Source organism: Scyliorhinus canicula, chromosome 3 (genome assembly GCF_902713615.1).
Source record: "Scyliorhinus canicula chromosome 3, sScyCan1.1, whole genome shotgun sequence".
Classification (NCBI taxonomy): Eukaryota; Metazoa; Chordata; class Chondrichthyes; order Carcharhiniformes; family Scyliorhinidae; genus Scyliorhinus; species Scyliorhinus canicula.
Genome location: NC_052148.1, coordinates 161,619,710 through 161,691,798, shown reverse-complemented (window position 1 = coordinate 161,691,798; position 72,089 = coordinate 161,619,710). Strand labels below are relative to the sequence as shown.

General features: G+C 46.7%; 1 protein-coding gene and 1 long non-coding RNA gene across 2 annotated transcripts; both read right to left on the bottom strand.

Annotated features, from left to right (window-relative positions):
- Positions 1–25,859: 25,859 nt before the first annotated feature.
- LOC119963070 lies at positions 25,860–28,458 on the bottom strand. The gene is made up of 2 exons (XR_005460020.1): positions 27,244–28,458; positions 25,860–26,258 (listed from the first exon to the last, which is right to left on the bottom strand). It is a non-coding gene; the product is annotated as an uncharacterized LOC119963070 (long non-coding RNA).
- A 2,910-nt stretch (positions 28,459–31,368) lies between these two features.
- Positions 31,369–71,206, bottom strand: LOC119963069 (stanniocalcin-like). Its single transcript, XM_038791627.1, has 4 exons — positions 70,922–71,206; positions 69,586–69,728; positions 55,241–55,452; positions 31,369–32,160 (listed from the first exon to the last, which is right to left on the bottom strand). The coding sequence occupies exons 1-4, from the start codon at positions 71,079–71,081 to the stop codon at positions 31,902–31,904; spliced, it is 774 nt and encodes a 257-aa protein (XP_038647555.1). The 5' UTR covers positions 71,082–71,206; the 3' UTR covers positions 31,369–31,901.
- Positions 71,207–72,089: the final 883 nt, after the last annotated feature.

Genomic DNA, 72,089 nt, shown 5'->3' with positions numbered 1-72,089 from the left:
GCGGAGTTCATCCTATGGTCTTAAAATATTTAGCTGCTGAGATAGTAGATGCATTGGTTTCAGTTTCCCAAAATTGCCTATATTCTGAAAAGGTCCCATTGGGTTGGAAAATAGCAAATGTGACTCCTCTATTCAAGTTAGGAGGAGGAGACAGAAAGTAGGAAACTACATGTAGAGATCTGTACATCTGTACATACATCTGCACATACACCAGGGACTGCAGCACAGATGTAACAGTCACAGCACCACTAGAGGGCAGCATCAGTGACGGGTATAAAGGGTCGAGCCCAAGGGAGGATCTGCCTCTTTGAGAAGGACAGAGCTGGAGAGCTGCAGCACACAGAGACAGCTCAGCATAGGCAGTCTACCTTAGTTTCACTGGTCATACCTCTTGATTGTTTTACATCTAGTTGAGCTCTGGAAGCAGAACAAACCCTTTGAATAAAGAGCTTGTGTTAACTCTAAGTCTTCAGTCTTTATTCAGACTTAGAGAATAACATATGGTACCAGGTGCAATTTCAGCAAGCTAGCTAGACAACAGCAAGAGAAGAGAACTTAAATCAGGCATTCGACCACGGATGGCCTCGCAGCATTCGGACCCTTCAGATACCAATCGGCACGATGGACCCAATCCAACGTCTGTGCCAGCTCCAGACCACTGGTAATATGCATTCCAATTGGAAACTTTTTATACAACAGTTCAAAATATATCTAGAAGCTAAGTATCTAACTTCAGCGTCTGATGCCAGGAAGATAGCCTTGCTCTTATCCCTGGCTGGGCCGCAGGCACTAGAAATATATAATTCCTTTACCTACCTGGTAGGGGAGGACAAGGGCAAGCTGGAAATAATGATCAAAAACCACTGTCAATCTGAAGTCAATGAGATATTTGAAAGATTCAAGTTCACCAGGCGTTTGCAAAACCCGGAAGAATCTTTCAGTAGTTTTGTAACTGATTTCAAATTACTAGCTCAATCCTGCAACATTTAAAACCTCCGTGAATCCCTCATCAGAGACCAGATAGTCCATGGTATATCTGATGAGGGACTTAGAAAATCCTTACTTAAATGAAAAGACCTAACCCTCGAAACAGCCATGCAAAGATGCTCTACTTATGAAAAAAGTAAAGAATATGAGGAGTTTAGTTACCGGGACCAAGGCCGTCACCACGAGGTCGAGCCCATCAATATGGTGGCCCAGGCTTCCAGAAGGCGCTCCTCGAACGGCAATCCCGCGCATGTGAACCTGGATGCAGGCCACACGCATGCGCAGCTCTCCCGAAGATTTGACACGGAAGAAAGGCCTACTGCGCATGCGCGAGCGTGGAGGGACAGCGTCATGATGTGTCCCCGCTGCGGACACGCCCACTTAAAAGGGCAATGTCCAGCTTCTGGAAAACAATGTTTAAAGTGTGGCAAATACAATCACTTTGCCTCACAGTGCAGAGCTGCACTGCTAATGAAGACAACTAGACAGAAACACATGAACTTCAATGTAAAAAGCATAGATTCAACGGAGCACAAAAAACCCAATGATGAGTATTCCTTGTACCAGGACAACCTCGCTTGCGACAACTCGCTTGTTGTGGGCACGATTGAGACAATCGAGGAATATGACGCAACAATCACCACGCCTCACCCGATCAACAGCATTAATTCCAGCAGTGAGTGGACTGCGACTGTGCAAGTCAATGACTTTCCATTAGTCTTCAAGCCTGACACTGGGGCCTCAGCTAATCTCCTCACTAGCAAGGATCTCCATTCGATTCCAGGAGACCATGAAATAATACCCGTTGCATGCCAGCTGAAGGACTACAACGGCAATCAGATCGCCTCAAAGGGATCGACCATCTCCAGGTGGACAACAAGATGATACGCAAGCAGCTATGATTCAAGATTGTAGACGACAACAAATCATCACTGTTAGGCGCTCAGGCCTTCAAAGACCTGCGGCTGGTGCAACGCATTTACATGCACACCCGGGATCCATCAAGCCTGGAAGCTAAAATCCACAGCATTCTACAAGAATACGCCGACGTATTCAAAGGCATGGGCACCTTACCCTGCCAATACAAAATCATGCTGAAGACAGACGGCAAACCCGTCATTCAGCCGCCCAGGAGGGTTCCAACTCCACTGTGGGAGAAGTTGAAGGCGGAACTCAACAGACTGCAGTCACGAGGCGTCATATCGCGAGTCACACAGCCGACTGACTGGGTTAGCTCCATCGTCTGTGTTAAGAAACCTTCTGGAGATCTTCGCATATGCATAGACCCGAAGGACCTGAACCAGAACATTCGCCGGGAACACTACCCCATCCCCAAGAGTGAAGAGATCATGTCTGAGATGGCAAATGCTCGTATCTTCACCAAGCTCGACGCCTCGCAGGGGTTTTGGCAGATACAGCTCGATGATTCGAGCAGATTACCGTGTACGTTCAACACGCCATTTGGACGTTTATGCTTCAGTCGCATGCCCTTTGGCATTATCTCTGCATCAGAGATTTTCCACAGGATAATGGAGCAAATGACCGAGGGCATCGAGGCTGTCAGAGTCTGTGTGGATGACATCATCGTATGGTCCACCACTGAACAAGAACACCTCTGTCGTCTGAGGAAGGTGTTTCAGAGGATTCATAAATATGGTTTGAAACTGAACCAGGCAAAATGCACATTTGCAAAGGAGTCTGTAACCTTTTTGGGTGACACTATATAATCTCAGGGTGTCAGCCCTGATGAGGCGAAAATCGCTCCAATGTGGACCATGAAGACACCACATGACAAGAAGGCGGTGCTACGATTTCTGGGCTTCGTCAACTTCCTTGGCAGGTTCATCCCAAACCTGTCCGCACGGACTGCAGCTTTATGCAGTCTACTACAAAAGCCCACTGCGTTTTAGTGGACACAACGTCACCAAAATGAATGGGTGGATCTCAGACAGCAACTAACGAGCGTACCGACCCTTGCTTTCTTTGACGCAACCAGACCCACCAAGATCTCCACTGACACCAGCCAGGACGGGATTGGTGCCGTTCTCCTCCAACCGGACGACCAGCCTGACTGGGTCCCAATGGCATGCACGCCCAGGGCCATGACCCCAACTGAGTGCAGATATGCACAGATCGAAAAAGAATGTCTCGGACTCCTCACTGGGATTCTCAAATTCCATGACTATGTGTACGGCCTGCCCACGTTCATAGTGGAAACCAACCACAGACCGTTGGTCCATATCATAGACCAGGATCTAAATGACATGAAACCTCATCTTCAGCACATCATGATGAAGCTGCAAAGGTATAATTTCGCCCTAATATACACCCCGCGACGAGACCTTGCCATTGCCGACGCACTGGCAATATCCATTGGCACTGACAATGCACCATCAGCCCATATCAGAGAAATCGAGGCCCAAACACAGTTATGCATGGAGAATTTGCCTGCTTCGGAAGAGAAGCTTTGCCTAATCCGACAGGAGACACAGAAAGATGCAACCTTACGGAGGGTGCTGCACCTACTCCAGCACGGTTGGATGAGGGGACAATGTCCACAATTTCAGAATGTCAAGTCAGAACTGATTGAAGTTGACAGCCTGCTGCTACGCAATGTGCAGATTGTGATTCCGGCCACACTCCCCGCCGAGATGCGGCGTAAGATTCACGAAGGCCACCTAGGTATTGAGAAATGCGAAAGGAGAGCACGACAGGCTGTGTACTGGCCCGGCATGAATCAAGACATAACGGACATGATCATGACATGTGACACCTGTCAAAGACATCAACCCGCACAGTGTAAAGAACCACTGCAGCAACACGAACTCACAATGGCACCGTGGACAAAAGTGGGCATTGACCTATTTCATGCCACAGGGCGTGATTACGTCTTGATCATGGACTATTACTCAAACTATCCAGAAGTAATGAAACTCCATGATCTCACGTCGTCATCTGTCATCAAGGTGTGCCAGGAGACATTCGCGCGACATGGAATCCCATGTGAGGTAATGCCAGATAATGGTCCCTGCTTCGCGAGCTGGGAGTGGAAAGAGTTCTCAGATCGATACAGCTTTCGGCATGTGACATCCAGTCCGCGCTACCCACAGTCAAATGGGAAAGTGGAAAAGGGTGTCCACGTCGTTAAACGGCTTATTAGCAAGGCAACAGATTCATGCTCGGACATCAACCTAGCGCTGTTATCCTACCGAGCAACCCCATTGAGCTCAGGACTGTCGCCAGCGCAGATGCTCTTTGACAGGAACATCCGGACAACCCTACCGGCAATTCAATTCCGAGACCCCGATAACGCTCTGGTACTCGACAAAATGCGGGTACTACGGTCCAAACAAAAACAATACTACGATCAACATGTGATCCCACTCAAGCCACTGAACATGGGCGACATCGTCAGGATCAGGGACCCAGAAGGCGGATGGTCTGAGCCAGCCACGGTGATCAGGCAGGAGGCACCGTGATCCTACATTGTCAAGTTGTCGGTAGGGGTACTCTTTCGCCGCAACCGCCGGGATCTGTTAATGCTTCGGTCTACGAAGCCGATGTTTCCCACACTGGACTTGACCAAGTCCATTAGTCCACAGGACGTTCCTAGCCAGACAACGCCATCCAACAAACCGTCATCCCCACCTCCACCTTTACGACGCTCCAGCAGAAGCCGTAAGGCACCCAACCGGCTGGATTTGTAACAACACTTCAACACACCCACAAGACGAATATGAACATTTCTAACGATGGACTCATAACACTGTTAATTATTTCTGTATTACTTTATCGCTTTCGCAGTGTGTAGATTTGGTTATTCTCACCACTTGTTCTGTCCAGTTTTCTTGCGGTCAGTTTAGGAAACATATCAAATCAAAAGGGGGGGATGTAGTGATCAGTACATCTGTACATACATCTGCACATACACCAGGGACTGCAGCACAGATGTAACAGTCACAGCACCACTGGAGGGTAGCATCAGTGACGGGTATAAAGGGTCAAGCCCAAGGGAGGATCCGCCTCTTTGAGAAGCACAGAGCTAGGGAGCAGCAGCAGACAGAGACAGCTCAGCATAGGCAGTTTACCTTAGTTTCACTGGTCATACCTCTTGACTGTTTTACATTTAGTTGAGCTCTGGAAGCAGAACGAACCCTTTGAATAAAGAGTTTGGCCGGGATTCTCCCCTACCCAGCGGGGCGGGGGGTCCCGGCGTGATGGAGTGGTGTGAACCACTTCGCCGTCGGGCCGCCCCAATGGTGCGGAAGTCTCCGCACCTTTAGGGGCCAAGCCCTCACCTTGAGGGGCTAGGCCCGCGCCGGAGTGATTGGCGCTCCACCGGCTGGCGTGGACGGCCTTTGGCGCCATGCCAGCCGGGGCCGAAGGGACTTCGCTGGCCGGCGTAAGTCCACGCATGCGCCGGAGCATCAGCAACTGCTGACGTCATCCCCGCGCATGCGCAGGGGAGGGGGTTGTTGCCGCCTCTACCATGGTGAAGACCATGGTGAAGGCGGAAGGAAAAGAGTGCCCCCATGGCATAGGCCCGTCCGCCGATTGGTGGGCCCCGATTGCGGGCCAGGCCATCGTGGGGGCACCCCCCGGGGCCAGATCGCCCCGTGCCCCCCCCACCCCCGCGAGCACCCCGGAGCCCGCCCACGCCGCCTGTTCCCACCGGTAAGGTAGGTGGTTTGATCAACACTGGCGGGAGAGGGTTGACAGCGGCGGGACTTCGGCCCATCGCGGGCCGGAAAATCGCCGGGGGAGGCCTGCCGACCAATCTCTGGTGGCGGAGAATTCGGGACACGGCGGGGGCGGGATTGACGCCGGCCCCCAGCGATTCTCCGACCCGGCCGGGGAGGGGGGGGGGGGGGGGGGGGGGTCGGAGAATCCCGCCCCTTGTGTTAACTGTAGGTCTTCAGCCTTCATTCAGACTCAGAGAATAAGATACTACAGATCTGTTAGCTTAACATCTATTGTAGGGAAATTATTATTAAGGAGATCTAGAATGGCACTCAGAAGATGTTAATATAATCAAGCAGAGTCAACATGGATTTTTGAAAGGGAAATCATGTTTGACTAATTTATTGGAGTTCTTTGAGGAAGTAGTAAGCAATGTGGATAAAGGGGAATCTGTAACTGTTGTGTTTAGATTTCTAGAAGGCATCTAACATCAAAGTTTACTACACAAAACAAGAGCTCTTGAAGTAGGGGGTAACATACTAGCACGGACAAGGATTGGTTAGCGGACAGGAAACAGAGTAGGCATTAATGAGTCATTTTTGGGTTGGCAATTTGTGATGAGTGGAGTTCCACAGGGATCAGCGCTGGGGCCTCAACTATTTCCAATTTCTATTAATGACTTAGATGAAGAGGCGGAAGGTATGGTTGCTAAATCTGCTGGTGACATAAAGTTAGGTAGGAAAGTAAAGTCTGAAGAGGAAATCAGGAGCATGGGGTATAAATAGGCTGAATCTGTTCTTTAACTCCTAGGACTTGCTTTCTTGTCCTTATTCCATTGTCCTCCTCACAGTTTCTGAGAGCTGCTTCCTCTCAGCTACCTAGTTCCAACTGCTACTGGATCCAGCTTAAAAGTAAACTGAATAGTTATTTCTAACCTAAAATGCCTCCTGGTTGCTAAGCAACAACAGAATCTTTCCTTGTCACTTGTTTATTGTCACATTGCAAACCCTCTAATCACAATGCAGGCACAGTTTGAAATGAAATCAAAACACAAACATGCAAGCATCCTTGCTCTACATGAATCTAACTAAAGTTTTAACCCTTTCGTACACAAAAAGACACAATTAAACTCTATACCTTATTTTTAATACCCCAAAATAACATAGATTATTTACAACTACCTTGGTTTCCTGACAGTGGGGTCTGGCAAGGCCAGCATTTATTGTCCATCCTTAACTGCTCTTGAGGTTGTAATGGTAGTAAGGCATCTTAAAACTGTTGCAGGCCAAGTAGTGGAGTCACTCTCACAGTGTTGTTCGGTAGGGATTTCCAGGATTTTGGTCCAGTGACTATAAAGGAATGCTAATATATTTCCAAGTTAAGGTGATGTGAGATTTGGAGAGGAATTTGCAAATGGTGGCATTTCTTCCAGGTAGAACTTGTGATTCGGGAAGCACTCTTGATTACTTTGGCAAGTTGCAACAGTACAACAACCATTGTACATGGTGCACATTACAGACATAGGGGGCGGGATTGTCCATTTGAGAGACTAAGTACTGATGTCGGGACTGAATCATGGGTGTTCTATGCCAGGGCCCGGCAGCAGTGTAAGAAGAAGCTGGACAACCTCCTCAGGGTGACGAGGGTGAGTCACCATGACCACCACCCCTGGCACCAACCCCCATTTTTCACTGTACCTCGGTACACGTGACAATAAACAAATCAAATCCATGCCCCCCCCCCCCCCCCCGCCCCATGCAACCCCCATCAGATGGACCGACAGGCAGCGCTAGGTGAGGACAGGCAACCCCCCAGACCAGCCAGGATGTGGCACCATCACCTTGCTCCTGGCATCATCCCCCATCCCATACACCTGTAGCCTTCCTCCCCACCTAGAGGGTGATCCAACCCCACAAGCCGGCAGGCTGCTTGCACTCCCTGACAGATGTATCGCCCACCATAGCCCTGTGCCCGGCCTACAGAGATCACTGGCCGCGGACCCACTGTGATGCCCACGTCAGTGTCTCACACTATGCATCGTCCGGGTGTCTCATACTGTGCATTATATGTCGTTCCCCCCCCATGAGAAGGTGGCCCACAATCGCAGGGTGAGAGAGAGAAGACCATAGGCGTCCTGCCGCACCTGCAGCTCCTCAACGTAGCAGAGCAGGGGGCGTTAGAACTGGTCAGCAGGGCTGGACAGCGGATTGCCACCAAGGTGGAGGCTAGCATCGTGTTCTCCCTACTCAGCGGCAGTCCTCGGTGACACACTTGGTCCGGCAGGTCCTCATACGACGTGCGCTGCCGGTCTACACTGGGCCTGATGTGACGCCCCTGTCCCACCTTCTCCTCGGCGTGTTGGGCGGTCGGCTCCGCATCATCACCTCATTCATGAAATACTCATTTGGCTCAAACTTAAACTCCAGAGTGAAGCTCCACGGCTTCTCACGCTCAGTCCCTTTAACATTCACATCTTGCAGATGCTTTAATACCGGCTCGTCGTGCTCCTGTATCATGCCACTGAGCACATGCACGTTCTTGAACACTGTTCGTCAGAATTGTGGGATGCTCGCTGGCTGTTCCATCTCCTGGTCTGATTTGTTCTCCTCCACCTGGATTTCTTCCGAATCCACATCAACCGTGCACCCTCTAATATCTCATAGGGATCTGTAGTATTCAGCTGGCCAGCTGTCTTCTGGGATACACAGTGGCTTAACTAAGTTCAGGGATTCACATGAATCCGCTCCTATGACAGAGTCAATGTCCATGTCTACAGTATGAAACTGTAACTTGTACTTCATGCCATTCCCGGAGAGCTCGAGTTTGCATGCCCCAAAGGTCTCCATTGTTCTTGTTCCATAGGACACCGACAGCCCTGGCCAATCAGCTACTTTCAGCTGCGTGTTCAGCTTTTGCAAAACAGACCAACTGAGGACATTGGCTCTTGTTTTAGGGACTTCTCATAGGGATTCTCCCCATGTTCGTAAATAGCCCCTTTAGCTCACTTCAGCTGTCGTACCGCCCTATCTGTATGATCAGATCAAAATCTCCTCTCCATTAGTAGTTCTTGAGATGGGGTGTCCGCATACTTACAGTCTACCTCTATAATATCGTCCACTAGTTTTTACTGCTCCCTCCTTGCCTCCAGCTCTTCATGGGCCTTAAAAGATATTGGGCCGGATTCTTCATTTCGCCGGCAGCACACTGACGCCTGCGGATTTAACGACGGCGTGGGGGTGCCCACAATGGGAAACCCCATTGGCCGGCTGCCGGGACAGAAAATCCTGCTGCCAATTACACCCTTCAGTAAGTCCCAATGGGTTGAGGGAGAGACCCCCCGCAATTGCTCTTCTTCGAAATATAATCCTGGATAGCCCCCCCAAGATCCTTGCACAGAACCCAATGTTCGCTCGCAGAAACCACATCCAGCTGCCACCCCTTTCGATGCCCCTTACCTACCCCCAGCTCAAGGTCCATTGAATCATAGAACTTACAGTGCAGGAGACCATTCGGTCCATCGAGTCTGCACCGGCCCTTGGAAAGAGCACCATACCTAAGCCCACACCTCCACCCTATCCCCGTAACCCAACCTAACCTTTCTTTGGACACTAAGAGCAATTTAGCACAGTCAATCCACCTAACTTGCATATCTTTAGACTGTGGGAGGAAACCGGAGCACGTGGAGGAAATCCATGCAGACACGGGGAGAACGTGCAGACTCCGCACAGTGACCCAAGCCAGGATCGAACCTGGGAGACTGGAGCTGTGAAGCAACTGTGCTAACCACTGAGCTACCGTGCTACCCATGGGGCATGGTCAGAAATGACCACTGCCGAATACTCAAATTTCTTCGCCCCTGGCATTAGCGATCGGCTTATGACAAAATAGTTTATCCTGGAATAAACATTGTGTTCTGAGGAGAAGAATGAGAACTCTTTTTCCCCTGGGTGACCGAACCACCAAGGGTCTGACCCCCCTGTTTCTTCCATAAAAGCAATTAACAGCTTTGCCATACCCCTCAGGGCCAGCGATTTCAGCCAAAAATGATCTATCCTTGGGTCTAGCACACAATTCCTGTCTCCTCCCATAATAAGCTTTTTAAAAAATAAATTTAGAGTACCCAATTTATTTTTAAATTAAGGGGCAATTTAGCGTGGCAATTCACCTAGACTGCACATTTTTGGGCTGTGGGGGTGAGACCCATGCAAACATGGGGAGAATGTGCAAATTCCACATGGTCAGTAACCCGGGGCCGGGATTGAACCTGGGTCCTCAGCACAGTGAGGCAGCAGTGCTAACCACTGAGCCACCGCCCCGCCTGAATTCCCATAATAAGCTGATCGATGTCTTGATTCGATACCCTTGCCAGCATTCGTTTCATGAATGTTGTATTATCCTAATCCAGGGCGTAAACATTCACCAACCCTAAGACCCCGTTACTATAACATATCTCCCTCTCGCATCTGATAATACCTTATCAAAACTAAACCGTAACTGTTATTTAATAAGGATCGCCACCCCCCCATCTCTGCTGTCAAATGGGCTCAGCCAAGCCTTCCGAAGCTGCGCCTGATCTCACTCATGCATGTGGGTCTCCTGGAGGAATGTCCAATCAGCTCCCAAGTTCTTTAAATGAGCAAATATCCACACTCTTTTGACTGTGCCCCCCGAGGCCCCGCACATTCCAGATGACCAACCTTACAGGGAGTCACTTACCAACAGCCCCCCCCCCCCCCCCCCCACTCTCCCCAGCCTAGAGTCAGTCATTACCACCTCAAAATGTCATAGCTTCACCAATGATACCCAGGTTGCAAGCCCACGCAAGATGGTGACTCATCCCACCTAAATGGTGGAGCAGAAAAGAATAACTGGACACTGTCAGTTTCCCACCCTCCTCCTCCCCCAGTCAACAGATAGCCTATTGTCTCTTCTTACCCCTCTCCTCATCCCACCCCTCTTCTAGATACATCAAGCTTAGCCAAACTAGCTCATCATGTCACAGCCCCACACCCCACTTGACTTCTATTAACTAGCTAACTTTCTAGTGCTAGTAAAGGTGGCTGATGTGTTAGGCAGGTTGGTTCGATGTGGACTGAACTCGATGCAGGGAAGTTAGAAACAGACGTCTATCACTGGAGAAAATCCAACACTGTTTTATTCAACTATAGAACTGCTGTACATATTCAGCTGTGGGTCGGCACTATACTGATCTGACAGGTGACCTTGTAGTAGCCTGACCAGACTTACTAGCTACCGCATGGTGTTTGCACTTGCTAGCTCGTGGACTCTGGCTGTCTCAGTAGCTGGGTCCCGAGAGAACGGGAAACCTAGTGCCCTCTGGCTTTATAGTGGTAGTGTCCTGTCTGGTGATTGGCTGTACTGTGTTGTATGCTTACTGGTCATCCTATGTGTCAATCACTGCCTGTCTGCATCTCATTATATACATGGGTAGATATTATGACAGTGGCCACCCCAGATCCCACCTATTCCTTAACCATCGCCTTCATATCTGCCCCAAGCACGTTTCTCTCCCCTGATCCTCTTTCCTACTAATAATAAACAAAGCCCTGAAACTGAGGAAAGATACCCACCCCCCGCGTCCTGACAAATACTAAAGCCCATAAAGAAGGAAAATCTTTTAAAAAATAGCTGACAACATAATAGCCTGCCCGGGAACCAAACTGGGCAACGTTGGACAAGTACTGCTTGATTACATTGCCGATGACCCCCTTTCATCACTTGTGTGATGATTTGAGAGAAAGCTGATGCGGTGATAATTGGTTGGCTTTGTGAAAAGGTCATACTTTGGCAACTTTCAACATTGTCAAGTGGCTATCATTTTTGTAACTGTACTGTGTAGTATAAGGGTCTGATATAGAAAGGGTTAATATGGGCCTGGGTACATCACACAATGGGTGGTACTTGTACTGGACCAAGGCACGTGTACAGGCTAGCCTGGAGACAGCGCTTAGTTTAGACCTTATCCTCGAAGTATTTATTAGTCACTTGCAACTATATAATGTTAAACTATACAGGACTCAGGACCTGTTCACGAGACCTACCGAACTACACACAACATCTCACAACATGGTGGCAGCTTTCAGAACAACCCAGAACCCGATAGAAGCTGGAGAAGAAACTTAAACCGTGGAAGATTGAAAGAGCAGCATTCTGACAAGACAAAAAGCATCAGAAGCAAAGACGCAGAAGTAGATCGTCAGGGAAAAGCTCCAAAGCAGGATTGGAAGCAGAAGAAATAAATAAAACTATAACTGAAGAACTAGAACAAGAGGACACCATCTCAGACTAATGGGACGATCCTTTAAAACAGAGATGAATAGGAATTTCTTCAGCCAGAGGGCGGTGAATCTGTGGAACTCTTTGCCGCAGAAGGCTGTGGAGGCCAATTCACTGAGTGTCTTTAAGACAGAGATAGATAGGTACTTGATTAATAAGGGGATCAGGGGTTATGGGGAGAAGCCAGGAGAATGGGGATGAGAAAATATCAGCCATGATTGAATGGCGGAGCAAACTCGATGGACTGAGTGTCCTAATTCTGCCTCTTATGTCTTATGGTCTTATGGACCCCACTGAATCCTGTCGAAGTTCAGCTTCAATACCAAAAGGGTGCAGAGTCAGAACACCTGGCTGGGGTGAGCTAGAAAAAAAATTAAATTCTTGGTCCGAACGGGCTTTAAAGAAGCTTTTAAGTCATCAGCAGTCAGAATTGCAGTCTTAAAATGCATCGCAAACAGCCAGAGTCCTGAGTTGGCACCTGGACACATGGTGGCTGAGCTCACTCCAACCAAGAAAAAGAAACATCATCAATTATAAAAATCAGTAAAAGCCAAGAATGGCCAAAAATACTTAGACTGTGGGACAGACAAAAACATTGTTGATCCAGGAGTCGCCTGATGAAAATTTAACACCGAAATTGCGACTGCTCTTACGGAGGGTGCCAGCAAAACTACCCAGCACCAGAAACCTCAAGAAACCTCATTGAGAAGCAGTGTACAGCAGCAGCATCCTGGATTCCCTAAAAATGTTTAAACCTATACACACTTTTAATTTTAAATAGCCGGGGATCAAACATCTACCTTACCAGACCAGCTTGGTCTCATCCAAGACCCTGTTCAATCATAAAATTGGAGACATTGGAGAAAAGGATTCCTTAGAGGCAGGTCTGGTTAAAATGAAAGAAGGGTGAACAGGTAACACACAGCTTTATTTGGTAGGTCTAATAGCTGACAATATAATAGCTAGACAAGGAATCAATGAATCCTCAGCACAATTTGATGGTGTTTTATGAGTTTAAGTGCTAACAAGATCTTTGGAAGAACAAAATTCAACTAATGTATCCAAAAGTCAGGAGAACCTGTTGACTCCTTCATTAAAAAGCTGCACAGAGTGGCTGAAGACTGTGATGAAAGTGACCTGAAATTAGAGCTATTACAGGACAGACTTGTTGGATTATTGGATAATGTATTCTTAGACATGCTTCAAGCTAAGGAAGATCTGACCCTTGAAACGTCGTTCAGATTGTCAGGCAATCTGAAATCCGTTTACAGCACAGATCCATCTCAAGGAGTGATGCACGATCAATTGCACAAAGACTTGAGTTGGGTACAACTGAGGCTTTATTGCTCTAAGATGTGTGGCCTCCCACAGCAGCTGGCGAAATGGCCACACATATTTCTACTCAGGGACTACCAACCTACCTGTAGTACAGGTCCCACCATACATCCTCCAATAGAGGTGCAACAGTGGTTTACCACATTCATCCCCTGTTAAAATTGAGTCCGGCGGGGGTGGTGGAGAACTATATACAACAAATGGTTATTGTTTTTTTTACATTTACATTTACATTTTTGTGGTAGAGAGAAAAATTTTTTATTTTGAAGTCCAGTGGACCAGTTAGAGGTTTAACTGGTCCGGGACCTTGATGTGCCGCTGGGAGCAACGCAGTAGTGGCGGCGATGCCGATGCTGGTCTGATGTCCAGTGCCTCCGGAAGCGTGCCGAAATCCTCTTCATTCTCGGGTATGGGCAGGGGGAGGACGGATGGTCGCAGGGGGATTGCTGGTGGGAGCGCCGGGAGAGGGGAGAGTGGTGCTGGGCCGGGGGTGTGTGTGTGTGTGTGGAACCTGCTGGTGCCAGGTCCCTGAGGGAGACAGTATCCTGGCGGCCGTAGGGGTACGCCACGTAGGCATACTGGGGATTTGCATGGAGCAATTGCATCCTTTCCACCAACAGGTCCGCCTTGTGGAGTCGGACGTGCCGACGGAGCAGGACGGGCCCTGGAGCTGCGAGCCAAGTCAGGAGCGACACCCCGGATGTGGACTTCCTGGGGAAGGCAAAAAGACGTTCATGGGGTGCGTTGTTAGTGGCAGTGCACAGTAGTGACCGAATGGAGTGTAGTGCATCAGGGAGGACCTCCTGCCAGCGAGAGGCCGGGAGGTTCCTGGACCGTAGGGCCAGTTGGACGGCCCACCATACCGTCCCATTCTCCCTCTCTCCGTTTCTCCGGGGGTTGTAGCTTGTCGTTCTGCTGGAGGCGATACCACTCATCACTCATGAAGGAGGATCCCCTGTCACTGTGGATGTAGGCGGTGAAACCGAACAGAGCGAAGATCGGGTTGAGGCCTTTGATGACGGTGTCAGACGTCATATCGGGGCATGGGATGGCGAACGGGAATCTGGAGTACTCATCGACCACACTGAGAAAATACTTGTTAAAGTCGGTGGAGGGGAGGGGCCCTTTGAAATCCACACTGAGGCTTTCAAAGGGGCAGGAGGCCTTCACCAGGCACGCACGGTCCGGCCGGTAGAAGTGCAGCTTGCACTCCGTACAGACTTGGCAGTGCATGGTGATTGTCCGTACGTCCTCAATGGAGTAGGGCAGATTGCGGGCCTTTATGAAATAGTACAACCGTGTGACTCGCAGGTGACAAAGGCTGTCGTGCAGGGTCCGGAGTCGGTCTACTTGTGCGCTGGCACATGTACCTCGGGATAGGGCTTCTGGGGGCTTGTTGAGCTTACCGGAGCGATACAAAATCTCGTAATTGTAGGTGGGGAGCTCGATCCTCCACCTCAAGATCTTTTCATTCTTGATCTTGTCCCGCTGTGTTTTATTGAACATGAAGGCTACCGACCGTTGGTCAGTGAGGAGAGTGAATCTCCTGCCGGCCGTGTAATGCCTCCAATGCCCTACAGCTTCAATGATAGCCTGGGCCTCTTTTTCGACGGATAAGTGCCGAATTTCTGAGACATAAACGGTGCGGGAAAAAAATGCCACGGTTCTGCCTGCCTGATTGAGGGTGGCGGCTAGGGCGACGTCTGATGCGTCGCTCTCTACTTGAAAGGGCAGTGTCTCGTCTACTGCATGGATCACGGCCTTGGCGATATCGGCTCTGATACAGGCGAAGGCCTGTTGTGCCTCGGCCGTCAGGGGAAAATGGGTTGACTGTATGAGTGGGCGGGCCTTGTCCGCATAGCTTGGGACCCACTGAGCGTAGTACGAAAAGAACCCCAGGCAGCATTTTAGGGCATTGGGGGAGGGGGAACTCCATGACGGGCGCATGCGGATGGGATCGGGCCCCAGAACTCTGTTCTGGACCACATAGCCGAGGATGGCTAAGCGGGTCGTGCTAAATATGCACTTCTCCTTGTTGTAGGTGAGGTTTAGGAGAGTGCCAGTGTGGAAAAATTTGGCAAGGTTGGCATCGCGGTCCTGCTGATCATGGCCACAGATGGTGACGTTGTCTAGGTACGGAAAGGTGGCCCGCAAACTGTACTGGTCGACCATTCGGTCCATCTCCCTTTGGAAGACCGAGACCCCGTTGGTGACGCCGAAGGGAACCCTGAGGAAGTGATAGAGGCGGCCGTCTGCCTCGAAGGCAGTGTATGGACTGTCTGATTTATGAATGGGGAGCTGGTGGTAGGCGGATTTGAGGTCTACCGTTGAGAAGACCCGGTACTGTGCAATCTGATTGACCATATCAGATATGCGAGGGAGGGGGTACGCGTCGAGCTGCGTGTACCGATTGATGGTCTGGCTGTAGTCCACGACCATTCTGTGTTTCTCACCAGTTTTAACTACTACCACTTGGGCTCTCCAGGGGCTGTTGCCAGCCTCGATGATGCCTTTCCGAAGCAGCCGCTGGACCTCGGACCGGATGAAGGCCCTGTCCTGGGTGCTGTACCGTCTGCTCCTGGTGGCGGTGGGTTTGCAATATGAGGTTAGATTTGCGAAAAGAGAAGGCGGATCGACCTTTAGCATCACAAGGCCGCACACAGTGAGGGGTGGTAGGGCCCCGCCAAATTTCAGGGTGATGCGCGATCAATAACTACTGAAACGAAGGAGTAGTCCGAATTGAAGGCTTTAATCTACAAGATGTTTCCCGAGCAGCTCGAGTACAGAAAGAAGGATGGCCTCTGGGAAACACAGGTTCTTATACCCCGTTTCATTGGGCGAAGCTACCTTACATCTTGACCAATGAAAAGGCAAACACTTGGGCCAATGAGCAATGAGCCTTCTCCACCAATGGTAGCTCACATTCCCAGGTACCGCAGTACCTCTAGTCATACTACCACACAGGGTTAGGCTCTGGAGGTTGCACTGGAAGTCCAGGCCGAGTAGTCGGGCAGCGCAGAGGTTAGGGAGGATATAGAGGCGGAAGCCACTGAATTCTATGCCTTGGACCATGAGTGTGACCGTACAGTACCCCCGTATCACCACGGAATGGGATCCGGAGGCAAGGGAGATTGTTTGGTTGGCGGGGCGTACCGAGGGAGCAGCGCCTCACCGTATCCGGGTGGATGAAGCTTTCGGTGCTCCCGGAATCCAACAGGCAAGAGGTCACGTGTCCGTTGATTTTAAACGCTGGTCGATGCAGTGGCCAGGTTGTGCGGACGAGACTGGCCGATGGTCACTGAGGCCAGTCGTGGTCGGTCGTCACTGGTTTCGGATGATGGAAAGCCCGGGGGGCACAGGTCCTGGAACGCTGGCGGTGCCCATGTGCCACAGGGGAGACAAGATGGCGGCGCCTGAAGATCTTGAGTAGGACAAAATGGCAGCGCCCATGGACCGCACGTGGCGAGGGTTGAACAAGATGGCGGCGCCCATGGGCCGCACGTGTTGCTTGGAGGGGAGGATGCGGCGTCCACTGGCCGCACTTGGTCTAAGGGGGAGAAGATGGCGGCACCCACTGGCCACGCGTGGTCTGAGGGGGAGAAGATGGCGCCACCCACTGGCCGTGCATGGTCCGGGGAGGTGAAGATGGCGGCGCCATTGTCCATAAACAAGGGTGGGGTGGGGGCGATAGCGGCGACTGCGCAGGCCTGGCACACGGTGGTGAAGTGCCCCTTCTTGCCGCAAGCCTTACAAAGGGCAGCGCAGGACGGGTAGCGTTGGCGGGGGTGTTTCTGCTGGCCGCAAAAGTAACATTGGGGACCCCCGGGGTTCGCTGGCTGGTGCATGGCTCAGGCGTATTGGCTGGGTAAGGCCCCCACTGGGGCGGCTGTCTGTGGGGTCCACGATGCGTAGGGGTGGACCGTGCGGCTGGGAGTGTAGGCCTGAACATTGCGCGTGGCCCCTTCTAACAGTCACTGGTGTAGGAGGTCCGACCCAAATCCCGTAACAAACGCGTCACGCATGAGGAGGTTTGAATGTTCAGTGGCCGTAACGGTCTGACAGTCACAGTCCAGGACAAGTGGGATTAGGGCCTGCCAGAAGTCTTCTATGGACTCACCAGGGAGTTGAGAGCGAGTGGCGAGTACGTGCCTGGTGAAGAGCATGTTTGTCATCTGAGCGTAATTCTCTTTGAGAAGAGTCATGGCTTCGGTGTAGTTCAGCGTGTCCTGGATTAGCGGAAAGACGCTGGAGCTCAACCTTGAGTACAGGATCTGTATCTTCTGAGCCTCTGAGACAGGGCTGGGCACCGAGTTGATGTGTGCCTCGAAACAAGCTAGGCAGTGTTGAAAGTCCTTTTTGGCGTTGTTTGAATGCGGATCCAGCTGCAGGCGATCCGGTTTGATACAGAGGTCCATCTTTTGAAAATCTTAGAGTAATAAATTGATGCACAATCAATTGCACAAAGACTTGAATTGGGTACAACTGAGGCTTTATTGCTCGAAGATGTGTGGCGTCCCACAGCAGCTGGCGAAATGGCTGCAGCATGAAGGACACACATATTTATGGGACTACCAACGTACCTGTAGTACAGATCCTACCATACATCCTCTGATAGAGGTGCAACAGTGGTTTACCACAAGGAGCAATAGCAAGCCATGATACAGAGCAACCACAACTGTCCAGCAAGTAAAACAGCAGAGGAGCAAGGGCACTACAGTATAGGCCATGTTTACAGGCATCATTCTGGAACCAGTTGGATATAGTGGAAAATAAATCTTTGATGTTATGTAAAACATCTATAACCAAACCTTTTTCTTTTCTAAACAAAAGTGTCCGTGTTGTCCTGAACCTTCTTAAAATGGCAAAGTTTGCAAAACAACCACCGTCATCAATTACATCTGACTGCAAGCTCCTCAGAGCACCAACAGATAAGATACTCTCAACCTGGACTTCAGCTCTGAATTGTCTCTCTTTGAAAAGCAGGTTTTTCAATTTTATTTGCAGGTGCCAGAAGCTCATTGTTGGCCAGGCCGGGCACCACTCAAATGGTTACCACAACATCTCGAGTATAAAACATCCAAAAAATATATAATTAGTGTATAAAACACCAAGGGATGAACCAGCAGCAAGGAGAGCTTCAACCTCCAGCTCTGCTATTGATGAGCAAGATGCCTCAAGGCATCATAACACGGATGTTGCAACCTCTGGCCTGTATAAATGTTAGCCAGATGATGCTGGAATCAACCAACCTTAGCACACTTTGGGTTGAGGCACGAAAGCCAACCAATGAGAACACCATTCTACAGAAAGCCAAACTTCAAGATGAGGCCATTCATAAGTCACACCCACACAATAGGAAGAGATATCTTCCATCCCATTGTGCATCATGGAAAATCACAGAATGAGCATTATAGGCTAGCTGTGAGTTCATTCTCACTTTAAAGAAACAGGATAAACCAATGACCATCACCAACACACCAACAGCAGACGAGGATTTGAGGAGTCGTTCAACTCGAGAATGAAAAAAAGAAAAATAAGATCAACCAACCAGTTGCCAAAATGAACACAAAAGCAGCCTCCTATTCAACAATGTTTAGCCAGTCGAATAAACAATCTACCACTCCTCCAACTGTTGTATAGACACTATCGTCCTCAGACTGCCTGAACCTATAAACACAAGTCTGGGGGGAGGGCGGGCTGGATGTTGAAGGGAGAAAACAGTAGTAGTAAAGAAGTGCAAATATGTTGGATAAATGTTAATGCACTGTAAATTAGATGGATGAACACTAGGAGGTGTAATATAAAATTCTGGCACAGAAAAGGGTTAACATGGGATTGGGTACAGTACCACCCAGTGTGATGTAAAGGAAAACATGGGCTCGTAACTTCCGGCTAGCGGCAGGAAGTCATGGGCCACTGATTTTAACAGGAAAATGCTTTCTCTTAGCTGCACTCGAATGATGCGCCCAACCTTCTTTTCTCTGCGGCAGCCTGGGGCCTCCAGCACCCCGGTCTGCGCAAGCTCCAGAGCAGCGTAGGAGGAGTGCAGCCCCACCTCCTTACGACACAGCCAGCTTGGGAGCGGCAATTGACGGTGATGTGTTGGGTATGCTGGGTCTGTAAGGATTGCGTTTACCAGAGCAGTAAGATAGACAGGCTACCAACACTTGTAGAAGTACAACTCTATTTTATTTAACTATGAACTGTTAAACATACTTGCACTGTGGGTCGACACTATGTTAGGTTGACTGAAGACCTATGGCTAACCTGACCAGACGATACTGCCAGCACATGGTAGATGTTCGCGCTACTGATTACGGGCTCTGGCTGTTTCAGAGGCTGTATCCCGAATGAGCGGGAAAACTAGCGCCCTCTGGCTTTATAGTGGCCGTGTCCTGTCTGGTGATTGGCTGCTGTGTCCTGTGTGTTGATTGGTCTTTCAGTGTGTCAGTGAGTGTGTGTCTATGCACCATCATATACTTGTGTGTACATATGACATCTCCCCTTTTTTTAAAAAAAAAGTATGTGTATGTGGCAATAAATAGTGTGGTATGTGAATGTCCCTGACTATGTGGGGAATATGTGAGCATATTTACAGGGCTATATACAAAATTGCTAACATATTTACACGGGAAGGTGTCGAGTGCAGATAGACTGTATGTAACGTAACACGGAACATGAATAACAGTATGTACAAACTAGTGAACGAATAAACAGGGTAACGAAACAATCAGTCCATGAGTTCAGAGTATTCTATATTCAGGCAGTTTATAAATTCAGTCTCTGTGGCGGGCGACGAATTCTGGTTGACCGCCTCAAGGATGGGTCAGGGTCCGCCTGCTCTGGAACGGGCTGGGCTGTGTCAGTCGCAGAGGGTGGCAACGAAAAAGGTAGATCTGCGAGCTCGTGGACAGGCGTGTCCTGAGGGCGAGGCAGGGCATGACGATCTGCCGGCGAGCGTGGAAGGAGCCGCAGTGCCCGCCTATTTCGGCAAAGAGAGCCATCCTGCAGACGAACCAGAAATAACCTGGGGGCCACTTGCTTGAGTACCACAGCGACGGCAGACCAGCCACCTTCAGGAAGTTGTACACGAACCTGGTCATCAGGAACAAAAGCAGCGAGATCTGTGGCGTGGGCGTCGTACGCTGATTTTGTGTTGGGCCCTAGATAACTGCATTCACGCAGGACCGGAAGGTTGTCCAAGTCTGGGACGTGTATGGCGGGCACCGTCGTTCGTAATGTGCGGTTCATCAACAATTGAGCTGGCGACAGGCCAGTGGCCAATGGAGCTGACCTGTAGGCAAGTAGTGCCAGGTAAAAGTCGGATCCCGCATCGGCCGCTTTGCACAGGAGTCGTTTGACAATGTGTACCCCCTTCTCAGCTTTGCCATTGGACTGGGGGTAGTGGGGACTGGAGGTGACGTGTGTGAAATTATATCAACAGGCAAAATTGGACCACTCCTGACTAGCAAAACAAGGGCTATTGTCAGACATGACTGTGAGTGGGATGCCATGGCGAACAAAAGTCTCCTTGCACGCACGGATGACCGCTGTCGACGTGAGTCATGTAGCCTAACTACCTCTGGCTAGTTAGAGAAGTAGTCCACTATGAGGACGTAGTCCCGGCCTAGTGCATGGAAAAGATCAATGCCAACCTTGGTCCAGGGGGACGACACCAGTTCATGTGGCTGCAAGGTCCCCTTTGGCCGAGCTGGCTGGAACCGTTGGCATGTTGGGTAGTTGAGAACAGCGTTGGCGATGTCCTGGTTGATGCCAGGCCAGTACACTGCCTCACGGGCCCGCAGCCGGCACTTCTCCACCCCCAGGTAACCCTCATGGAGCTGCTCAAGGACGAGTTCCCGCATACTGTGCGGAATGACGATCTTGTCCAACTTTAGCAGAATTCCATCTACCACTGCCAGGTCATCTTTGATGTTGTAGAATTGTGGGCATTGGCCCTTGAGCCATCCGTCTGTCAGATGGCGCATGACGCGTTGGAGCAGAGGATCATTGGCTGTTTCACGACGAATCTGGATGAGTTGTTTCTCTGTGGCGGGCAGGTTAGATGCGCAGAACTCAACATGAGCATCAATTTGGCACACGAAGCCCGACGGCTCGCAGGTCATAGTGACAAAATGGGAGAGTGCATAGGCGACGATGAGCTCCTTACCCAGGGTGTAGACCCGTTCAAAGTCATACCGCCCGAGTTTAAGAAGGATGCGTTGCAGGCGCGGCGTCATATCATTAAGGTCATTTTGAATAATGTTGACCAATGGCCTGTGGTCCGTTTCGACTGTAAATTTAGGGAGTCCATAGACGTAGTCATGGAAGTTGGCAATTCCCATGAGAAGGCCCAGGCACTCTTTTTCGATTTGCGCATAGCGTTGCTCAGTGAGTGTCATTGCACGCGATGCGTATGCGACTGGAGCCCATGAGGAAGCGTTGTTGCGTTGGAGGAGCACTGCTCCAATGCCGGACTGGCTCGTATGAGTGGAGATCTTTGTCTCCTTGGCAGTGTCGAAGAATGCCAATACCGGGGACTTGGTGAGTTTCGCCCTGAGTTCTCGCCATTCTTGCTCATGGGCGGGAGCCATTGGAATTCGGTTGTCTTCTTCACCAGTTTGCGGAGAGCTGTGGTGTGGGATGAGAGGTTGGGGATGAACTTCCCCTGGAAGTTGACCATGCCCAGGAAGCGGAGGACTGCCTTCTTGTCCTCCGGTGTCTTCATGGCATTGATGGCCGACCCCTTGTCAGTATCCGGCTGCACGCCAAACTGTGAAATGTGGTCGCTGAGGAATTTAATTTCTGTTTGACCAAAGGAGCATTTGGCTCTGTTGAGGGGGAGGCCATGCTCATGGATTCTCCGGAAGACGCGTTGGAGGTGATCAATGTGTTCCTGCAGGGTGGTAGACCAGACGATGATACCGTCTACATATACCCACACCCCTTCGATGCCCTCCATCATTTGCTCCATTATTCGGTGGAAAACCTGAGGCTGAAATGATGCCAAACGGCATCCGGTTGTAACAATACCGGCCAAATGGGGTGTTAAAGGTGCAGAGCTTCTGACTGGATGTGTCAAGTTGAATCTGCCAGAACCCCTTGGATGCGTCCAGCTTTGTGAAAAATTTGGCGCGAGCCATCTCGCAGGTGAGTTCTTCGCGCTCTGGGATAGGGTAGTGTTCCCTCATAATGTTACGGTTCAGGTCCTTTGGGTCAATGCAGATGCGTAGTTCTCCGGATGATTTCTTAACACACACCATGGAGCTGACCCAGTCAGTTGGTTCTGTTACTTTAGGTATGACACCCTGGTCCTGGAGGTCCTGCAGCTGCTGTTTGAGGTGGTCCTTGAGGGGCGCCAGTACCCGGCGAGGTGCGTGAACCACAGGTGTGGCATTTGGTTTTAAAATAATTTTGTATGTGTATGGGAGTGTGCCCATGCCCTCGAAGACGCTGTGGTATCGAGTGATGATGTTCCTCAGTTGTGTTTAAAAGTCGGCGTCCGGCGATGCTGAAGCCTCAGCGGGTGACATGGAGTGAACCCTTTGGACGAGGTTTAGGATCTTGCATGCCTGAGCACCGAGCAGGGAAGCTTTAGTGGACCCTACAATCTCGAAGGGCAGGGTGGCCTTTAAGGAACGGTGCAACACCACAAGCTGGCATGAGCCGCTGGTAGCAATGGCATTGCCATTGTAGTCAAGAAGCTGGCAGGCGGATGGCAGGATGGTTGGCTTAACGTGGAGGCTGTCGAGGTCCGACCGTGCAATGAGGTTGGCTGAAGCGCCGGTGTCCAGCCAGAATCGGATGCGAGATTTGTTGACCGTGAGGGTGGCTCACCACTCGTCATCTGGATCAATGCTCAGCACTGGGAAGGACTTGGCTTTTTTTCTCCTGAAGCACCTTGTGCTTAGTGATGATACCCACCCGGAATGGTGATTTGAGATCATCGGTGTCAGGGTCCGGAACCATTGTCGGAGTCAGAATCGGTGACCGGTGGTTGGACGGTCCGGACATCCCTGCGCAGCTGGTGGGAGCGACGAGAGGTAGTTGTCTGAGCAGACCTGCATAGGGCTGCGTAGTGGCTAAGCTTGCCACACTGAAGACAGCGTCGAGATTTCACGGGACATTGCCGGTTTAAGTGGGCGGAGCCACAGTTGTTGCACGTCGTGACGTCAGAACGCTCAGTGCACCACTGCGCATGCGCGGTGTCGTCATACGTAGTGCGTGCCTGCGCAGTTCGGTCTTGCCGTCCCCTCGGTCGTTGCGCGCATGCGCAGGAGCCAGAGAAAAGCACGCGAAATGGCCGCCCTCATCCGGACTCAGGCCTTGGAGCGGTTTTACGGCCTGCAGCCGCTCTGCTTCGTGGGGGTCTTGCCGCGCCGTCTCTGCCGCTTGAATGTGCGAGTATCGGTTAGTGGCGTGCTCATGCAGAACGCAGGTTTCGGTGGCTATAGCAAGAGTGAGCTATTTAACTTTGAGGAGCTGCTGGCGTAGGGGGTCCGAGTGCACACCGAAAATGATCTGGTCGCGGATCATTGAATCGGAGGTGGAGCCGTAATTGCAGGATTGCGCGAGGATGCGAAGATGAGTGAGGAAAGATTGAAAAGGTTCATCCTTACCCTGCAGATGCTGTTGAAAGGCATAGCGTTCAAAACTTTCGTTGACTTCGATATCACAGTAGCTGTCGAATTTGAGCAGGACTTTCTTGAACTTGGACTTGTCCTCACCTTCAGCGAATGTGAGGGAGTTGGATGGCGTGGTCCCCGGCCGTGGAGAGGAAGAGAGCAATCTTCCTGACGTCAGAGGCAGTTTCCAGATCTATAGCTTCGAGGTACAGTTGAAACCTTTGTTTAAAAATCTTCCAGTTCGCACCGAGGTTGCCGGTGATGCGGAGCGGCGGGGGACGGGACGCTGTCCATACAACCGGATGGCTGATCGTTGGTCAAAGGCAGATTATTTGAGGGTCGGTCCAGCAAACTCTAACATCACGTACTGGTACCATGGTATGCTGGGTCTGTGAGGAATGCATTTACCAGAGCAGTAAGATAGGCAGGCTACCAACACTTGTAGAAGTACAACTATATTTTATTTAACTATGAGCTGTTAAACATACTTGCACTGTGGGTCGACACTATGTCAGGTTGACTGAAGACCTACGGCTAACCTGACCAGACGATACTGCCAGCACATGGTAGATGTTCGCGCTACTGATTACGGGCTTTGGCTGTCTCAGAGGCTGCATCCCGAATGAGCGGGAAAACTAGTGCCCTCTGGCTTTATAGTGGCTGTGTCCTGTCTGGTGATTGTCTGCTGTGTTCTGTGTGTTGGTTGGTCTTTCAGTGTGTCAGTCAGTGTGTGTCTATGCACCATCATATACTTGTGTGTATATTATGACAGACGGCAGGCATTTAAACAGTAGATTTAGATTGAAAACAACAGGCAAGTACTTAAAAAGTGATTTAAAGGTATGTCGAAGTTTTTTAAAAAAAGCTTTCTTTTGCTCTTTTAAACAGACATTGCTGTTGTTGATTCTTTTAAAGTAATTTTTTATTTTATGATTATAGGTGATTATTTGTAAGTGAACATAGGTTTGGTTATTTGTGTTATATCTGTGAAACTATTTAAATCTGCACTATACTATTATGTAACTTTACATGTGGCATTCTTAAAAATGTTTGTTGCTTTAATTTAGATTATGGTCATAAAGATTTTAAAAGCACCCCAGGGCTTTTTGCTGTCACTGTCCTCATACTAGCTGATTTATTAACTTTTTATTTGTGTTCATAGAATCACTGCAGTGCAGAAGAAAGCCATTCAGCCCAAAAGTCTGCACTGACACTTGAAAGAGCACCCTACCCAGTCCCAACCTCCATGCTATCCCTATAACCCCACCTAAGCTTTGGACACAAAGGGGCAATTTAACAAGGCTATTCCACCTAACCTGCACATCTTTGGACTGTGGGAGGAAACCAAAGCACCCAGAGGAAACAGCAGCAACACGGTGGCATTGTGGTTAGTACTGCTGCCTCTCAGTACCAGGGACCAGGTTCAATCCCGGCCTTGGGTGACTGCGTATGGACTTTGTACATTCTCCCAGTGTCTGCATGGGTTTCCTCCGGGTGCTCTGCTTTCCTTTCACAATCTAAAGAGGTGTAGGTTAGGTCCTGAATTGGCCATGCTAAATTGCCCTTTAGTGTCCAGGGATGTATAGGTTATGTTCTAGGGATAAGGCAGGGAAGTGGACCTTAGTAGAATACTCTTTCAGAGGGTCGGGGCAGACCTGATGGGCAAATTATCTCCTTCTGCACTACAGGAATTGTATGGTTCTATTCCATGGTTTTAGATAACCCACGCAGACACAGGGAGAGTATGTAAACACACACTGTCGCTCATGAGCACAGGTCCCGTTTGTTGTGCGACAGCAGTGCTAAATATTTGTGTGCCACCGTGTTAAATATGTTTCCGCCTTGTTTACGTTTTATCTTATTTATTTATAATTATCTCGCAATTAAATGTTGTGTTTTGATGTTGCAGTAAGATATTTGTAGAAGCTTGTAAAGTTTAATGTGAAACATTTATTCACAAAAATAATTTTATAAATACAAAACTTTGAAACCAGTTAACATTTAACTTTATCAGCTGAACAATTTACATAAAACTACCACAACTTTTTACAAATTTCTTGTAATAATACATTTCTTCACTTCAACACAAGTCAAAAAAATATATTTTTCCACATAAACACAATGGTTCTGACTATTTGTAAAGAGAAGAAGGAGGGGAGATGGGAGAGAGGGGAGGGTATAGACATATCAATTGTTACTGTTACAAGCTCAGCATCCGAAAGCAGCAGCTGCTGAAGTGCAGTGTCCTGGCACACATCTGCTCTGACATCATTTCAGGATGTCCTTCGTCAGTACATTCTTAGAGGTGGGTGGGTGATTGATTTGCTGCAATACCTGTCAGAGAGATGGTTGTCATTAGCTTACAGGAGGGCTTTGATATGTCAACTAAGGCACTAAAAACTTTGTTAAAGCTTTCAAAGCAATCACTGAGGATTGTAAGAAGTCTCTGAAACAAGACAGCTTAAAATACATTGCAAATGTAATTTAGCTCTGAATCAGCTGAGAGGACAAGCGTGCTGACATTTGTGTCCTTGAAAGAGTCAATAGCAACAGGGACTATGATAATTTGAAACAAACTCCACTGTGCCACCCATATGCTTTGAATGCCAGAGTCCTGACTGCCAAAGCAATCTTCTTCGCCCAGATCAAGGAAGGATCTGAAAAAGATGAGGACAACAGAAGCTCTTCAAAGACACCTCAAGCAATAGAACATAGCGGCAATGCCCAACCTTTGCTCAGAAGAGATCTACTTGGAGGAACCTCCTGATCGAAGGATCATAATTCTTCGAGAACACCTGGCGGCAAGAGGAGACCCGGAAAAGGAGCCCGATAAAGGAATAACTGCGACCTAGTGTCCACGGACTGCTGCCACCTTGCAGAAACTCCTGCCAAGTGAGTAATTGAAGATGCAGCTCCAGGAATGGGCCCATCAGCTACGCAAGGACCCACAGAACTGCTGACCAATAACATGGAATATTTTAGGGGGACAATCATACCAGTTAGCGAGTGATCACTGCATTCTATCAATCATAATTCCTTTAATGGAATTAACTTCCTCATGGCAAACCAAAGTTAAAAATAAATTATTTCACCTTCTGTGACTCCAAACTCACTTTATACAGTAAAGTGCCCTGTTAAAGTAATTACCAGCCTCTAGACAAACCAAAGTTTAAAATCTTTCTTCCTTTCACTTTATTTGCATTTTAAACATATTTATAAACACTAAACACTAATAATAGAAAACATAACTAACCAAAAAAAATGTCCCCCGACGCCTCTGCTAGACTTAAAAACTAAAAGTGCAAATGCAAAAACTCACCTAAAATCCGGGTAAGTGGTCCCAACTTAGCACTGTATGGATTTCTCATTCAGCAGGTCCAGCACAGCACGGGGCTTCAAGCAGGGGTAAAAAAGCTGGCCGAGTGTTTAAACGCTACGTGCTTCCAGTGCACATGTCTGGACGCCCGCACTTCCGTGTCGTCACACTGCGCAAGTGCGGCATACTAGCGACTTGGCACGAATCCTACAAGAAATTACGGGAGAGCATTCTTGTACTGGATAGCAGTGTCTGTAGAGGCAAGCATGGAGGAAGCTCCTAGTTTAGGCCTTATACTATCTACAGGTATATAGTTGGATGTAGTTAATAAACACTTACTGTTTAATGTACAAGACTCAGAACCTCTTCATGAGGCCTATCGAACTACACACATCTTACAACAAACTGGAACTGTTTAGTTCGAGGTATGTTCCGTCTGGAGTACAGTTCTTCAATACTACCGCTAAATTTTAATTCAGGTTTGTGAAGGAGCATAATCTGGGCAGTGAAAATGGCTTATGAACCCACCAATGGTATCCCAAATACTCAAATACAGTATAGCATAGTTGCCACATTTTATCACCAAAAACTGTTCTAACATTCGGCTATCAATGCTTTAAATTGGAACCATTTAGAATTAAATTTGGCTACCTTACAGATTATGTGGCTAAACCATTTCACCAAGGATAGCACCTACTGTATTCTAACTGTTTTAAAATATAAAAGAGTCAAACACAAGTGGTGAATAAGTTTAATATAGGTAAAATCAGGTTTTAAAGCACTCCTGAAACTTAAATGCTGGAATCTTTTGCATACAAGATCTGTTTTTACTTTCAAACAGGTAATATTAAATAGCTGGCATAAAGAAATGAAATTAAACACAAGACAGCTCAACATTTCCCATATTTAGCATACATAAAATGTCTCTAGGGAAATCTGCAAGCTTAACGTTGGTAAATAGTGCTACTTCTACTTGGAGTTGTAACGTTTTGCAACCTCATGCAGAAAACATCCTAGAGAAATGCTGTTATGTATGTCGAACACAATAGACTCACTCAGTGGATAGCAGAGCCCCATCAATAAACACTTGGCAAAGCTCCTAGTCCTTCATCCCAAATTGAGGCATGCAAGACTCAAGCATTTAATACCAGCTGGGTACTGAACGTTCCTGTCCCAGACAAATGTTAATTGGCATCAGGGATCAAGAAAGATGCCAAGTTGCTTGGAATCCTACACATATGATGTTTAGTGGGAGCTTCTAACAGCAGCAGCTCGCTCAGATGCAGAAACGAGCTTGGAAAATATGCATAATTAAAAATGCATTTAGAATAGTTTCTTCACTTGCCAGCGACGATTCTATTGATTAATCATGCAACTAAAACATCCGATCTTTTTGATGGCTGAACTGTATTTCATCACCCAGCACCAGAGGCACACAGGCCAACAAGATCACTTGCTTGATCCATTTATCTGTCCTCAGTCAGAAAACTATTTGACCTCCACAACCCCAGACCAGAAAAAGGATTACATTTTTTAAATGCCAGGCTTCCCATTGCTCATTATGTAATGATACCTACTGAAAGTACATCGTTATAGACATTAAGACCACACTTCACTCAGTATTATCCACAACCCAATGGTCTGCCAACACAGGTACATAAAGAATGGTCTGAAGAAGAAGCTCTGAAGGAGAGTCCTATGGACATGAAACATTAACTCTGTTTCTCTCTCCACAGATGCTGCCAGACCTGCTGTATTTTTTCAGCATTTTCTGTTTTTATTATATAAATAATGGTCTGGACAAATTAAAGTGCCCCTTGATGAAAAACGTGGAAGGAAATGAATGAAAGCATTATTGAATAAAAAAGCAAGGTCAATGAGAAAGATTTCAAAGTTAGACACTCAACTATTCAGATTGGAATAAGTGAGTCAATGTCTAGTACACAGGAAGCTCCATCATTCAAATCAAATCATGGCTGATCTCTCCCTGGTCACAAATCCACCTCCTCGTCTGTGCCCAAATCCTTTAACTGTTTTTTTTTTAAAAATCAGAAATATATCTATCTCCTTGTTGAAACCATTTAATGATTCAGACTCCAGCGTACTATGGGGCAACGAGTTCCACAAACTCACCACGTTCCTCCTCGTCTCCAGTTTTAAATCTACCACCTCTCACCCAAAACTGTGACCTCTCGTTCTAGATTGCCCCACAAGAGGAAACATTTGGTCTGCATTTATTTTAACAATCCCCTCAGTATTTTCTATACCTTGATCTCTTCACTCTCGCCTCATTCATCAACCCTTTCATGCCTGGAATCAATCTGGTGAACCTCCTCTGAACTGCCTCCAATGCCACCACATCCTTCCTCAAATAAGGAGACCAAAACTGGACACAATACTCCAGATGTGGCCTCACGACACCCTAGACAATTGCCACAACACTGTTCTACTTTCATACTCCAGTCCTTTTGCAATAAATGCTAAAATTACATTTGCCCTTATTATATGCTGTACCTGCATGCGGACTTTCTGCGAAAAAAAAACAGCATGGTAGCACAGTGGTTAGCACAGTTGCTTCACAGCTCCAGGGTTCCAGGTTCGGGTCATTGTCTGTGCCGAATCTGCACATTCTCGCCATGTCTGCGTGGGTTTCCAACGGGTGCTCCGGTTTCCTCCCACACTCCAAAGATGTGCAGGTTAGGTGGACTGGCCATGCTAAATTGCCCTTAGGTTAGGTGGGGTTACGGAGATGGGATGGAGGTGTGGGCTTAAGTGGGTGCTCTTTCCAAGAACCGGTGCAGACTTGATGGGCCGAATGATCTCCTTCTGCACTGTAAATTCTATGATTCTATAACCATAATAATATTAATCTTTTTTGTCACAAGTAGGCTTACATTAACACTGCAATTAAGTTACTGTAAAAAGCCCCTCATCACCACATCCCAGTGCCTGTTCAGGTACACAGAGGGAGAATTCATGTCCAATCCACATAACAACACATCTTTGGGAGGAAACTGGAGCACCCGGAAGAAACCCACCCAGACACAGGGAGAACATGCTGACTCCGCACAGATAGTGCGAACGAGCCAACAATTGAACCTGGGACCCTGGTGCTGCGAAGCAACAGTGCTAACCAATGGACAATATGGTTTCTTTCCCCCAGAAACTGAAACTAGTCAGCTGTATATCAATTCAATACTTAAAAAGGCTCCCTTGCAGAGAATAATCCAGCTCCCCATTCAGGAGTAAAAGTGATACATTTCAGCAACATCAAGTTTCATATTCAACCGAGCTACGAGATGTACATTCCCGTACCAGCCTCCCCGGACAGGCGCCGGAATGTGGCGACTAGGGGCTTTTCACAGTAACTTCATTGAAGCCTACTCGTGACAATAAACGATTTTCATTTCATTTTTTTTCCATTTCACATTCAGTTCCAATTGTCCTGACCACATTAGCACAAGACCAATGAGCCACTGTAGCTAGCTACAATTCACACCTATTACCTGCAAGCAGGCATACTTGCATTTTAGCCACAGCCTCCCTAATTGGTCAGCCAGCAAGAAAGTCATGACTTGTCATGGAAATATTTAGGAACAAAAAAATAATCATACTATACCAGTATATATAGATGATAGGCTACAAGTGTGGAAGAATGCAAAACTTAACCTTATTACATGATTAAGAAGATGTAAAGCCGAGGCCAAAGTCTACATCAGGCCTTTGTTTTCACATTTCCTAGTGGTTAAGGAAAGGAAACAGCATTAAGTGATGGTGCAGAACAAGGAAGAAAAGGAAATATCCATTTGTACGAAACCTATGGAAATTCTCATACGAAGAGGGAATTAAGTTGATTACCAACCTCTAAACTAGCACAAAATAGGTCTGAAACTCAACACAATTAACATGGCAAATAGCGAATACTCATATGCTCATGGAAATATATCTCCCTATTTTATACCATTAAAATAAAGAGAGGTGCAAATAGTATTCATGGATCAATTTTGGCCACAATTAGCTCATAGGCCGCAGTAAACTGGTAAACGGGTTAAATTAATGCCATCGGTGTGCAGCATGTAGCTAGATTGCAATATGTTAACAGGGCTGCAACAAGGAAAAAAAAACAAATACAATTAAGGAGGTTTAATTAATAAAAAGGTGCATGAGCAAAACAAAAAAAAAGTCATTGTACAACTATTTACATCTTTTCCAACACTATATACACAAAGTTGATCAGTACTGAACAGTCAAAGCCATTAGATGTTTACAGATTGATATTTTACAGTAAGCATATGAATTTGACAGCAGTGATTGAGACTTCATTTTTAAATTTCTCTCCAATTACAAGGGAGATTGATACTTTACACTAAATAATTACTTAAGTACACAGGAGTATTCTGATCATCCAGTTAGGATATTGCCTTTAAAATATCGTGCATTATACTCTATAGTTTCCTTTTTAAGAAACTGAATTTTCACAAGTATTAGAACTACTGTTTTCAACAGTAACAGTTAATGCCCAACTTGGAGAAAATAGATAAACAGGTGGTGTAATACACCAGGTGGTTTGTGAAGCTATTAGTTTTCACCAAACTGCACATTTAACTGCTAAGTACAGAAATCTGTGCTCAATTATGGAGATCTATAGTTTTCTGGTTCCACTATTCATCTCTCGATGTAATGTTGTATAATCCAATGCTTCTTCCTTTTCTATTGACCTTCTTGGATTTCACAGTAGATCCTGGTGTTCGATTTTCACTGACTAACGTTGCTTTCTCAGCTAGTAGGCAGGAATCATCTTGTACCATTCTCCTCAAAATTCCAAGCTTTGAACCAATTCGAGATTGTATATTTCTCCTTATGGTATCAGCAATACCAGCATCACAGTCAAATAATATCTTGACAAATTCCAAGTATGCCCTGTTTAAAAAAAAAGGACATCCACAGGTTAACATTAATTACTGACCACATTCTCCACTAGCATAGTGGTTAGCACTGTGGCTTTGCAGCACCAGGGTCCCAGGTTCAATTCCCCACTGGGTCACTGTCTGTGTGGAGTCTGCACATTCTCCCCGTGTCTGCGTGGGTTTCCTTCGGGTGCTCTGGTTTCCTCCCACAGTCCAAAGACGTGCAGGTTAGGTGGATTGGCCATGCTAAATTGCCTTTAGTCTCCCAAAAGGTTAGGAGGGGTTATTGGGTTACGGGGATAGGGTGGAAGTGAGGGCTTAAGTGGGTCGGTGCAGACTCGATGGGCTGAATGGCCTCCTTCTGCACTGTATGGTCTATTTTATCGAAGGAAAGTGTTCATTTCTTCACACTGCATTTAATTGTGCACTCACAAAACACACAGCTGCCTTCCGGAAGGTAGGATGCAGTGGTTTTAATTTGAACTTGGCCCAACCAAAATATTCAGTCTTTTGCAATGTATGTATAATGGTATTTAATGGAGGTGATGGAGGTCTCACCCACTGGAGAGAGCCTTGTGTTGCCTCAGTTCAAGAAGGTTGGCCATTTAAGTGCTAATTGGGAACGACAGGCCTTTCCCAGGATCAAGGGCCTTGGGGGAAGGGGGAGGGGGAGTAGAGGAGGTGGAGGTTCTAGCCTCTGAGAGTTGCCATTCAATCAGAGGTTGACAGCTCCTCATTGCTCAGTACTGCCACCAGGGAAGTGGTGGCCACTGCTGGTACTACACCCAATGTTCAGCATCACGATAGGCACAGGAACAGGTGGTGGTCGTGGAGGTGTGTTGTCGGGGCAAACGGGAGAGTGAGGCATCAGCTGCAAGAGGAAAGAGGTGGCTCTTAGCAGGCCCCCTCCCCTTCCCATTGCTGGGATCATCAATCAGGCACTCAATGTCCCCGGTACTTGGGCCTCCCCCACCACCGGATGCTTAAGAGGAAAGGACCTACTCTCTTTTCGCTCTCTCTCCAGAATAGGTGCATCGATGTACAGAAACCTGAATGAATCTGCAGTGAAAATCATTACAGATTGAAAGCAGAACTCACGGACTAACAGCCTACATTGAAGGAAGGTATGCTAAAAGACCACCATCTGAAACAAAGACTATTACCTTTTTACTTATTCTTTTGCACACTTCTTTTTCAGTTTTGTTTGTCTGTCTTGTGTGTGTGCGCATAGAGAGTGAGGCAAGTTAGGAATTAGATAAAAGTTAACCTGTTGTATTTTCTGCATATTTAATCATAGTTATTGTTATTAATAAAATAGATTGTGTTTAAATTTGCGAACCTGGTGGCTGGTAGTTATTGGGCAGCCAACGGCTAAAGACTTTGGGTGTTTTTTTAAGAATTATTTATTAATTTCGATTGTGTTGCAACTCTGGGTCAAGTGGGCTGGAATAGACTGCGGACTAGTTCAGGTGGGGGGTTGTAACAAAATTACATATCTATATATTAGTGCCCCTTTAATTCAATAGACAGACGTCCCTCTTAACATCCAAAAATTAAAATAAATGCCTTGAAAGATGCGGTAGCAGCCTTTTAATTGCATCAGAATCTAATTACAACCAAAATAAATTTAAAATATACCCCATAGGGTTCTATAAAAAGCCTGCACCCATCAAACATTATTTGGAATGGTAGCACAGGGAGTAACTGCCTTCAACATCATAGCAGCATTTATACAGAGTATGGCGTTAAAGGAACCGTAGCAAATGGAGGTCAATGGGAAAATCTTCAGGTGGCAGCAGTCACATAGAAGATGGCAACAGTTGCTGGAGGCCAGCTGTACAAAACAGTATAGGATTTCCACCTGGTGATTCTTTGATGCAACTACCTTTAGTTGCTTCAGCATCATTATCCCTCAGCCATAAGGTCAGCAGTGGAGCTGCTCATTGATGCTAGAGTGTTTGGCTTCACTCTCACTTTTTGCCAATAAAGTGCCCATACCAGCCTCCACTAGGACTTAGATAATATCTAGGCCTGGGCTGACAAAAACAATATTTGAATTCTGTACACAAAGGGCAATGAAGAAACAGAAAGAAAGCCAATAACCTCCCCTGAACTCCAACAGCACTGTTATCACTGAATCACCACCGTCAATATTCTTGGGACAAATGCCACCATTGACCAGAAGCTGAACTGGATCAGCTATATCATGGTTGCACGAACACGGATGAGAGGAGTAGTTTTGCTGAGAGTGATTCCAGCCCCTTCACTATTTTACAAGGTTTAGTGTGACAGGGTACACACATCTCAACTAGATGGATGCTGCAGCTCAACACCATCCAGAATAATGGTGGCATTGTAATTGAGTTCAATATCCACCCCTTCCTTTATTGCTACACATGTAAATTATGTCAATGTCATGGAAACACCACCAGCTCCAATTTCCTTCCAGGTCATAAACACTGCTATTTGTCCCATAGGTGCGTTTATGCCCCACATAATCCTCACTTCATCTTGCCAATCAACATATTTTCCTGCTTGTAAATACAGGAACTTTAGAATTGCCAGATAGCAAAAGAGCAAGGTTCATCTCATTTGTCTTCTACCATTCGGCTTGTTGCATGATACAATGATTGGAACCGTTTGTTGACTAATCATTACTTAGTTAATTAGTCAAAAAAAATTGCTGGAACAGGGGAAAACTCCATCGGTTCAGGTCTTTTGAAATTTTAGTTTTAAATACACCCGTTCTTCCTAAGCAGATCACATTTACTCAGTTATACCTGAAATCACTCACTCGACATCCTAAATTTTCACATTTTTCCTTTCTTCAGAGTTCAGTATCATACATTGGCATCTGCAACTCTTATTGGAAGAAGGAAATATTTGTTTTTATAAATTTAGAGTACCCAATTAATTTTTTTTTCCAATTAAGGGGCAATTTAGCGTGGCCAATCCACCTAGCCTGCACATCTTTGGGTTGTGGGGGTGAAACCCACGCATATGCAAACTCCACATGGACAGTGAGCCAGAATCAAACCTGGAAGCTCAGCGCCGTGAGCCATCAGGGCTAACCAACTGCGCCACCGTGCTGCCCCCTGAGGAAGGAAATAACGAGTATACAACAAGAGCACAAAGGGTAGACTTTTATGATATGAATAGAAGTGGAACGCTTGGCCAAATCTCTTGTGGTGCAATGGGTAGCATCCTTATCTTTGGGTCAGAGGACCCAGGTTCAAATCCACTTTCAGGACTTTATGGCCACAGAAGGCGTGTTCATAATATGGCTAAACAGGTGCATTATCAGTCTGGAAATCCTAATATGCCTGATGGGTGGTCAGAGCAGGAGAGTTTCCTGGCTAGCCATACTGCAGAAGGAAACTGATGTACCTTGCCAAGCATAATCATGGACCAATCCAATGGACATCTATGGTTGACAATGCCCTCTTAGGGGTAAGAGTGCCTAAAAATCAACCTGGACACATGCATAATTTCTCTTCACTTCATCTAGATCGGATGAAAGAAATTCACCCAAAATGCTTTGCATCCTGGACATGCTAACTTTTCCTAATCTGGTCGACTAACAGCAGTTAGACAAAACTTGCAGCTAAGCATTGGGATATACCTACCCATTGAACTAAATTGAACTTTTTGCAAATAGAAATGTTTTCAATTGAGAAGTTTTGGGCAGTGGCATGATATAATAATTTGAGACAACAAGTCAATTTTAATCCCATTTCTTTTTGCTTATTATTTACAGTGGCCCGACTCTAAATACTACAGGTTTTAATCCAGCAGCAAAATCCACCTAGACAGATTAGGTCATTAAAAATCAATTACTTTCCATTCTGTAAGTCACAGAGCTGTTCATTGTCCGAACATCTGATCTCGAGGGAGACCAATCTATTAGTTTTGTATACTTTGGCCGCAATCAACCCAAAATCTATTAAGTATAAACTAGGTAACTCATTCCTGCACTTTCGAACACACTGAAAGCAAGACAGCTAGCTTTTTCTTTCCCCTTAAGGAACTAAAATTTAAATCCAAAATGGTCTTTCCTACGCATACCAGTTTAAAGATTGGTTGTTCCTGGGCCAATGATCCAAACCAAAGATTGTAAAGCAGGCCAAAATATTTTACTAGTGCACTACGAAAACCACAAACATTCAAGACTCCAGCAAGCTTTAGTTTCAGTATCCACACAGAAAATCTAATTATAAAGATCATCACAAGTTTTTGTGCTGCACTTTAGTCTATGACACATTTATTGTACAGAAATTGAGCTGCGAGAAACAGGAGCATAATCAAGTAATGTAAGGAAATGCATACTTATTTTAAGAAAATTTAAAGTTACAATTTGGTGAAATTACAACATACTCCACATACCGTTGGCAAGATATCCCCCTCACCATTTGAGTTGGTGAAGTGTAAAATCCTTTGCAATAGAGACTCATTTACTACTGATACGGTGTTACCAAGTTTGTTCAGACTCTAAAGTTCCTTCTAATATGTATCATTGTACTTTACACCAATCTTGGGAGTGAGCTTAAGTCATTTTCATTTCTGTATGAGCCATCCTTGCTTGATTAAGGTTGCTCATTTTTGCCACATTATGAACTGTTTTGCCTCTCAGAATTTTTTCTCCCGTGCTCAAAATCCAGGAGCCAGTCAACACTACATAAATTTAATTTTCACATGGAAGTTTGACTTCCCTGGTTCACTTTCAGCTCATTTGAAGCGAAAGGATAATTTGTTTTTGTCCATTTAATTTAGTGCACTCAGTCCACTTTGAAGGTTATTGAACCCGAGGCCTAGTCTACATAATGAATGTATGAAGAAAACCACAATATATTGCTCTCACTTCTGGGATTACTTTAATTTCAGCCCAAACTACCCATGGCTTCCAGACACTTTACTCTAGAGACATTAGTTGCAGGAGATACAAAAATCCACAATTCTGCAAGGATTGCTCTTCCCAATATTGAAACTCTGCTTTGAATCATATTATACTTGAACTGAAAGATCAACATTGACATTGGATGAGAAATGGGGGTAAGGAATAAAGCAAGCACCAGCATTCTTCTCTGTTGTTCAGTACAAGAATTGGCAAAAACAAAATTACATGTCAAATTAATTTTAATAATTTAATAATCTTGATCGTCACAAATAGGCTTACATTAACACTGCAATGAAGCCACTGTGAAAAGCCCCCAGTCGCCACATTCCAGGGCCTGTTCGGGTACACGGATGGAGAATTCAGAATGTCCAAATTACCTGACAGCACTTCTTTCAGGACTTACACTTGAACAATTCTGCAATACTTCGACATTTACTGTGACACTTTGGTTGTACACAGATTCTTTTCCCTCCATTTACTACAGAAAAAAATTTGAATTGACGACGAATCAATATAATTGATACAGAATCATGAACTTCAGATCCTAACTTATTGCTTGAAGTTATTGGCAAAAGAATCTGGAGAATAAAGTAATGGATTCAAGCTGAGTTGCTGTCCCAAGATAAGCTAGTATATTATGAGCACTGTAGTAACAAAGTACAACATATTACGGCAAATTATAATATTGGGGACTGGGACCTTCATGGAATTGGCAATAGTTATACACCTCGTAAAGCAAAGCCAATACATCCATGACAAATGTATATGCATCATTATTTAAAACAATTCCACATTTGAAGTTTAGCCACTTATCGAGCCAAAATTCAAGCCATTTATCAACATTCATTGCAGAAAGATGTGGGTCACCATTTAAGGAGCACTAGTAACAATGCAGATACGGCCCACTTGTACTATTTAATCCTATTGAAAACAAAGTCATTTTGATCAAAAGGTGAATCATACAAAAAACAGATTTAAGCAATTTGAATAATAGCACTGGAAATCTTTTGCTCTGAAGAAAAGTTCAAAGTGAACAGAATTTCAAATTACCAAGAATACGATAAATTGAAAGGATAAGGTGCCAAAGCGTTCTTAAAAAACTGGAATGCTAACATGGGACAATTGAGAGATTTTTATTTCCTTCAGATGAATGTAGAATGTACACTAGCTTTTTACATGTTAACAGTAGAGTATACTGCACTACTGCCAAGTTTCAATCTTTCAGGCTCAAACTCAGTGTTAAGCTGAATTCATTAGCTCATAAAACACAAATTGTATTGTCATATCAAATCTGAGCATTACAGCTTTTTCCTTTTTGCAGTCAGTACTGCTTTCAAATATTTGTCCCTCAGCTGACCTGGAGAACTAAAACAACTGCTGGTCTTCAAATTTTTTTCTAAACAGCTTAATTCTGATAGCTTTTTTTTTTTAGAAATCACTTTTCCCAACTCTTATTTGTGCTTTTATTCATCCAGAGGCATCAGGGGCTCCTAACTCTTCCACATAGATTATTAAAATGTCTTCTTAAAAATGCTGAACGAGAACTGAGAGCTGCTCTGTAAGTTTGTTGCTCCACATTAAACAATGGCTGTCCTATACAGATATTATGTAACTTCAGAACATCACAACCCATGAAATCAATTGGAACAAAGAAAATGTCAACCAAAAGAAAAACTAGCCAAATGCCCTTTGACTCCACAACTTGCCCACATTTCAGTGACTGGATAACACAACCCTAATAAACCACCAGTTGCAGATATATTGGCCACTGACAAGCTGGTTGCTTCCCTTTTGAATGGAAGTCCACATTCACTGCATGTGTTGGTTAACTTGCTTGAGGGGCCAACAACTCTCAGAGAACTACCTCCTGAATCATATTTTATGTAAATTATGCGGTCTTCTCATCCTGCCTAGTGATGTGCCATCAATTGCACGAGAGGCGAGTGCTTTACAAAAGTCAGGCTTTAATAAACTAGAACACAGCACTGCGATCGTCTACAATAGAATGGACTATCGCCGGGCGTTTGTCTATTTATACCTCGGTAATGGAGGCGTGGTTAACTCAGCCTCTCGGCCAATCGGTCGAGAGGCACATGACCGACCAGGGCCAATGGTAAGCCGGTGTTCTGCCCCAATGGCAGACAGGTATGCAAATCATATCATCACATTCACCCCTTGCGGAGAAGGAAGCCGGGGAGGGGGGGGGGGGGGGGGGGGGGGGGGGGGGTATGAACGAGAGCCGGGGTGGGGGGAGAACTGATGATACGAGTAGCAGCTGGGAGGATAAAATTTTCCTTCCTTTCTCTTAACGAATTTGGGCGCTTCCCACTGGCCCTGACAAGAAGCGATATGTACACAAAAGTCCATGGAGCTGTCGAAATTTAGAACGATTCAATCAGTCTTTTTGTGGCCCGTGACGTTCTGGCAGACCGCCGCAGTGGAGGAGTTGACGTCGGGTCGGCCGATGGTGGTGGTTCTGCTCACGTCCTGGAGTCCGGGAGCGATGGTCCTTGAACAGTCTCCGTCACCCGAGCTGGCTGTGGAGACGCCATGGATGGGGAAGGGGGAACCTGAGTGGGGTGCTGGGTGGAAAAAACAGAGGGGGGGTCGGGGGGGGAAGGCCGCACGCCGGCAGGTGCCAGGTCCCGGAGGGAGACCGTGTCCTGCCGACCGTCGGGGTACTCCACATACTGCGGGTTAGCGTGGAGTAACTGGACTTGTTCCACTAACGGGTCGGACTTGTGCACCCGCACATGCTTCCAGAGCAAGATGGGTCCGGGGGTGATCAGCCACGTCGGGAGAGGGGATCCGGAGGATGACTTCCTGGGGAAAACAGGAAGACGTTCATGGGGTGTCTGATTAGTTGCGGTACAGAGGAGTGAGCGGATAGAATGTAGGGCATCGGGGATCACCTCTTGCCATCGGGAAATAGGGAGATCTCTGGACTGGAGGGCCAGTAGTATGGTCTTCCAGATGGTACCATTCTCCTGCTCGACCTGTCCGTTACCCCGGGGGTTATCGCTGGTCGTCCTGCTAGAGGCAATGCCCCTGTCGAGCAGGAATTGACGCAGCTCGTCGCTCATAAAGGAGGACCCCCGATCGCTGTGAATGTACGTGGGGTAGCCGAACAGGGAGAAGACGGACAGGAGTGCCTTAATGACGGTCAATGTGGTCATGTCGGGGCAGGGAATGGTGAAGGGGAAGCGGGAGAATTCGTCAATTACCGCCAGGAAGTAAATGTTGCGGTTGTTAGAGGGAAGGGGCCCCTTGAAGTCAATGCTGAGACGTTCGAAGGGGCGGGATGCTTTGATCAGGTGTGCGCGCTCGGGGCGGTAGAAGTGCGGTTTGCACTTAGCGCAGATGTGGCAGTCACGGGTTACTGACCTGACTTCCGCGATGGAGAAAGGCAGGTTGCGGGCCTTTATGAAATGGTAGCGGCGGGTCACCCCTGGATGGCAGAGGTCCGCGTGGAGGGAGCGGAGGCGGTCTATCTGCGCGCTGGCACTGGTACCGCGGGACATGGCATCAGGAGGCTCATTGAGCTTCCCAGGACGATACAAGATATCATAGTTGTACGTGGATAACTCGATCCGCCACCGTAAGATCTTGTCATTCTTGATCTTGCCCCTTTGTGCATTATCAAACGTGAAGGCTACTGACCGTTGGTCTGTGAGGAGGGTAAACCTCCTGCCGGCCAAATAGTGCCTCCAATGTCGCATCGCTTCGACTATGGCCTGGGCTTCCTTTTCCACAGAGGGGTGGCGGAGTTCGGAAGCCTGGAGAGTTCTGGAGAAGAAGGCCACGGGTCTGCCCGCTTGGTTCAGGGTGGCCGCCAGAGCAACTTCTGATGCGTCGCTCTCGACCTGGAAGGGGAGGGACTCGTCGATGGCGCGCATCGTGGCCTTTGCGATGTCCGCTTTGATGTGGCTAAAGGCCTGGCAGGCCTCTGTCGACGGCGGGAAGAACCCCAGGCAGCGTTTGAGGGATTTTGGGGAGAGGGAGTTCCATTAGGGGGCGCATGCTTTCGGGGTCGGGGCCTATCACTCCTTTTACGCACTACGTAGCCAAGGATGGCTAGACGGTCGGTGCTAAACACGCACTTATCCTTATTGTATGTGAGGTTAAGGAGTGTAGCGATCCGGAGGAATTGCTGGAGGTTGGCGTCATGGTCCTGCTGGTCGTGGCCGCAGATGGTGACATTATCAAGATACGGGAAGGTAACCTGTAATCCGTAACTGTCGACCATTCAGTCCATCTCCCGTTGGAAGACCGAGACCCCATTTGTGACACCAAATGGAACCCTAAGGAAGTGGTAGAGGCGCCCATCAGCCTCGAACGCGGTGTACTTGCGGTCACTCGCGTAGATGGGGAGCTGGTGATAAGCGGACTTAAGGTCCACAGTGGAGAAGACCTTGTATTTCGCGATCTCGTTTACCATGGTGGAAATACGGGGGAGAGGATACGCGTCCAGTTGCGTAAACCAGTTGATGGTCTGGCTATAGTCGATGACCATCCGGGTTTTCTCCCCAGTCCGGACCACCAGCACTTGGGCTCGCCGGGAACTGTTGCTGGCCTCAATGAACCCTTCCTTCAGCAACCTCTGGACCTCGGACCTGATGAAGGACCGGTCCTGAGCGCTGTACCGTCTGCTCCGTGTCGCAACGGGTTTGCAATCGGGGGTGAGATTAGCAAACAAGGAGGGGGGTCCACTTTGAGGGACGCAAGGCTGCAGACAGTGAGGGGGGGTATAGGGCCGCCGAATTGGAAGGTCAAGCTCTGCAGGTTGCACTGGAAGTCCAGTCCTAGGAATGCCGGTGTGCAAAGGTCGGGGAGGACAAGGAATTTATAATTTAAAAAAACCTTCCCCTGGACCGTGAGGTCCGCGATGCAGCACCCGGTGATGTGGACGGAGTGCGAACCTGAGGCTAACCCGATTTTGTGTGTTACCGGATGGACGGGAGCGCGCAGCGTCTTACCGTGTCAGGGTGAACGGAGCTTTCCGTACTCCCGGAGTCCAGCAGGCAGCCCGTCTCGTGGCCGTTGAGGTGGATCAGCGTTGTCGTTTTGGCAAGCGTGCGTGGACGTGACTGGTCGAGCTGAATTGCCACGAGCCGTGGAGAAAATCTGTGTCCGTCGTCGCCGTCCGAGTCGATGTTAGAAGAACCTTGCGTGCCAGTCCCGGAAGGCGGTGGCCAGGATCCGCACGTGGAGTCAGGATCCCAAGATGGCGGCGCCCAGGACCTGCACGCGGAGTCGGCGCCCCAAGATGGCGGCGCCCAGGACCTGCACGCGGAGTCGGCGCCCCAAGATGGCAGCGCCCAGGACCCGCACGTGGAGTCGGCGCCCCAAGATGGCAGCGCCCGTGGGGCCCTCGTGGTCGGTTGGGGCGGGGCTAGCGGTGCCAGCGAGCCGAGTGGAGCGGCTGCGAGCGGGGGAAGTGAGGCGCGCAGGCCAGGCGCGAGGGCCCGGGGGCAGGGGAGACTCGCGCAGCGCGCAGGTAGGGACCGGGGGGGGCCCGGAGAGGAGTGCAGGTCGGGTGCCGGGGCCCGGGGGCGGCGGTTTGGGAGGAGCGGCCCCGGGGGAGGGAGGGAAACGAGCAGGCCAGGCGCGGGGGCCCGGGGGGGGGGGGGGGGGGGAAGACTCGTGCGGCGGGCAGGCAGGGACCGGGAGGTGCGCAGGTCGGGCGCGGGGGGGGGAAGAAGAGGCCCGTGCGGCGGGCCGGCAGGGACCGGGAGGGCCCGGAGAGGCGCGCTGGTCGGCCAGCGGGGCGCGAGCTGGGAGGAGCTGTGAGAGAGGTGAGCAGGCCAGGCGCGGGGGCCTGGGGGTGGAGGGGGAAAAAAGAGTGTTGCGCGGTGGCTAGGAGGGGACCAGGAGTGCCCGGAGAGAGAGAGGCGCACAGGCCAGTCGCAGGGCCCTGGGGGTGGAGAGAGAGCATTGAGTGGCGTCCAGAAGAGCCGCAGCCACCATTTTGGCCTGGCAGACAGTGGAGAAGTGGCCCTTCTTCCCGCAGCTCTTACAGAGGGCGGAGCGGGCTGGGCAGCACGGGCGAGGGTGTTTTGCGAACCCGCAAAAGTAGCAGCGGGGCCCCGCGGACTTGTCGGGGCGTCCCGCGGCACAGGCCTGAGGGAGGTCGGGAGCGGCGGATGGGAAGCGTACCAGGAGGCCTGGCTGGGGTCATAGAAGCGGGTGTTTTGATCAGCGACCTCCAGAGAGGAGGAGAGGGTCAGTGTCTCAGTTAAGCTGAGGTCGTCTCTCTCCAGCATCTGCTGGCGGATACTGGGGGACTGCATCCCAGCCACGTAAGCGTCTCTGATCAGTAGCTCCATATGCTCCGTAGCTGAGACTGCGACGCAGGAGCAATTCCTCCCCAGGGTATGGAGGGCCCGGTAAAATTGGTTGAGTGACTCACCGGGGAGCTGCCGTCTGGTGGCCAGCAGATGTCGGGCGAATACCCTGTTGACTGGTTTGATGAATTGTCCCTTTAGCTTTAGTATAGCTTCGTCATAAGTCGTTTCTTCTTTAATTATTGCGTAGGCGTCGATACCCACGCTGGAGTGGAGGACGTGCAGCTTCTGTGCCCCGGTGGGGGGGGGGGGGGGGGGGTGGTTGTAGATGCCAGGAACCCTTCGAGGCATGTCAGCCAGAGTTGGAAAAGTTCTGCAGAGTTCGGAGTTTGCGGGCTGATGCGGAGGCATTCGGGCTTGATCCGGAACTCCATCTTCAAAGTCGTAGTTTATTAAATTGATGTGCCATCAATTGTACGAGAGGCGAGTGCTTTACAAAAGTCAGGCTTTAATAAACTAGGACACAGCTCTGCGATCGTCTACAATGGAATGGACGATCGCCGGGGGTTTGTCTATTTATACCTCGGTAATGGAGGCGTGGTTAACTCAGCCTCTCGGCCAATCGGTTGAGAGGCACATGACCGACCAGGGCCAATGGTAAGCCGGTGTTCTGCCCCAATGGCAGACAGGTATTCAAATCATATCATCACACCTAGTGTACCTGGTGTGGAGCCTTTGCATCAATCTAGCAGCTTGAAGGCCTCTTAACACCTAGGGAGCAATTTTCTGGCTATGTTGCATCCAGCACCAATCCCGCTATGTTGGGAGAATACTGGGAGAGCCTTAAAATGAGATTTGCGCCGAGTGCCAAATAGTTTGAGCGTGATCAGACTCTCGCCCAGAAAGGATGAAAAATTGATCACACCTCACTTGCATTCATTTTAATCTTATTAATAAGATTAAAGTAGAATGCAGCAGCCTCCCAGGAGTCACTCGGGCATCATTTAGTACTTTACAAAAGTGGGGACCAGGTGTCATAGACACTGATGGGGAACAATGAGGCAAGCAGCCATCTCCATTTACTCCATGCAATTCAAGGGCACTATAGCTGATGGCCCAGTGCTGTTTGGCGGGGGAGGGGGGGTTGGAAAGAGGCTTCAAGGTGACTAGGTTTGAGTATGTGTGAGGCATTCGACCCATTTTTAAATCTTGTGGACAACCATGACGGAGCCAACCACAGCTGCAGCCTGACTGTCCTACCAAAATCTCAAAGGACAGGGCTGGCCTGCAGCTCGTCTGATTAAAGTCCATTTCACCCCCGTCTTGAGATTTCAAACGGTTCCGGGGAGCACAGTGTAGATGTCCTAACTATAATTTTCCAGAGTTCCCTAGATTCAGGAGACGTCCCTCTGGATTGACGAACTACACATGTCACTCCATTGTTTAAGAAGAGCGAAAGGGGGAAACCGGTTAGCCTAACATCTGTAGTGGGGAAATAGCTGGAGTCTATAATCAAGGATGTGATAACTGAGTCTATAATCAAGGATGTGATAACTGAACAGCTCGAAAAATGTTGGTCCTTTAGGGAGAGCCAGCATGGATTTGTGAAGGGTAGATCATGCTTGACTAATCTTACTGAATTTTGTGAAGCGATGACTAAGGTAGTGTACAGGGAAATATCTATGGATGTTATTTATATGGACTTCCAGAAGGCACTTGATAAAGTCTCATATAAGAGACTTATAACTAAAGTGGAAGCCCACGGATTGAGGGCAACTTATTGACATGGTTAGAAAATTGGTTGAGTGGCAGAGAGTGAGGATAATGGGCAATGACTCTAATTGGCAGGAGGTGACTAGTGGTGTAACACAGGGGTCAATGCGGAGGTCTCAGTTATTTACATTAATCATTAATGACTTGGATGATGGCATAGAAAGTCATATATCCACATTTGCTGATGATACAAAGTAAGGTGGCATTGTAGACAGCCCAGATGATAGCATAAAGTTTCAAGGAGATATTGTACGAGGTTATCCATTTTGGACCAAAAAAGGATAGAGCAGAGTACTTTCTAAATGGAAAGAGGTTATGTACAGTGGATGTCCAAAGAGACTTGGGGGTTCAGGTGTTTAGATCCTTAAGATGCCAGGAACAAGTGCAGAAAATATTCAAAAATGCTAATGGAATACTAGCCTTTATATCTAAAGGATCAGAGTTGAGAGGCACACGGGTTATGCTGCAGCTATACAAAACCCTGGTTAGACCCCACTTGGAGTATTGTGAGCAGTTCTGGGAACCACACCTCAGGAAGGATATTTTGGCTGTGGAGGGAATGCAACATAGGTTTACAAAAATGACATCTGGACTATAGAGTTTACGTTTAGAGGAGAGATTACACAGATTAGGCCCATTTTTGCTAAAATTTAGAAGGTTAAAGGGGTAATCTGATCAAAGTATTCAAGATATTAATAGGGAAAGACAGGGTAAAGATAAACTATTTCCACTAACTGGAGATTCTAAAACTAGGAGGCATAGACTAAAAATTAAGGTCAGACCATTTAGGAGAGATATTCGGAATGACTTCTTCACTCAAAGGGTGGTAGAGATTTGAAACTCTCTCCCAAAAACAGCAGTTGAAGCTAGCACAGTTGTTAATTTAAAATCTGAGATATATAGATCTTTCTGAAGCAAAGATATTAAGGGATATGGGCCAAAGGCAGCTATACGGATTTAGGCCACAGATCAGCCATGATCCCATTGAATGGCAGGTGGGACAGGCTCAAGGCTGAATGGACTACTCCTGTTCCTATGGTTTTAATGTTGCAGGCTGCCTTCTTTTCTACCTCTGTTCTTGGGTGTTCACATTCCATTTCACACCCTGTTGACTGTGACCAGCCTCTACCTTGACAGCTGAAGGCTATCTCAAAGGAGGGTTGCAACACGGACTCACCACCAGTGCAACCCCTGGCAGCCCACGTATTTTCAGTATGATGGCATGATAGCAATAAGGTCTCAGGTTCCTAATGCTGAGTATCGACCGCACCATGGATGTTTGTTGTCACATTGACCCTGATCAATTGTGTCCCCTCACAGTTCAGCGAGTCAGGCCAATACAACCAGTTGGCCAACATCATTATGCCTCCGCACTCTCAGTGACATCACTCTCCAAGTCTGGGTCAAGGGAAGACTCCCTCAAAAGGCAAGGACTGAGGGTCAAGGGCCAGGCATAGTGAGTTGTGGCCAAGGGTGCCGGGCACAGTGATGGGTGGTCAGCTGAAATGATCATGAGGACAAGAGGTTGTGGGGAGGATTGGTGGATTTGAAGATCCCAGGATGGAAGACCTAACTGATCATCAGTGTCTCTCCTCAAAATCCTTCCAGATACAACAATGAATATTGGGATAGATCCTGCTGAGGTTGCTGTTATCCTGATTGTTGCAGCCGAGGTGGGCAGAAGTTGCCAAAGGCATCACGGTCAATGCAGGCTGGGGCCTGCGCCATATCGGCAGGAGTGTGCCACACACACACACTCCAGTCCTGGCCACCTATCAGGCGGACGAGGGAGACAGAAGGGTACACTGATGACGAGCTAGGATGTACAGGAGTCGATGCTCCTACAATGAGCAGTCGGACACCATGTGCCACAGATGTCTGTGTCTCAACAGGGAGACAGTGCGGCACCTGTGCCACATCATCACTGACTCGCTGGGAGGAAAGCTGTGGTGCTCCTTAGGTTCTGATTAAGTCGGACTCTTGACTTTCTGCTGATAGAGCGCTCACACCCATCCTCTGAACAGGGTCTGCATTGGGGGCACTTTGTTTTGGCATTGTGGAGGGAGGGAGGGAGGGAGAAAAATGTTTGTGTCAGTGAGTAATAGAGCTGGCAGTCCAGGACGTCCGTCACTGTGGGTTTCCTAAGCTTTCACTGGTGTGCTTCTTGGGAGGCCCGTAGCAGGAGACTCAGGCAGTCTCCCGAATTGTGACGATGGAGCTGCACTCTGAAAGCTAGTGATTCGAAACAAACCTGTTGGAATTTAACCTGGTGTTTCAAGACTTCTTACTGTTCCGTAGTCTAGTTCTATGTTTAGGTGTCTCCCCAGGATGCGCTTCAGAGGTGGAGGCGGTCTACTGCTTTCCGTGCCTGGTGGACTTTGATGCCCTTGGCGGTTATCCTCTGGGGGGCCTGGAGCCAGAGCATCCCAGCCAACTTACTGGTGTCAACATGAGACCCTGTTCGACCCACTGCCCTGGAGATGCGCCAGTGTCAGGAGATTGTGGGGCTGGGGGGAGGCGGGGGCAGTCAGAAGACCTGGAGACTGCCAGAGAGTTTACTTGGTGGAAGACCGCGGGATGGACCTCAGTGCTTCCTCCTCCCTCAGCGTGCCCGTACAGCCCTGGGTGCCCATGTGATAGAGGGGCAGCAGGTTTGAGCTCCAGAAGCCCAAGTCATCTGGTGCTATTAGTTCTGTTGGCCCCCCAGTATCTGCAACATGGTGTTGAAGCCCTCAGCAATGGCCCTCAGTGACTCGGCACTCTCTGGAGTACCTCAGGAATGTTCGCTTGGGTAGAGTTGAGAAATGCCAATGGGCAAAAAACATTAGTGAGTGTCATATATAGACCCCCAAACTGCAGTGGTGAGGTTGGGAATGACATTAAATACAAAATTAGAGATGCATGTAATGAGGGAATATCGGTGATCATGAGTGATTTTAATCATCACATAGATTGGGCAAATCAAATTAGCTACAATGCCATAGAGGAGGAATTCCTGGAGTGTATATGGGATGGTTTCCTAGACCAATATGTGGAGGAACCAATGAGAGGGTAGGCCATCCTAGACTGGGTACTGTGTAATGAGAAGGGAATCATTGCCAATCTGGCTGTACAAGACCCCTTGGGGATGAGCGACCATAACATGATTGAATTTTTTGTCAAGTTGGAGTGTGAAATATTTGATTCGGAGACTAGGGTGCTGAATCTTAATAAAGAGAACTATGAAGATATGAGGCGTGAGTTGGCCTTGATAGATTGGGGAGAGTTACTTAAAAGGGATGACAATAGATAGGCAATGGCAAGGTAAACATTCAAGGAACGCATGGGAGAACTACAGCAACTGTTCAGTCCTGTCTGGCACAAAAGCAAAGAGGGTAAGAGGGCCAATCCATGGCTTACAAAGGAAATTAGAAACAGTATCCGGTCCAAGGAAGAAGCAGACAGATTGGCCAAGAAAAATAATAGGTCTGAGGATTGGGAGCAGTTTAGAATTCAGCAAAGAAGGACAAAGATATTGATTAAGAAGGGGGAAAGTACAGTACAAAAGGAAGCCTGAAGGGAACATACAGACTGGCAAGAGTTTCTATAAATATGTGAAGAGAAAGAGGCCCCCTACAGACAGAAACAGGGGAATGCATAATAAGGGACAAAGAAATGCCTGAGCAATTGAATACATACTTTGGTTCTGTCTTCACAAAAGAGGACACAAATCAGACACCAGAAATGTTGGAGAATGAAAGGTTCAGTGAGATGGCAGAACTGAGCGAGATCACCATTAGTAGATAAATGGTGCTGGGAAAATTGATGGGATTGAAGGTGGCTAAATCCCAGGGCCTGGAAAACTGCATCCCAGAGTGCTTAAGGAGTTGGCTCTGGAAATAGTGAATGCATTGGTGGTCATCTTCCGGGATTCTATAGACTCTGGAACTGTCCCTGCAGATTGGAGAATAGCTCACAACACTCCGATATTCAAAAAGGGAGGTAGAGAGAAAGCAGGGAATTATAGACCAGTAAGCCGAACATCGGTAATGAGGAAAATGCTTCAATCCATTATCAAGAACTTTGTAGCAGAACATTTAGAAAGCAGTGCGAGGATCAGTCAGAGTCAGCATGGATTTATGAAGGGAAAGTCATGCTTGACAAATCTGTTGGAATTCTTTGAAGATGTAACCAGTACATTTGACAAGACAGAGCCAGTCAATGTGGACTTTCAGCAGGCGTTTGACAAAGTCCCGCATAAGAGATTATTATGCAAAATTAAAGTACATGGGATTGGGGAAAATGTATTTAGGTGGATAGAAAACTGGTTGGCAGAGAGAAAACAAAGAATAGGGATTAATGGGTCATTTTCAAATTGGCAGGCAGTAACTAGGGGGGTACCACCAACTGTGCTGGTTTAGCACAGTTGGCTGAACAGCTGGTTTGTAATGCAGAACAAGGCCAGCAGCGCGGGTTCAATTCCCATGCCGGCCTTCCCCAACAGGCACCGGAATGTGGCTCCTAGTGGCTTTTCACAGTAACGTTATTGAAGCCTACTTGTGACAATAAGCGATTATTATTATTATTGTTATTAGCTTGGAAGTCCCTGCCTCCACCGGATGTGCATTAGCAGCTGTGTGGTGCTCACCAGATTATGTCCAAAACCCTGTCTGCTAATCTCGCCCACTGAGGTGTGTTTCTCTGCGATAATGGAGGGTACGGGTGATAGCCGTGACCAATCGGCAGTGTTCTCACAGCTCTCCCCCGAGGTGGACTCTTGGATGGTGGGGCAGCAACTCCGGATGGTCTGCCCTCATCAGCTGGAAAATGGACATGGGTTCAGTGACAGGGAAGAGTAATCGTCTGGGTCATCAACTCACTTGAGGCAGGTCATCTGGATAAGGTGCAGTGGATCCTCATTTCTCTGGTGAAGGCCAACCTCACTGTCAGTCACTGCTCACTCCTTGGGCAACCCCGCAATCTCCAGGGCCCTGCCTTCATCGGGGGTGAAGACTCGCAGCTCTGGCATACCACACCCCCCACCCCCCTTCTTATCTCGCTTTCCCTCTTATTGTGGGCTATCTTCTCATGCAAGGTCAAAAAAGAGAACATTGTGAGCCACATGCCTGATGGGTCAGGGGTCTAAAGCAGGTGGCATGTGTGAACACTATTCCTAGATATCAAGGGGATGTGATGGCGAGTGGCAGGGGGTTCTGAAGAACAATTTTAGAGGTTACATGGTGGGAGGTTACGAGGTGTCAGCCAGAGGATTTTAGGGGAGGGGCGGTGGGGTTGGGAATTGAAGTGTGGCAGATGTGACAGGTGGTACCGTCACCTTCTTCCTACATTGGACAGCGGTCTTTCTCGTCATGCTGCAACCCAGGCGGCACATCACTGTGCTGTGGAGTCTCCTGTACCCAGCCTCTCCTTCACAGCATCCAGAATACTGGCCAGAAATTGACAAGCAGCTATCTGCACTGCCATCCTCCTGGCTTGACTGTGAGTGAGTGCTGAGGGAGTGTTTTAATGAAGGCCCTCCTATGTAGCTGTGGGCAGCTGAGCATCAAGTGGTGAATCAGACGCCTGGGGACTCAGGCATGGTGAGTTTTACGTGGGGCATCGTTTCTGTACTAAGTGTGGGTGAATTGCGATCTGGATCACACCCATGCATCCAGAGGCAATCGCCCCACAATTCCTGGCCAAAATTAGACTTGGGTCATTTTTCAGGTGAATTGCTCCCCGACTGTTTTCTTTTGAAGGAAATCCAATTTTCTTCAGCATTTCCCTGCCCCCCCCCCCCCCCCCCCCCCCGCCCATTTCCTTTTTCCTCTGGCCTTTAGCAGATTCACCAAAGAGAAGGATTTGGTCTGGAGAAGGGTGTGCAGATAGCCTGGGTCACATTGAGATCCAAAAAGACGAGGTGTTGGGCGTCTTGAAAAATATTAAGGCAGGTAAGTCCCCAGGGCCTAATGGGATCTACCCCAGAATTCTGAAGGCGGCTAGAGAGGAAATTGCTGAGGCTTTGACAAAAATCTTTGGATCCTCACTATCTTCAGGTCATGTCCCGGAGGACTGGAGAATAGCCAAAGTTGTTCCTTTGTTTAAGAAGGATAGCAAGGATCATCCAGGGAACTACAGGCCGGGGAGCCATACGTCAGTGGTAGGGAAATTACTGGAGCGAATTCTTCGAGACAGGATCTACTCCCATTTGGAAGCAAGTGGACATATTAGTGAGAGGCAGCATGGTTTTGTGAAGAGGGGGTCGTGTCTCACAAACTTGATAGAGTTTTTCGAAGAGGTCACAAAGATGATTGATGCAGGTAGGGCAGTGGATGTTGTCTATATGGACTTCAGTAAGGCCTTTGACAAGGTCCCTCATGGTAGACTGGTACAAAAGGTGAAGTCACACAGGATCAGGGGTGAGCTGGCAAGGTGGATACAGAACTGGCTAGGTCCTAGAAGGCAGAGTGTAGCAATGGAAGGGTGCTTTTCTGATTGGAGGGCTGTAACTAGTGGTGTTCTGCAGGGATCAGTGCTGGGACCTTTGCTGTTCGTAGCATATATAAATGATTTGGAGGAAAATGTAACTGGCCTGATTAGTAAGTTTGCAGACATCACAAAGGTTAGTGGAATTGCAGATAGCGATGAGGACTGTCAGAGGATACAGCATAATATGGAGACTTGGGCGGAGAGATGGCAGATGGAGTTTAATCTGGACAAATGTGAGGTAATGCATTTTGGAATGTCTAATGTAGGTAGGGAATATACAGTGAATGGTAGAACCCTCAAGAGTATTGAAAGTCAGAGAGATCTAGGTGTACAGGTCCACAGGTCACTGAAAGGGGCAACACAGGTGGAGAAGGTAGTCAAGAAGGCAAACGGCATGATTGCCTTCATTGGCCGGGGCATTGAGTATAAGAATTGGCAAGTCATGTTGCAGCTGTATAGAACCTTAGTTAGGCCACACTTGGAGTATAGTGTTCAATTCTGGTCGCCACACTACCAGAAGGTTGTGGAGGTTTTAGAGAGTCTGGTGCAGAAGAGATTTACCAGGATGTTGCCTGGTATGGAGGGCATTAGATATGAGGAGCGGTTGAATAAACTTGGTTTGTTCTCACTGGAGCGAAGGAGGTTGAGGGGCGATCTGATAGAGGCCAACAAAATTATGAGGGGCATAGACAGAGTGGATCGCCATTGGCTTTTCCCCAGGGTAGAGGGGTCAATTACTAGGGGGCATAGGTTAAGGTCAAGGGGCAAGGTTTAGAGTAGATGTACGAGGCAAGTTTTTTTTTTAAACACAGAGGGTAGTGGGTGCCTGGAACTCACTGCCGGAGGAGGTGGTGGAAGCAGGGACGACAGTGACATTTAAGGAGCATCTTGACAAATACATGAATAGGAATAGAGGGATACGGACCTAGGAAGTGTAGAAGATTGTGGTTTAGTTGGGCATCATGGTCTGCACAGGCGTGGAGGGCCAAAGGGCCTGTTCCTGTACTGCACTTTTTTTTGTTCTTTCTTAGTTCTTTGTTGCAAATGCTTAGGTTCAAAAATGCACACACCCCCTCGCAAAGGTCATTTCCCCATTTTGAATTGGGGATGAAAACTGGCTCCTCCCACACACCATTTTGAATTGGGGATGAAAACTGGCTCCTCCCCCACACCATTTTTAATCTGGTGCTGCAGAATGTTAGAAACCAATTAAAAGTACTCCAGTTTTGACAGTTTGTGAAGAAAACAGAAAGCCTGCTGAGGATTCTCAAAGATTCTGAAAAATAAAGTGTAAAGTACTTTCACTCTTTCAAATGTTACTATGAAGTGCTGTTTTGTAATGTAGGCATGCTTTTAATGCAATGACTGACCGTGGAGACCTAACCTTTAAAAGGCAAGTTGACACTTCCATTGACCAGTCTTGTGTATTTATTCACATGCATTATTGATTGATTGATATTTATTGTCACATGTACCGAAGTAGTGAAAAGTATTTCTCTGCAGCCAAGGGAACGTACACAGTAGACCAAAAAAAGTAGACAAAAGCATTACAGTGCTTTTCTAATGAAGGAAGTACCATAATACAATGTAAAATGTTTCAATTTGTCCTGTCAGCCTGCACAGTCACCTTTTCAACTGTGAATTAAATGGCGCAGGCTAATAAAAACAAAAAAATTGGTTTTGATGTTTGAAAAAAAGTTATAACTACCTGCCCTTACATCGATTGACAGGAGCTCAGCTTTGAAACTGAAATGCAAACTATCTGTTCTTTTGCTCCCAAAGGGCAATCTATTGTTTGAACAGGTATGGTCGTTATCAATGCTCAGTTGAGTTTCAAATGCTCATAGATTTAAGAACATCAAGTGTTCCGTTCATCTGAGGATGAATGGCAGCTTAATGAATTTGTAATAACAGGTTGTCCCTTTTATGTGATTTCTGGCTTGTTGACACAAGTATTGCAAGTACTTTTTCACAATCACGAACCTGCCTCCCATCCATGGACTCCATCTACACCTCCCGCTGCCGGGGGAAACGGGCAGCATAATCAAGGATCCCTCCCACCCGGCTTACTCACTTTTCCAACTTCTTCCATCGGACAGGAGATTCAGAAGTCTGAGAACACGCACGAACAGACTCAAAAACAGCTTCTGCCCCACTGTCACCAGACTCCTAAATGACCCTCTTATTGACTGACCTCATTAACACTACACCCTGCATGCTTCAACCGATGCCAATGCTTATGTAGTTACATTGTATATCTTGTGTTGCCCTATTATGTATTCTCATGTATTTTCTTGAATTTTGTTTAATTCCCTTTTCTTCCATGTACTGAATGATCTGTTGAGCTGCTTGCAGAAAAATACTTTCACTGTACCTCGGTACACGTGACAATAAACAAATCCAATCCAATCCATTGATATATGAGAGCTTTCATTAGATGGTGACATTTATTCTCCCCCCCCCCCCCCCCCCCCCCCCCCTCCTCCGGGACGTACCGTTAAATATTTTCCATTGACAATACATGGAATCTCAGGGCTACATGCAGTGCATACAGGGTTTTGGGCTTTGGAGGATACATGGGAGCAAAGTCAGTTACACAGAGATCATTTTAAGGGGCGCCTATGTCTGCATTTAAAATAAGCTCTCCCAACCCTCCACATCCCCCCCCAGAGAACCATCCCCACAAGTCTTGGGTGACCCCCCATACCGCAGAAGTATCGGGGACATTTTTGAAAACCAGCAGTGTTTCACGCCAGCTTGACTTCACACTGATTGGGTGGGGAGGATCTGACATAGGCTGATGCTGCAATGTCAAACCTGGTAAGTATATGTTAAAATATTATAACGTACGAAAATCAAGTTCACAACACACCCAGCACGTCACTGGCAGGGGGGCGGGAAAGAACTTAAACTGAGATCTCACCAGCGCAAATCCTGTTCTGGCCCTCTCGTGAGAATTAGCGGCCATAACTGGGTTTGCGCCTGCAGCGAATGGGTCTACTCCGAGGTGTTAGAAGGAGAGGGGGGTGGAAAAGAGAAAAAAGTCATGTGAATCCTTTTAATGAAATGACATGAAAAGAAAATCGCTATTGTCACAAGTAGGCTTCAAATGAAGTCACTGTGAAAAGTGAAGTCACCTAGTTGCCACATTCCGGCGCCTGTTCGGGGAGGCTGGTACGGGAATTGAACAGTGCTGCTGGCCTGCCTTGGTCTACTTTCAAAGCCAGTGATTTAGCCCAGTGTGCTAAACCAGCCCGAAGGTTTCTTTATTGCGATATCTGGAATCTCAATTGGAGCGAGAATTGCAGACTTTGCACATTTCCATTTTCGACTTTTTGCCCAATGCTTTCAGACAATATGCCGAACTAGTAAAATCTTCCTTGCCAATATAAAATAAAACTGTTTATGTCTTTAAAAAAAAACAGATCAAAACAAAAATATAAACAAGCAATACTGTATTTAGAAAAAAAAGACTCTAAATGCAAGCAATTAAAAAAATACAAGAAGTAACTGTAAAATAATCCAACATAATCTTAATCCAAGAAACAAAAGTAGGTTCCTGCATCCTGGTAATGTTTACCGTTTTATTGCCTACTTTACCCATATTATGTGCAACAAAAGTTACTAAAACAAAGTTACAAAAACCCAAACCAGATAACCCAATATACACTTACCCATTTAACAGCATATTGTGTAGATCAATCATTTCTGCAAAAGCATGAACATTATCGTTTGCTACAGTGCAGATGTCATGCCTCTGGTAACAGGCCTCCTGCAGTTCAGAAAGGATCTCCTGCATTGCAGGACATCTTTGAATACTGCAGCTGTATCTTGATTTAATCCCAATAGCATTACACTTCAGGAAATCTTTGATAAATTGCTTTCCCTGGAAGGGGACAGAAAAATAGGTAAAAACAAGGACACCAGATCATAAACATCAAAAGAAACAAATGCATTTTTCACTGTTTCATGAAAGTCACCGCTTTGTAAGTGGGAGTTCCTGATGGGTTGTGCTGTCTCTTCAGGGCAGTTCACCCAAGATCAGCTAACCCAGCACAAAAGGGGAATTGCAGGTGTAAATTGCATTTCTGCAATCTTTGCACAAGTTTAGAAAAAAGTGCCAGAAGCTGGTCTTGCCCACAAAGTGACCACACCCCATATTGAATTAACCACCATTCCTTCTTAATTAGGAAGATTTGTTTTGACCATAAGAAATAGGGGCAAGAGTAAGCCACATGGCCCATTGAGTCTGCTCCACATTCAATACAATCATGGCTATCTTGGCCTTCAACTCCATTTTCACACCTGCTCTCCATTTCCCTTAATTCTCTGAGGGAATTATTTTGGTACAAGGACATCAATTTGGTACAAGGACATCACCTTTTAAAAAATTAAGAAATTGACTATCGTACATTATTATAACAAGTAAACGATTCTATAGTTATCAGTTCAATTTTAGTTATTCAAAAATAAGGCTACTCCCAGTCAGTGAACTAATTGACAATTGTACATCACTATGTCAAATAAACAATTCTATAGTTATCAGTTCAATTTTAGTTCTTCATAAATTAGGCTACGGCTAGTCAGTTAACCAAAAAACTTTTTATTATAAAAGCACCTTTCATGGAGTGAAACATCTAAGGTGCTTCACAAGAGCATTAGAAAACAAAGTATGACACCGAGGAGATAGGTCAGGTGACGGAAAAGCAGGCACCTATTCTTTCATGGGCTGTGGCATTGCTAGCAAGGTCCCCAAACAGGTGCCAGAATGTGGCAACTAGGGACTTTTCACAGTAACTTCATTGAAGCCTACTTGTGACAATAAGCGATTATTATTTGTTGCCCATTTCCAATTGCCTTGGAACGGAGTGGCTTGCTAGGCCACGAGGGCAGTTAAAAGTCAACCAAATTGCTGTGGGTCTGCAGTCACATGGCAAGGATGGTCGATTCCCTTCCCTGGAGGGCATTAGTGAACCAGGTGGGATTTTCAGACAATGGCTTAATGGTCACCCTGACTGAGGCGAGCTTTTAATTCCAGATTTATTAATCAAATTAAGTTCTACCAGCAGCTATAGAACATAGAACAGTACAGCACAGAACAGGCCCTTCGGCCCTCGATGTTGTGCCGAGCAATGATCACCCCACTTAAACCCACGTATCCACCCTATACCCGTAACCCAACAACCCCCCCCTTAACCTTACTTTTTAGGACACTACGGGCAATTTAGCATGGCCAATCCACCTAACCTGCACATCTTTGGACTGTGGGAGGAAACCGGAGCACCCAGAGGAAACCCATGCACACACGGGGAGGACGTGCAGACTCCGCACAGACAGGGACCCAGCCGGGAATCGAACCTGGGACCCTGGAGCTGTGAAGCATTTATGCTAACCACCATGCTACCGTGCTATGGTGGGACTTGAACCCTGGTCCCCAGAGCATTAGTCTGGACCTCCGGATAGCTAATCCAGTGATGTTATCACTATGCCATCGTCTCCCTTGTAGAGGGTTCTGGGGCTGGAGGATGTTGAGATAGGGAGAGGAAAGGCCACGGAAAGTTTTGAAAAAAGGAAAAGCCAATGTAGGTCCGCGAGCACAACATGTGATCAGGGATTGAGACTTGCTGTGAATGAAGATACGGGCAGCACAGTCTTGGATGACCTCAAGCTCACAGATGATAGAATATGGGACGCCAGTCTCGGGTTTGTAGGGATAATCAAATTCAGAGGGAATAAAGGCATGATCGAGGGTTTCAGCCAATGAGCTGAGACAGCAAAGTCAAGAAGTGTTAGAGGTGAAATACTCTTAATAAGGAGAAAATAGTCTTAATAATGGCACAAACAGGAGGACAGAATCTCATCTCAGGATCAATGTGACCAAGATTGCAAACAGACTGGCTCAATCTCAATCAGTCTAGCATCATCGGTGGAGAGAGAAACAGGTTAAAGTTGACTTCAATGTGGCTCTTCTTCAGAGCCAGAAGTGTCAGCCTGGACTCAAAACGTTAACCTGTTTTTCTCTCCACAGATGCTGCCAGGCCTGCTGAGTTTTTTCAGCACATCCCTTTTTTATTTGAGAACTCCAGCATCCACAGTATTTTGCAAGGAGGTGGAGCCGTTAGATAGGGACCTGCATTTGGAGCGGGGACTAACAACAATAGCTTCCCGGGTTTCTCAATATCTAATTGGAGGACATTTCAGCGGTTTTATTACTGGATGTCAGATAAGCAGCCCGTTTAGTTGCAGGTGCAGAAGTTGAGGAGGGTGGTGGCGAGGTAGAGCTGGGTATTGTCAATATACTGGTCAAAAGGAATGCTGCATTTTCTCAGATGATTTCACTGAAGTGCGGCATATAGATGAGAAATAGGAGTGGGGGGGCGGGGGCAAGGATAGATGCCTGGTAGAAACCAAAGGTGTTTGCGTGGGTTTCCTTCAGGTGCTTGCCTCCTTCTGCACTGTATGTTCTGTGTTCTATATGGTCTATGTAGCAGTGTGGGAGCAGGAATAAAAGCCATTCTCTGAAAACAATGAGTTAGATAAGAACAAACCAGATGACAACAGTCTCATCCAGCTGGCTGACAGTGCAGAGGCCTTGAATGAATGAGACACCAATTCAAAATGCTTAGTTTGTGAGACCCATTTTCAGCTGCATTAATAATTGCAAACAGGCTATTTTATTGAATCTTGTTTAAATGAGAATTCTAAAACACTGTCTGATTGCGCTGATTCATGAAGGTTTTTAATGCTGTTGATTTACAAGTGCATTTGAGCAGGACCTGGAGGAGTGAAAATTCTTGAAAATCAAAACAATTTACCAAAATAAAAAACCTTGTGATATATTTTATGAGACAACATGCACAAAAAAAACACTTGACCCATTTAAAAATAGTTATATTTCTCCTAGGAAGAATAAATCTTTATTTTATGTGGGCCAGTTGTCATGCTAAATGGGGAAAGAAGAGGAAAGGGTAAAGTGTATTTTGATTTGTAATGTAAGAGAAGAAGAAAATTAGTACAGGGTGACGTGCTCACACCCATGATTCTCCTGGCAGCAAATTGTGGATTCCAGCCAAGTCACCACAGATGACCAGTCCCTCCAGCTCTAATCACTTTCCCATCTGGGGGCCAGGAAAGAATTTGAAAGAAGACACCAAAGATGTTCCTACAACTCATGCTAGGTTCCTCTGCCAACGTTGCCATGGGCTGGGGGTGGGTGAAAAGACAGGAAATGCAAAGATCTCCTTGAAGGTCACCACACTGCTTCAATGACATATCAAACAGAGTTCATTCAGCAGATGGTCTCTTGTAAGTGCTCCCAGCTCTCCTGTACTTTGGAATAAGTGTTCCTTCACAGTCAACCTTGTGTGCATCCAGCTACCCAGCCACACATCATTACAAGAATTATAGAATGGTTGCAGGACTGAAGGAGGCCATTTCGCCCATTTTATCTTGCAGAGAGCCAGCATAGAGACACTCATCTAGACCCACAACACCAACATGTAGAAAAGCAGATGCTAGAAATCGGAAATAAAGAAAACACAAAAGTGTGGGAAATACTCAGCTGGTCCGGCAACATCCGTGGAAAGAGAAACAGAGTTAATGTTTTCATAAGAACCATTTCTACATTTATCACAGTAGAAAGGTGCCAAAGCATTTCATACAAGCATTGACAAAATTTCACACTGAGCAACACGAGGAGGTATTTTTCAAAGGAGAGTCTTAAAGATGAGGAGGGCAAAATGGTTTAGGATGAGAATTTGTGTTTTGGGGCCAGGCAACTGATGGCACAGTCACCAATGGTAGAGTGCTTAAAACTAATGGGGGAGGGTGGAGATTTGGGGTGAAGCAAAACCATGCATGTTCTGAAAACATGAGAATATCAAAATGCTGGTGTTGCTGGATTGGGAGGAAATGTAGGGTCAGAGGCAGCTGAGTTGGATTTTGTTTACATTGGGATTCAGACAGCAGTGATTGGATGAGCTCAAGTTTCTATTGGTTAGGTTGGACGATGGAGGCTAGCCAAGAGAGCAATCAATATCAATTCTAGAGGGCACAAAGGCATGAAAGATGGCCTCAGCAACAGATAATCCAAGGCAGCAGTGGAGTTGGGCAATATTATGGAGATAAAAGTAGGCGGTCTTGGTGATGGAGGAGAGATGTGGATGGCAGCACATATCGGTCTCATATCAAGGTTGCAAACGGTCTGATTTAGCCTCATACAACAGCCAATGAGAGGAATGTAATTGATCTCCAAGGCAGGAATCAAAGACCATTGCTTTGGTCTTCCTACTCTTTCGTTCAAAGTAATTCCTGTTCATCCAGTACTGGATGCCAGACTAGCAGTGACAAATCCTTTCATGCCTAATTTACCCTACCCAAAGGCACATTTCATGTGTCAAAACATTCACTTAATTACCACCCTTCTGACTTAAAATTGATGGCATTAGTCTCCTCTTTCCCACCTCAAATATTTGCTTACACACTGTCCGTCTTTGCTCCATGTAAAGATGTTCTAATGTGTATTTTGGAAATAGAAGATATTAAGATTGAAAGAAATGATTAAAAACCTGGTAATGGCATACACAAAAACCTAGAATTAACCCAACCAAACAGCCTCAATTGCAAATCTACACAATCTGTATTAAATGATTTGGTCAAAGGAATTGAGCATATCGTGGCCATATTTGCTGACTTTTCAAAGATAGGTGGGAGAACAGATTTAAAGAGGTTACAATCGAGTCTACAAAATGGACATAGATAAGCTAAGTGAGTGGGAAAAAAATTGGAAGGTGGGAGTAAAATGTGGGAAAATGTCTACTTTGTTGAGAGGCAGTGGTGTAGTGGTATTGTCACTGGACTAGTAATCCAGAGTAAAGCTCTGGGGACTCTTGTTCGAATCCCGCCATAGCAGATGGTGAAATTTGAATTCAACATAAATCTGAAATTAAAGTCTAATGATGACTATGAAACCATTGTCGATTGTCATTAAAACCCATCTGGTTCAGGGAAGGAAAACTGCCGTCCTTACCCAGTCCAGCCTACATGTGACTCCAGACCCACAGCAATGTTGTTAACACTTAACTGCCCCCTCAAGGGCAATTAGAGATGGCAATAAATATTGGCCCTGCCAGCAACACCCACATCCCATGAACAAATAAATTAATAGAAAAGCAGAATATTACTTAAATGAAGACATACCGCAGAATGCTGTGGTACAGCAGGATCTGCGTGTCCTCCTATGAATCACAAAAAGTCTGCATTCAGGTACAGCAAGTAATTGGGAAGGCACATGGTTGTTATTACAAGTCTGCATCGCCGGGGGCTCCGGTTTCCTCCCAGTCCAAAGATATGCGGGTTAGGTGGATTGGCCATGCTACATTGCCCTTGGTGTCCAAAAAGGTTAGGTGGGGTTGCTGGGATAGGATGAAGGTGTGGGCTTGGGTGGGGTGCTCTTTCCAAGGGCCGGTGAAGACTCTATAGGCCAAATGACCTCCTTCGGCACAGTGGATTCTATGATTTGCTCCTATTTCCTATGCTCTTCACTATACAGGGCATTGCTGAGACCACACCTGGAGTAATGTACACAGTTTTGGTCTCCTTATTTAACAAAGAACATACTTGCATTGGAGCCAGTTCAGAGAAGGTTCACGGGGCCGATTCCAGGAATGAAGGGGTTGGCTGATGAGGAAACGTTGAGCAGGTTGGGCCCAAACTCACTTGGTGTCCAGAAGAATAAGAGAGAGGTGGCACGGTGGCACAATGGTTAGCACTGCTCCCTCACAGCACCAACGACCCAGGTTCAATTTTGACCTTGGGTGATTGTCAGTGTGGAGTTTTCACGTTCTCCCCGTGTTTGCATGGGTTTCCTCCGATCTCTGGTTTACTCCCACAGTCCAAAGATGTACAGGTTAGGTGCTAAGATTTCTCCTTAGTATCCAAAGATGTGCAGGTTAGTTGGGGTTATGGGGGTAGGACGGGTGAATGGGTCTAGGTAGGCTCCTCATTTGGAGGTTCGGTGCAGGCTCGATGGGTCAAATGGCCTCCTTCTGCACTGTAGGGATTCTCTGGATCTTACTGATACAAGATTCTGTGGGAGGCTTGATACGATAGATGCTGAGAGGATATTTCCCATCATGGGGGGAAAACGTAGAACACGGGGTCACAATTCCAAAATGAAGAGATGAGACAGAATTTGGTTTTTCTCAGAGGGAATTTTTGGAATTCCCTTCCCCAGGGAGTATTGGAGGCTGGATCACTGAATGTACTCAAGGCTGAGTTAAGACAGATTTTTGATCTATAATGGAGTCAATTGTTACGTGGGGCAGGGTGGAAAATAGAAGGAATTGAAGTGTGGAACAGGATATAGGAGCCAAATGGCTTACTCCTGTTCTTATTTTCAAATACAAGAAGTGAAGTATTTGAATATTTTTTTTAAATCTGCTGAATCTATTCTTTAGAGAGGCATCCTACAAGAAGACTAACAGCAGCTCATGCAAGGAACAGGTAGTTTACGATGCAGCAAACCATACAAGTGTTCCCCTTAAAAAGCTGGATTATTTGACTGAAATTTAATTAAAGATGTGGATTATTGCTTTAGTTTATATTAACATTTCTAAACTGCTCCAACATTAAAGCTTTGACTATGAGGGCATTGTGTCAAATGTTGCAGCCTGACTTCCTCATTCCTGTGGAAGCACAGATAAATCCATATAAACAGGCTTCAAGAGGCAGCTAATAGCCGAAGTTTATGCAGCACGGTGATTTGCATCTGATACAGTTAAAATAATCCAAATACGACAAGGTTGAGATGGATTGTGAAAATTTACAAGGCAGTGGGAAACTTCACTGCTTGTCAGTTGTTGGAGAAGGGTTGAAGGAACAAATTCCAAAAGTAGAATCCTTTTGCGCAGATAACACAGGAGGAAAATTAGTCCTGCTATTTTTGACCTACCTTCATATGCAAGAATTTGGTGCGACTTCGGAGGTGCTGCTACGTGCTTACTTAAACTGCACAAAGTACATCCATCTGTTGACGTGATGCTGAATTTAAACACCGGAAAATGAATGACAGAAGAGGCAAACCTACTGGTGCATCTGACCTGTCCCATAAAGTAGTAAAGGCCCAGGACTCAAAAATCAAGTCTAAACGGGTGGCACAATGGTGCAGTGGTTCGATCGCAGCCCCGGGTCACTGTCTGTGTGGAGTTTGCACATTCTGCCTGTGTCTGTATAGGTTTCACCCCCACAACCCAAAGATGTGCAGGGTAGGTGAACTGGCCATGCTAAATTGCCCCTTAATTGGAAAGAATAAAAGAATTGGGTACACTATTTTTTTTAAATCAAGTCTAATGAAACTTATTGACCAGAAACATTAACTGGGCTTCTCTAACCACAGATTGTACCTGACCTCCGAAGTATTTCCAGCATTTACTGTTTTTAATTTAGATTGAGAATCTGCAGTAATCTGTGAATGTGTCAAAATCAAGTTTGCCTATTCAGTGGGCATCTGTTATTTTATACACAAGTTTTCTCCTTTCAAGTAAAAGGGTGGAAAAGTTTCTGAAGTTAATTCATAGGAAAGTGCAGGGAATAAAAAAAACCCTGACAATTATCTAAACTAAAACCTAAAATAAATAAAAAATATAAACTAAAATAATAACCTACACCTTGAATTAAACCTTGGCTGAAGAATCTTATCTTTTTGATATTAACATTTATTGCTTGCTTCTTTGTGCACAGACTTATAAAATACCAGTTTCAGCACGAATGGTTTGTCTTCATGTAGCATCGCTCTCTCATGTATTGATTCAATAGACTTATTTTTAATTATACAAATATTGCTAATATTTGATTTAAGAAACAAGACAAGTAGACCACTTGGCCCCTTGGGTCTGCATAGCCAATCAATAATATTGTGCTTGATCTAACTGGAACTTGAATTCCACTTTCCTGCTGGATATATCCTTCAGAATTATGACATCAAATCCCCACTGGGCAAATTCACCACCTGGCTAAGACACAGAGAAGGTGGAATCTCAAACTCTAGTCCATGGAGAAAATGCCCCAGAGTTATCTAGTGATATCGCCAGAAAAGTTCAGATTTTGGGAGGGAACAGAATTAGTCATCTGCTATAGCCTCTTTTTCAAATGACCGTCTCAAATGGCCATCAACATATATAGAGCACGATCTACCCATCTACCCCTGGGAACAGTCCCATAACGAGCACGTTAAGCCTGGTGTTTCCCGGCACTTGGAGTGCCAAGAAACCCAAAGCTATCGAATGGGATTCTGTTCTCATAGGAGTAGATTAAGGGCCTCAGCTGGGAACACCACAATGAGGCCGCACTTAGTCCCATTTTCTGATCTGAGGAGCTCCACTAACCGGGGGCGGTATTCTCCCCTACCCGGCTGGGCGGGGGGTCCCGGCGCTTTAGGGTCTAGGCCCGCACCGGAGTGGCTCCCGCTCCGCCGACTGGTGCCAACGGCCTTTGGCGCCATGCCGGCCAGCGTCGGGGCTGGCCAAAAGGCCTTCGCCGGTCGGCGTGGGTCCACGCATGCGCCAGAGGCCGCATGCCCGGTGGAAGGGGTCTCTTCTGCCTCTGCCCCGCAGAAGAAATTTTTTTTTAAAAAAGTGCCCTCACGGCAAGGCCGTCTGATCGGTGGGCCCCGAACGCAGGCCAGGCCACCGTGGGGGCACCCCCGGGGTCCAATCGCCCCGTGCGCCCCGGGACCCGCTCGTGCCGCCTGCTCCCGCCGTCACAGAGGTGGTTTAAACCACGTCGGCGAGAGAGGCCTGACAGCGGCGGGAGTTCGGCCTGTCGCGGCCCAGAGAATCGCTGCGGGGGGCCCGCCGACCGGCGGGACGCGTTTCCCGCTCCCGCCGATTCCAGGCTGGCGGAGAATTACAGCCACAGTGGGGGTGGGATTTACGAAGGCCCTGGGCGATTCCCCGACCCTGCGGGGGTTGGAGAATTCCACTCCGGATCTCCCAAGTGTAGAAAGAGATCGAATGTCATTTTTAAATGGCATCCTGATCTCTCGATCGCCATCCCCCTTGATGTGCCCCCCCACCTCCCACCAAAAGCCCCAACTCTCATAACGGTGTCCTCAGGCACCCCTCCCCGCCGCATCCTCCTGCGCCCATGGAGGGCACCTCCCAGCCCAATCCACAGGAAAAATGCCAGTTTGGCACACTAGTAATACCTCTTCCCACTGGCAGTGCCACCTGGGCACCTTAGCAATGTCAGGCTGGAACTCAAGTGGCACTTCCAGGGTGCCAGAGGCCCGTAACCAGGTGCCCAGGTGACACCAGCTGTGCCAGGGTGCCACCCTACCAAGAGGGATAGCACCTGGGGGCCTCCAATCTCCTGGGGGATCCCCACAAGTGCCATTCCATCTGATCCCCGTTTGTGGAGACCAGCACTCAACAGCGCTCACCCGAGGTCTCCAAGGCAAAGGCATTAGATCGCTACGCCTTGGTTAGATCGCGGGAGTGCGTATTAGCATTAGTATACGGGCTGGTTTAGCACAGTGGATAAACAGCCAGCATGAAATGCAGAACAAGGCCAGCAGCGCGGGTTCAATTCCCGTACTGGCCTCCCCGAACATGCGCCGGAATGTGGCGACTACGGGTTTTTCACAGTAACTTCATTGAAGCCTACTTGTGACAATAAGCAATTGTTAATTATTATTATTATTATTATTATTATTGGCGAGACTAGCTGTCTCACTCTAATATGCAGATTTGCTAAATAGTGATACACCCACAATGGGCGCGATTCACATCGCGACATCTCACAAGATCGCATTGGATCTCGCGAGGCGTGGCAAGTCAGGTAAATCCCGGAGGGGGATTTCCTGGCATCTACTGCTGCGTTGTCTCACACCATGCTACCTTTCAGCCAGTAGATCACGCCCATTGTCTATGTTTGCACAAATAACTTTTAGGGAATTTGAAGTGTTTCCTTCAAACTATTTTGCATCCAATCACCAGTTTAGAGTAGCCTCGTGTTTTATCTAGAAAAATCATGCTTGAAAAAAATTTGTGTCAGGAAAAGAACTCAATACATTTATTGGAAACTTTAAAATTTAAATGCATAACCAGTTTATTTTTCCGTTTTAGACACCAAACTCCTAACAGTCGACGTATGACCAACTGACAATATTCAGAAGTTAACCTATTAAGAAGAAACATTCCCATTGATCAGGAGGTGGACCAGATATATTTACACATGACCATACAAATTTGGAGTAGGCCATTCAGCCCCTGGGTTTGCTCCACCATTCAATAAGATCATGGCTGTTCTAATTCTGAACTAGCCCTGATAAACTGTGAAACCTTTGTATCCTTTGTTCATCAAAAATTAATCTACCTTGCCCTTATAATGACCCTGGCTCTACTGCTCTCTGGAGAGGAGAGCTCCACAGACTCATGACCTTCAACTCCAGCATAAATGGGAGACCTGTTATTTTTAATCTGTGTCCCCTCGTTCTAGTCTCTACCACAACAGGGAAACATCCTTTCAGCATCCACCAAGTCCCCTCAGGATCTTATGTTTCAACAAGATCATCTCTCATTCAGCGAAACTCCAATGGATACAGCCCCAACTTGTCTAACCTTTCCTCATTAGGACAGGCCCCTCAATCCAAGATTCAGTAGAGTCAACATTCTGTGAACTGCTTCTAGAGCTATTATAGCCTTTCTTCAACGAGGAGACCAAAACTGTACACAGTGCTCTAGATGTGGTCTCACCAATGCCCTGTACAAACGCAGAAGAACATCCCTATTCCATTCCTCTTGAAATAAATGACAACATTCCATTTGCCTTCCAAATCATCTTTGCCTTCCAAATAATAAATTAGTCAAACACAACGATTTATCTTTCACAAAAACATGTTGACTGTCTATTTGCACTGAGAATTAAATGACCTGCTATAGCCCCTTTAATAATAGACTCCAGCATTTTCCCAATGCTAGATAATAAGCTAACTGGCCTGTCATTTCCACTTCCTTGAAAGAGCAGTCACATTCACTATTTTCCAATTTGATGGGACCTTTCCATAATCTAGGGAACCTTGGAAAATTAAAACCAATGTATCTACTATCTGATCAGCCACTTCTTATAATATTAATAATCTTTATTGTTACATTAACACGGCAATGACGTGACTGTGAAAAGCCCATAGTCGCCACATACCCACGCCAGTTCAGGTACACAGAGGGAGAATTCAGAATGTCCAAATTACCTAACAAGCACATCTTTCAGGTCTTGTGGGAGGAAACTGGAGCACCCGGAGGAAACCCATGCAGACACGAGGAGAACGTGCAGACACCACACAGACAGTGATCCAAGCCGGGAATCGAACCTGGGACCTTGGAGCTGTGAAGCAACAGTGCTACCCACTATGCTACTATGCTGACCCTTGGATGAAGTCCATCAGGACCTGGGGGACTTACAGCTTTTAGTTCAAATAATTTTATGTAATTGTTTGAAGTTCCTCCCTGCCTTTCACCTTTCGATTCATAATTATATTTGAGATGTTATTTATATCCTGTACAGTGAAAATAGCTGCAAACTATCTGCCATTTTCTCATTGTTCATTTTTAATACCCCAGACTCTTTCGGTCAGAAATTTGAAATTTGCTCAGCTATCGAAACTACTACTACCTGCCCTTCTTCCCTGCTCCTACACCATTACCTCTGCTGTGCCCCATAAAAATACCCTTGGCCCCTTCCTAATTCTCATTAACATACTGCCCCTCTGTGATATCATCCAAAAATACAATATTAATTTCCCAATGCAAGCGGATGTCACCCAGCTCTAACTCACCATAACCTCTCAATTCCAGCATTACTGCTAAATTATTGGACTGCTTATCCAACATCCAATACCAGATGAACAGAAATGTCCTCCAATTAAATGCTTTGAAAGACGAAGCCATGGTCTTTAGTCCCCACTCCAAATTCCATTCCCCAGCTACCAACTCCATCCATCTCCCGGGTCAAAACCCAAGACTGCCTCTTGGCATCCTCGGTGTCATATTTGACCCCCGAGTCAAGCTTCTGACCACCTGTTTGTACCTCTGTAACATTATCCGACTTCACCTCATCTCAGTTCTTCTGTTGCTGAAACTCCCATTTATGTCTTTGGGAACTCTAGACTTGCTATTGTTGAAAGCCAGCTCACCTTATCATCGCGAGCAAGAGGTCAGGAACTCCCAAGGTCCAAATAAACCTCTTGAGTTTCCATACTTATGCAATACAACATTAAGTTCTTTGGGCCAAGGACTATGATGCCCAGCTCTGAGTTTCATCACATCCACAGTAGTGTGTCTGGCCGTGCATGTTCAGTTCCGGGTTTTTCCTCTGACTGTTAAAGGGTTCAGCCATCAATGCGCCTGCATAAAAGGGAAAATGCCATGAAAACATGGGTCATGTGACTGGGAGCAGAGTGCCATTGCAGGGGAATGTTCCAGTCAAACAACAGGGAGGTCCCAGTTAAGAAGAAAAGGTATCCGAGAAAGAAGCACCAAGCAGAAAAAAGGCTGATGTTGGTAAACATTATGTGCTGACGCTCAGGAGAAGCCCTGACAATCAAAGAGGATTCAGAGGAAGATCTAAAAAGGAAGTCAAAGGTGGGTGATTGTGCTGTCTGCCGTTGAGATGAAGGTGCCCCTTTGAAGCAGTAGTATTCTGCTCAAGTGTGGCTGAAGAGCTAAAGCTGTGCTTGCGAGTTGGTGCTCGAGTGCATATTCGGGAATCTAGAGAAAGTTTGTCTCGGGAGAAGAGATTGAAATCCTACAAGCAGGCCATTGTTGCCGCCGTCTTATTTGGAATCTTTTCCCAAAGCTGCTCCAAGGGTTAGATCTTCAAAGCTGAAGACTGGAATTCCTCATGAGAAAGACATGAGTTCCAGTGAGATTGGTTGATTCTCATTGTGACTGATGTCTGAGTGGGTTGCTAAGAAACCTGGGAACTCGGTCTTGGTTGCATCTCTCATTTATTGTGCAGTGCTGTGTGTTCGACCACATGTTTGCCTGTTAATTTACATTTGCCAATTCACATGTATTTTATATTAACCTTAAATGTACCGAAGATAGATTTTGCAAATTGGTTTATCTTTTTGACCTTGTATAGTAAAGTTTTCTTTTGTTTGTTCAAAACTTATGGAATCTTGTGGCTTTATTCACTTTGTCTTAAATATCAATCTTTGGCTACTTTAAATAAAATATTATTGGTCCTTGACTGAATTGGGAGCCTGTAGCAGATCACAACATTTTTCCAATGCATTCCTGTTGGTCTCACTCATTCCTACCCTCAGTAAACTTGAAGTCATTCAAAACTCTGATGCCCTTCTTCCAACTTGCACCGAGTCCCATTCACCTGCCACCCATGTGCTCTCTGATCTACATCAGCTTCTGGTCAAGGAATGCCTCTATTTTAAAATTCTAATCTTCGCTCTCAAATCTCTCACCCCTTCCTTCTCTAATCTCCTCCATCCCCACAACCCTGCAAGATATCTGCACTCATGGAATTCTGGTCTTTTGAGCATCGTCGATTGAAATTGTTCTACCATTTGTGGCCATGCCCTCAGTCTTGGAATTCCCTCCCTACACCTCTATCCATCTTTCCTCCTTTGAAACACTCCTTAAAACTTACCTCTTTGGCCAGGTTTTTGGTCATCTGACCTTATTTACCAACGCAGTTCGGTGTCATTTTGTTTTATAATGCTCATGTAAAGCACCTTCGGACATGTTATTACATTAATCTCACTGAAGTTATTGTTTTTGCTCCATTAATCCAAATACAGGAGCAAACATTTCAAGAATCAGCTGGCTGTAGTATTCCTCCTAAACACCCAAATCAAAACTATTGGGAATGACTTCATTCCACTTGACCCTGTCTTAACAGGGAAAATGCAATGGGAAATTTTAATCATGCCTTATGCTGCTTACTTTAAGAAAATGTCCACAACTTTAAAACTGGAACAAAGTTTTTTTTTAAATGGAGCTATTACCTTTGTGTTAAAACTTCCTGCATTCTGGAGAAGAAGTCTGCAAATATCGTATAGATTATCTAGTTCACATGTGCTGTTTTCCAAACATTCAAAAACATCACAGCCCACATCTGGAGCATTTTGCAAACAGTTATTGATTTCAACTGTTGAAAATAGAAAGCAAGATACAATAAGCGTCCTCATCATTTCACAGCAAACATTGTCAGAGAACAATTCCCAAATGCTGACAAAAAGATGCACTACTTAGATTGGCATTATGGTGCCCAGAGAAGCACTTAGTTATATGTTATTGCTGCACTATGAATTAAATATAGCTCTTGGGGTTAATGGGATATGGGGGGAGAGAGATGGGATCAGGTTATTGAATGATAATCAGCCATGATCATAATGAATGGCCGAGCAGGCTTAAAGGGCCGAATGGCCTCCTCCTGCTTTATTTTCTATGTATGTTATCTTTTATTAACCTTTGGGCTCAAATCAAACATCAGATCAAGCCCAATTTATTTTGTTCCGAGCTTGGATATTGTATGTCTCGGTTGTGAAAACCATTAATTGGACTCAATTTGAATTGATTTTTGGAGCAAGCAATGAGATGGATTAATGGTTTGCTTTGTTCACTTGAGTATCAGCTTTGTAACTTTAATAATGGAATTTTTAAAAAATGTTAACTTTCATTGTCGTTTTGCAACATCTCCCCCACACACATATTGGAATTATTTCCACAATATGGTGGAAGAGAGAGGGAGATACAAAAGGGACAGAGGGCGATAATTATACATACCTAGACTGTCATTGTGTGTTGGGTCACACGAATAGGAAGCATTGGGATTTTTGCATCAGCAACATTAGAAGTGGCACATACCGAAACATGCAAACATAGAAATTGAGTACACAGAACTACTTTGATGCCATAAACGAGTAATAATGATCAGGTCAATTCAACCTCGAAATCAGATAACACTCATCATGCGGGTGAGGAATGTGATTCCCATTGTATGCAACAAGTCTGTTCATACATTTCATTTAAAAATGGGATTTAAAGCCGAGAGTTCGTCAAAGTTAAGGAAGCGCGCCGCATTTCGAGCAACGGCCACACGATACTAAAAAGCCGAATAAGTAAAATGAAGGGCGGGCAGCGGTGGAAAGGACAAGAAGGCGAGACGGGACAAGAAGTCATCTCGGCTGTCCTAAACCTGCGGAAACACCGGAGTGTGAGGTAAAAGTGGTGGAGCAGATTGTCAAACTTTGTCCCCTCTCCCTCCTGATCCACTTCTCCAACATTCACAGCTTTTCTCCCCCTCCCTCCTCCTCCAGCCGAGCCTCCCCAGGAGCTCACCTGCACGCTGAGTGTACCCTCGCACTTTCTCCAGTGCAGCGCCGCTGCCGCTGCTGTGGCCGGACTGCCGATCCTCGAGCGGCTCATTCCCATCCGAGCGCTGCCCAGCAGCGACCTGAAATCGCAGAAGCAAAAGCAGCAGCGACAGGCAACCTTCCATCTCTGCGGCCACACTTCGCAATCTCGGAATGCCTTAAAGCGGCAGCAGGTTAAGATTTTTTTTTAATAAATCACGTGGGGAAAGGTGGGAGGGGGACTTGAGAGAGAGGAAGAGAATCACCGCTAGAGACAGTTGCAGCAAATCTCACACAGGAACTGCTGAATCTCAGGCTGACAAGGTGAGGTATTTAACAGTGTCACCAAGAGAAAAAAAAATCACATTTGCATATGCTCCCCGCTATTTTAGACCTTTTTAAAAAAAAAATTGACTAAGCACACTGTCTATTCAGGAATGTTATGCTTCTTTTAATTGAAGGGAGCCACCAGGTAGCTCCATTGTCATCAGCATCATGTCCAGAGGGCAGAACTAGTTCCCATCCATATCAACATTAAATGGAAACGTGTCAAATTAATATGACTTTCTCTGTCGACTACTGCCACTGCTCACTCAGAATTTGTAATGAGCTGTACCAAATTTGCAGTTTATTTTCCCCTCTTTGGTCTGTTCTCGCATTTAATTTAGACCCTTTAGCTTCCCTGCGTATGTTTAAACAGTCTCTCTGCATGGACACCCAACTCTTACTTCGCCGGCATATTTTGAATAAAACTGAACTGTAAAAATAACGATTTGGGGCTAAAATTCCTAGATCCACGGCGGATTTCATTTTTAATCACCCCTTTGCGAAATGCTATGGACATCTCTCACTTCATTATCCTCGCTTTGGAAAGTCTGAACACAAGCGTTAAGCTAACAAATCCCGACCTCAAAATAGTGCGGCGCTCAGGTACAATCATTGAGGGTAGACCAGTGACCAAGATGGGGTTCGGCTATATGTACTATTTTCATAGAATGTCGTGGTTGCGAAACACTTTGGACTATAGAAATTAAAGTTGTTTTTTATACAAATACTGAGAACGAAACTGTCACACTAATGTTAATAAACGTGACCAGCGCACACATTTCCTGCTCACTGGAAGTGCTTTGTCACACTTCGTTAAAATTTTTAAT

Bases quoted from the DNA above. Each gene is read 5' to 3' on its own strand.
- LOC119963069 (XM_038791627.1), bottom strand. From the start codon at position 71,081: ATGGAAGGTTGCCTGTCGCTGCTGCTTTTGCTTCTGCGATTTCAGGTC. The intron at 69,729-70,921 runs GTGAGCTCCTGG...TATTTTCAACAG, and splicing joins AGGGTACACTCAGCGTGCAG to TTGAAATCAATAACTGTTTG. The intron at 55,453-69,585 runs GTAATAGCTCCA...GTCCCCTTCCAG, and splicing joins CAGGAAGTTTTAACACAAAG to GGAAAGCAATTTATCAAAGA.